Source organism: Adiantum capillus-veneris, chromosome 11, assembly GCF_014529385.1.
Source record: "Adiantum capillus-veneris isolate H3 chromosome 11, ASM1452938v2, whole genome shotgun sequence".
Lineage (NCBI taxonomy): Eukaryota > Viridiplantae > Streptophyta > Polypodiopsida > Polypodiales > Pteridaceae > Adiantum > Adiantum capillus-veneris.
In genome coordinates, this window is record NC_140941.1 from 139188673 (window position 1) to 139260761 (window position 72089).

Genomic DNA, 72089 nt, shown 5'->3' on the forward strand with positions numbered 1-72089 from the left:
AGCTTTCTTTAACTCTTGCTATTTCTTCTTTCATTCAACTCGGGTCATGGATGAATCATCATTGTGGTGTTTAGGTGTCAATTGAGTTTCCTTTCTCATTTTCCTTGATGTTTTTGATGTTCCTTGTTTATTGTCTGAAGGATATCTACCCGTGATTTTGTCTTTGACACAATCATGTGCTTCTATTTGTATCAAAAATTGAGTTCTGCTAGAAATTGATGGCATAGGTCTAGATTTCAAGTTTTTTGTGTCTCTTTTTCTTCTATACCACTTCTATATTCTTGATTTCTGGTTTGGAAAGTCAAAAAACTCTTTCTCTCCTCCTTTTACGAGTTATTTAGCTCTCACATGTTCTTTTTCTGATCCCAAATCATCAGATGTAGCTGAATGTTCTTCAAACTCATTTGATGTATTATAATAGAGGTTTGAAAAGACTTGTTGAGCTTTTAAAAAGTCCTTGGGTTCCTGAACTTCAGCTTCAATGTGAATGGTTGAAATCATTTGTATGGGAATTATGTCATATCCACCCTCATTGCAAAATTGAGTAGGCATAGATGTATTCACACACACATCCATTGTTGCCAAAATTTGAGTCCACTCAAATGGCTCAAACAAATGCTCTGAAAAGGGTTTAGGTATATAGGCTTCATCTGTGCAATCCCTTTCTAAGATACATTCTTCTCATTTTAAACTCTCGCTTTCTGACGCTCCACACAACCAATTAGGTGTGTCTTTGTTTAACCAAGATGGAAGCTTTGATTCAGCTGAAGAGACTGAATCAAATTCTTGCATGGGCATTTTCATGACACCTTTATAAGTGTGATCTTTTAGATTAACCCTTGTGATTAATTCTGTCATAATAACTAATATCTAATTCTCCTAAATGATTTTCTCATGTTAAACTGATCATTTAATATGGGGAAGTGCCAAGGGAGAAAAAGCTAGAGTATTGGTTAAGCTGGCAGACCGGCCATAGTAGAGATCCAAAGGAGGGAAAATAGGGATCCAAGGGAGGAGCCATCTGCAAAAGAGAAAGGTGAAACAATGGGATAAAAAGACCTTAAGGTTCAGCCCATTAAGACTTCCAAAATGCTAAGGTTCCAAAATTCAAAGGGTGTGTCCAAAGGCCAAACACTAGGGAAATTGGATACTTTGTGTGTGTCCCAAAAAGTCTTCTCAAGTCCTACATAGGAGGGGGCGAGCCCAAGAAGTAGGGGATGAGAGAGAAACTCACACACACACACACACACACACACACACACACACAAGCTCCCTTTACACAAAGGGAATGAGGGACACATGTCAACTCCCTAGCCCAGATGCCCACAAGGTGTACTCAAATCCTATTGGATGGCCTTGGAGGTGGACCAATAAGAATTAGGCTAGAGTAAATCTAGTTTAATTAATTTAAAAGCACTTAATAAAACAACCAATAAGAATTAAGCTCTCTACAAGACTATTGGACAATCTCCCAAGGGGTCCAATGAGCATTCAGTAGCCCAATGGCTTGCCTGATTCCTATTGGCCATGAGACAAAGGGGTCCAATGAGAGTTTACTTGCTCTAATTAATTACCTAAAGCTCTCACAAACGGGAAAAGGGGGACAAATGTCAGAAGGCTATCACCTATGCTCTTGAAATCCTATTGGCTAAGCCTGGGGAGGTCCAATGGGGTGTCTGCATGAGCAAATAGCAAGAGGGGTCGATCAAGAGAGAGAGAGAGAGGGCTGATTTTCTCAACGCATTATTGCATTACACACTCACACTAGTCTATATGTGGAGTAAGAAGACTCTCTCTCTCTCTCTCTCTCTCTCTCTCTCTCTCTCTCTCTCTCTCTCTCTCTCTCTCTCTCTCAAGCTTTAATGGAAAGCTTATCACCTACTCCAAGCTTGTGAGAAGGGAGGCCTACACCAAAAACTCTTGGCTTTGTGATGCAAGTCCAACCAAGAGCCAAGCTTCAATGCATGATCATCTCCTCTACCATGCTAATTACTAAGCTAAGCTATGCTAATATGAGTGATTATCTGAGGAGGTGTACATCTTTCTCTTAAGACTACTCCTTCTTCCTCTCAATCTACTCTCATACCCCCCTAGCTCTCACCATCTTCGAAGGTGTGTGAGGTCTTGGGTCTGAGACTGTGAGGGAATTGATGTTGTCTTTAATAAGTATTTTGCTTAGTGCTTGAAGTTTCCATCTTCATTGCACTAGCTAGTATTGAAGGAACACAAAGAATTGTATTGTAAAATGTCTCTCTTGATGGGAGAAACCATAATACAAAGCCTTTTGGAGGGGGGACCGGCTCCATGGAAATCCGGTCCTCAACTATTGTCAATACCTTAATTTCTCCCTGTTTTGAAGTATTGTTCATGCTATCTAACTAGGTGTTATGCTTTTTGTTGCTCTCTCCACCCAAGCACTCTTGTTATTCTCATTAGGAATCTATTCTAATGAAATTCTCACTATGTTCATGCAATTTTCCGCTACACACAAGTTTCTAGGCCATTAAATGTTACATTGGTATCATAGCACAAGGCTTCTCTTTTCTTGCTCAAGAAGGGAGGTCCTCAAGCTAGCTATAAATGGTTGGTATTATTAATTGCATGTGAATAAGTAGAATAGGGATTTTTCAGCCTTACAGTGCGCCTGCCTTTGTGGAGTTAACGGGGCGTTACCGTCGAGAGCTATGGTCTTAATAGTGGAGTCCTACAGGGCTTGCCTACGGCTTAACCACTATTGAGTTATTAGAAGCTTGATAGGAGCCGGTGTTGTTTTGGTGTTGAACGACTCTCTCTTCTATTCCTTGCAATTAATGGTATTCGAGCCATGAGTACAGTAGCTTGAGTGCTTTTTCTAAAGGGGTAAAGGGGAGTAGCAAATAGGTCTTGAGGTGCTAAAGTACACCTAAAAGTTGTTAGAATGGCTCACAATAGTAAAGAGAGTGAAATTAATGTTGATAACTTTGATTTTGTTAATGAGCAGACTACTAATGATGCCCATATGCTTGTTAACTACCTGGTTTCTAGGCTTGAACACTCTATGGGCAATCCATCCCTCCAAAGTGAAGTGCAACGGGAGATTCGTGCTCATGGGATTCTCCAAGCTTCCCACCATGACGAGAGAGTACCTAGGAAGCCTCCTTGTGAGACTTCCAAAAGAGGCCTCTCTCCAATTCAAGAAGAAGAAGAGGATCCATACAAAGGCCTCAAAAATTTGCTTCTTGATGATGCATCTCCTTCCCAAAGGAGAATTCAAGAGCCTCCACAGAAGGAACGAGAAAGAAGTGAGTCTCCTGCCACCTCGGCAAAGATGGCTCCACGAAGACGGCAGGCTAAACGCTCTCCATCACCTCGAAAACACATAGATGCCAAGCAAATAGGTAACATTATACCCATTGTACATACACAAGCTTTCAATAAGTCAATAAAGAGCTCTATTTTTGTGTATATACTTTTTGTTAAGGATTATCAAAAATGAACCTAATGCTTTAACAAAACAAAATAAACACACTCACAAGGAATTAGAGTTATCCAATTTTCTCAAGGGGCTTCAAGATGTCTTTATTGACGACATCCCTTGTGAGCTACCTCCTACACGAGGCAATGATGACCATGCAATTGAGCTTCTTCCAGGAAGTTCATCGTCTAATAAACCTCCTTATAGAGTTTCCCAAGCTCAGCAAGAGGAGATTATGTGGCAAGTGCATGAGTTAGTTGAGAAAGGCATGGTTAGGCCTAGCTCATCTCCATTTTGTTCTCCTATGCTATTAGTGCAAAAGAAAGTCAGCACATATAGTATGTGTGTCGAATATAGAGCACTAAATAGGATCACTATCAAGAATAGGTTTCCCATTCCACAGGTAGAAGACCTATTTGATTTGCTACAACGATCCACCTACTTCAATAGGATTGACCTAAAAAGTGGCTATCATCAAATAAGGATAGTTGATGAAGACATTGTAAAGACCGCATTTTGCACTACATTTGGTCTTTACAAATATATTGTCATGCCTTTTGGCTTCACCAATGCATCAGCCACATTCAACCGCTTGATGGAGAAACTATTCAAGCCTCACCGAAACTTTACTGGAGTGTTCTTTGATGATATTATCATCTACACTAATTCATTAGATGAACACAAGCAACACCTCCAGGTAATATTTCAAGTTCTAAGAGAGAATAAACTTTATGTTAATCGAAAGAAAATTACAAGAGATTTAGTATTTAGGTCACATTATCTCTCAAGATGGCATCCAAATGGATCCATCAAAATTAGAGGTAGTAAAAGGATGGCCTAAACCACGGAATCTTCATGAACTAAGAAGCTTTATAGGTATATGTGCATACTATAGACGCTTCATAGAAAAGTTCTCACTAATAGCAGGACCATTACATGACCTAACAAAGAAAAACGTTAGGTATACATGGTCTGCCAAGGAGAACAATGCTTTTGAAAAGCCTAAAGAAAAGCTTAGCTCTCAACCTGTGCTTACATTACCGGATTTCTCAAAGCCATTTGAGGTCCAATGTGATGCTTGTGGTGATTGCCTTGGAGCTATTTTGCTCCAACAAGTGCACGCCATAGGCTATGAAAGTTGAAGGCTCGACCCTGTTGAGCAAGCTCTAGGCATATATGAAAAGGAACTCCTCGCAGTTCTACATGCCTTAGACTCATGGAAGCACTATTATTGGGGACTCCTTTCATTCTGCAAACGGATCACCAATGTCTTAAGTACTTCATGAGGCAGACCAAGCTCTCTGACACAAATGAGGTGGGCAAATTTCCTTTCGCAATTTCATTTTCATATTGCTCACATTGCTGGCAAGCATAATCAAGTAGCCGGCACTCTCAAGACGATGGAGAGTGAATGCGGTTTCCATAAAAACTCATCATGATCTATCTTCTATGATAGATGAGTATGCTATTGATCCCAATTTTAGAGATGTGATTTCAGCCCTTGCATTAGGGAAGAAAGAGGAACCATTTACTTTACAAGATGGTTATCTTCTCTATGGCAACGTGAGAAAGTAATGTATGAATCTCATGCTCCTCCTTATGCAGGGCATAGAGGGATTCAGTCTACCATAAAAGGGATTGAAACATATTTCTATTGGCCTACCATGAAAGAAAACATGCAAGAGTATGTTTCTGAATGTGTGGTATGCCAAAAGACGAAGTTTGATAGAGGGAAGCAACCTGGATTGCTTCAACCTTTGCCAATCCCTAATTCACCATGGGAAATCATATCCATGGATTTTATCTTTGGATTGCCTAAGTCTATCCATGGGAATACGGGAATATGGATGATAGTGGACAGGTTTAGTAAACAAGCTCATTTTATACATGTCAAAAAGACTATCAAAGCCCATCAAATGGCAACCCTCTTCATATCACAAATCTTCAAATACCATGGCTTGCCAATGTTTATAATGTCGGATAGAGATCCTAGAATGACCAACAATTTTTGGAAGGGTCTCTTTGAGCATTTAGGGACAAGGCTAAACTTCTCTTCGGCCTATCACCTACAAACGGACCGCCAAAGTGTAAAAGCTAACCTAACAATTCTTGATCTACTAAAAGCCTATGTAATGGAAGTAGATCAAAGATCCCAATGGGATAAGTACTTACCCTTAGTGGAGTATGCCTACAATAACACTGTACATACTTCCACGGGAAAAGCACCTTTTGAGGTAATTGAGGGAAGGTCAAAAAGTCCCTTGCTACTTAAGGTACACGAGAAAATCTTCGTTGCAGATGAGTTTAGCCGAGCAGACCTACAAGAATCTTTCCAAAAGATTAAGAATGCTATCTCTATCTCACAGCAAAGAGCTGTTGACAAGCACAAAAGATCCCAAGCCTTTAAAGAAAACGATTGGGTCTTTCTCAAATTTCCCAAAGCTCGATTAAGGCACACGACGGGCAAGAATCCTACGGGACACCAAAAGTTCTATGCTAAGTGATCTAGAAGGTACTATGGTCCCTTCTAGATTCTTAGGCCAATCAATGAGATGGCCTATCAACTCAAGTTGCCCAGCCATTGGCTCATACACAATGCTTTTCATGTGAACCTATTAAAGCCTTACAAAGGAGAGCCACCTCAAGAACCAACCATTTTGAAGACCCAACAAAGATCAAGACCAAGAAGAGGTGTTGCAGCCCGAGTCCATTCTCCAACGTGAAGACAAGGTACTAAGAGGCGGTAAGATTATTTGACGATATCTAATTAAGTTTAAGAATTATCCTTTTGAAGATGATAGATGGATGCAAGGCATACAATTAAAGGATAACCTAAACCTTGTTAATGCTTACAATGCTTCCCTAGAGTAAGCAAATGTACAAATGTTAAAAATGAACAAAGTTTTTGTCGTATAAGACTCTCTTTTTCTTTATTGTGCACAAAAATGAAGTAGTATGCATGCTTAGATCAAGTTTGCTGAGACGACGTCTCCCAAACGCCAAGTAGAGCTTGTCACTCTAATATGGAAGATTAATAGGACTAATGTGCATACATGCTAAGCTCTCAAGCGCCAAATGGACTAGTCATCTATTCTAGAACGACGTCTTACGGTAACATAGGGATCCTCTACCCGTTAGGAAAAGGACTAATGAATATGCTTTATCTTCTCTACCCCATAGTCGAGGATGACTATGATTTCAAGAGAGAGGTAATGTCATAATAACTAATATCTAATTCTCCTAAATGATTTTCTCATGTTAAACTAATCATTTAATATGGGGAAGTATCAGGGGAAAAAAGGCTAGAATATTGGTTAAGCTGGCAGACCGGCCACGGTAGGGATTCAAAGGAGAGAAAATAGGGATTCAAAGGAGGGGCCATCTACAAAAGAGAAAGGTGCAACAATGGGCTAAAAAGACCCTAAGGTTCAGCCCATTAAGACTTCCAAAATGCTAAGGTTCCAAAATTCAAAGGTTGTGTCCAAAGGCCAAACACTAGGGAAATTGGATACTTTGTGTGTGTCCCGAAAAGTCTTCTCAAGTCTTACATAGGAGGGGGTGAGCCCAAGAAGTAGGGGATGAGAGAGAAACTCACACACACACACACACACACACACAAGCTCCCTTTACACAAAGGGAATGAGGAATACATGTTAACTCCCTAGCCCGGATGCCCACAAGGTGTACTCAAATCCTATTGGATGGCCTTGGAGGTGGACAAATGAGAATTAGGCTAGAGTAAATCTAGTTTACTTAATTCAAAAACACTTAATAAAAGAACAAATAAGAATTAAGCTCTCTAGAAGACTATTGGACAGCCTCCCAAGGGGTCCAATGAGCTGTAAGGTCTCTACCACCCTTGGAAAGGGGATTCCCATGTAATGGAATACATATCATGCCATTTTGGTCATAAACAAAAAGTTACTATTTTTTCCAGCTTTGATGAGCCAATGTTAAATATATTATTGTAAGATTTTCAAAAATAAAATTTTTACTTGTTTATCATTTTCGTCCACAAATAGAAAGTTTTGAGGTGCTTACACCCACCTAGACGCGACCGTCTCGTCTAAATCTATCCCGTCCTGAATTTCCATAAAAATAGTTGTCTGTCTCAAAAACTACTAAATATATCAGGTGTGTGAATTTGACACCTTAGTCTGTCATCCTCAAGCTCGTCTTTTAATATCAAGTTTCAGAACTGAATTCTGACAAGCCAAGCTCATTTTAGACAATTAAATTTCATCCTAATGTTAATAAACTAAATCCTAAGCCTAAGGTATGCATATGTACGCATGTGCATGAACATGTATGTGCATGTGTTTGTATGGTTATGTGTATGTATGACCATAAATGACCCATGGCCATAGCCCATCTCTTATGGTATGTTGACCCTAAGCATGGGTAAGTACATGAGGTGTATCACTCAATTGGGTAAAAGGGAACACCTCTAGTGGTAAGTGAGAGGCTTGTGACACCTCTGATCCTTCATTTGGCAAGAGGGGGCGAGCAAGGGAGGTATGGGCATGCCTTGGACCTCAAGCAACCTCCAAACCCCTATATAAAGGCCATTCACACTCAATTTTAAACACACTTGGAAGAAGGGAGCTCTGCTTCTGTGGCAATTAACTTGGTGGCTTCTACATCAAAACTTTGAGATATCAATACCTCCAAAGAACATTGGGTAATGTAAATCTATTTTTTAATCAAGCTATTATGAATCTCTTCTCTCAATTGGAATCCTTTCCAATTGCTTCCATACATGATCATTCAATTGGAATCCTTTCCAATTTCTACTCTACTATCAAATGCTATACTCTTATTTACCTATCTTCAATTGAAGTCAACAATCATTATATCTATTTTATGGTAATTTCTCTACATTACAAAGTAATGAAGGTCTCACTGCTCAATTACATAATCTGTTGTGTTGACTACATGCACAATTCTTCATCAATGTAACCTAAATATTTGCATGAATTAGCTAAGCATATTCAAGAATTGTCCAACTAAAATGATGGATTGTTCTTGCAAGTATATATAAGTGATTAATCATGAGATTAGTGCATAAATGGATGGTGTGAATGAGTATTGTCTAGTAGACCTTACGTAAAATTTCTTGCCTACCATAAGCATAAATCATTGGAATAGAAGTGTAAGAATAGATGAAATTAACATTCCATGAACCTTATTATCAAATTGGTTTTTGCACAATAAGTTCTTACACATTTTCAAGCTAGTTAGAGACAAGAGGGCCCCAAAAAGGACCCGTGTTAGCGAGACTCACAATAATGATGTTGGCACTAGCGGAGAAGCTGATAAAGGAAAAAGAATTGCCTTGGAGGATGTGCCACCAAACTCGCCAGGCAAAGGTCCTACAATAGACAAGGTTGGAATTAATTTTGTTAAGTATTTGCATTCATTGCATAGACGATAGAGTAGAAAAAGGAAAAACAATCTCTATGCATCATAAAACCATCACAAATTACGGCATATGTTTTATATAATTTTCTTTGAAGAGTGAAAGATTGTTTGGATTGTAATATGTTTGCTCATAGGAAAGAAATGTTTGCCTAGTAGAAGAACTCTCGAATCTCCTTCATTCAAAATCCTATACCGATATAGTCAAAAATCCCTTTGATGTCCAGGGAGGAGAGCTTAGCGGAGTGAACGCTAAAGCGGTGCATATGGTTGCACACATCTTGCGGGTTGGTGCCCAGAATGCAAGATAGTACTTGCCGGTTGTTGCCCAGATTGCAAGTTAGTCACTGCGGGTTGGTGCCCAGATTGCAAAACAATTTAGTTGTATGGGCAACTAAATACACCGAGAGCAATAAAATCTTGCCAAGAGGAGTGAACTCTTGGGGTTGGGATATTTTAATGAAGAAGGATCATATGTTGTTTTTCTTCTAGAAGGATTCTCTTGGTGCCGATTTGATATTGGTTGAAAGGGATGTCTTAATGAACTTGTGATGGAAACCCAAAAAAGGAACTTCGTGTATGAACAATCATGTGGTAGTAATTAGAAAACAAGTAGAACAAAGTGTGAGTGTGGGGGTGGAAAGTGGGGACTGGCTCAGGTTGCCAATCAAGGATGGGTGGTCTCGCTTAGTCGAGAAACTCTCCTCTCCCTCTTGTAAAAGAGCGAATTAGAGACTCATTGTGCCAAGAGTCAAGAATTCCAATTGTACGTGCCTCTGAAAGTTATGGGGAAAAAGCCAATTGGGGTTTCTCTCTCTCGGAAGGTGAGAATTAGGAATGTCATAGTATTGTAACAGTTCACGCTTTCCCTGCGAGACAGGGCTAGGAATCCTTTTTTAATCGTTCGGACTCAAGTTACTCGGTGACGAGAGCCTGTCCATTAGAATCTTGTCTATATTGACAATGTTTTCTCAATCGAATAGGGCCTAGCGACCTGTCAGGTGCCCTCCTATTGCCAAAAGGTTATGGTATCGGGGAGGGGACCTCACATAAGCATTCAACATCCCAATAGCTTGCCTGATTCCTATTGGCCAGGAGACAAAGGGGTCCATTGAGAGTTTAGTTGCATAAATTAATTGCCTAAAGCTCTCACAAAAGGGGAAAGGGTGACACATGTCAAAAGGCTATCACTTATGCTCTTGAAATCCTGTTGGCTAAGCCTGGGGAGGTCCAATGGGGTGTTTTCATGAGCAAATAGCAAGAGGGGTCGACCAAGAGAGAGAGGGGGCTGATTTTCTCAAGGCATTATTGCATTACACACTCACACTTGTCTATGTGTGGAGTAAGAAGACTCTCTCTCCCTTCTCAAGATTTAATGGAAAGCTTATCACCTACTCCAAGCTTGTGAGAAGGGAGGCCTACACCCACAACTCTTGGCTTTGTGATGCAAGTCCAACCAAGATCCATGCTTCAATGCATCCTCGTCTCCTCTACCATGCTAATTACTAAGCTAAGCTATGCTAATATGAGTGGTTATGTGAGGAGATGTACATCTTTCATGTAAGACTACTCCTTCTTCCTCTCAATCTACTCTCATACCCCGCTAGCTCTCACCATCTTTGAAGGTGTGCGAGGTCTTGGATCTGAGACCGTGAGGGAATTGATGTTGTGTTTAATAAGTGTTTTACTTAGTGTTTGAAGTTTCCATCTTCAGTGCACTAGCTAGTATTGAAGGAACACAAAGAATTGTATTGTAAAATGTCTCTTTTGATGGGAGAAACCATAATACAAAGCCTTTTGGAGGGAGGACCAGCTCCATGTAAATCCAATCCTCAGCTGTTGTCAATATATTAATTTCTCTCTCTTTTCAAGTATTGTTCATGCTATCTAACTAGGTGTTATGCTTTTCATTGCTCTCTCCACCCAAGCACTCTTGTTATTCTCATTAGGAATCTATTCTAATGAAATGCTCACTATGTTCATGCTATTTTCCACTACACACAAGTTTCTAGGCCATTAAATGTTACAAGTAATTGTCTCCCCAATTCTGGATGAGTTGTACTTGTTGCATGAACGGTCTTCCCAAGATGATCTCATAGTTAAGCTTCTTTCCAAAGTCCACTATTGCAAAATTATGTTGATAATCAATTCCACAGGAATTAACTATCACTTTTTCAAGCAGTCCCAAGAGTTTTTCGATGTGTCCATCCGCCAATGTAATTTCATTTGAGTTTGTCTAGTGGCCGGTTTTCCCCATGATTTCCATATTGCTTTTGTGGCTATGGCTATGCCTTCCCCACTATCCAGTATTGCCATGGTTTCTACATCATTATATCTCATTGAAAGGGTTGTGTTTCCTTCTTCCCCTTCATAGTATTCTCCGGCTTTATTCATACGGACGGATCTAATCTCCTTGTTATCCAATTTGTGTTTCATTTTTTCCAATTTTTTGGGATTAGCCATGTTATCCCCACCTTGTCTAGAGTTTTCTGTAAATCATTCCATAAATATGGTCTGACTTTTAACAATTCTCCTAAAGTAAGAGTGCATTGAATGGGTGTAGACATGATTGAATGGATGTTGTCTACCTCTAGGGTTTTTTCCACTCTTTTTATCTGAGTTGTTTTACAAACTATGAATCCGTCTTTGTTGCCTCCTAAGTAAGAGGGTAGTGTTCTCAAAGTCATTGGTTTAGACATTCCTGATGCTTCAGAGCCGCAATCCCCATATATGGATTGTACATCCATATCCATATCAGGAGGTAGATTGTCTAACCAAACTTCCTCTATAGGAGCCGACTTCAAGGTTATGCTCCCATCATTAATCTCTCTCACTTTTTCCCTTATATGTCCTGGCTAGTCTTCTTCCAAGAACAAAATTCCATCTAACGCATCTTCATTGTCACGTACTATAAGTTCTGGCTCTTTAGTTTCAAGGTGGGGTTCTACCACCACTTTGGATTTCTCTTTACTGGTCTCGACCACAAGCTCCTCAGGTTTTTTTATACTCTCAAGCTTGGTTTTTTGTTTTTCTAGCATTTCTTGAGTAATTATTACCAAATTTAGATAAGCTTCAAGATTAACTGCTTCCATATGTGGAGAAGGATAGTTTTTCCATTTTTTTTCCATATTTTGGTGTCTTTTAAGCCCAGCTTGGAAAGCTTCCAAGGTTGCATTGATTGGCTCAAAATTTTTGTCTACCAAAATTGATCCTCCAGATTTCATTGTGGTTTCTTTGATATCAATCCCAGTTTCTGTCACTTTTTCTTGGAATAGTTTCTTGGCCTTTTTCCTCGATTTCATCCCTTTGTTTTTGTTTTCTCATCTCATATCTTTGGCTTCTTATTTTCTTGGTCTTTTGAGAGGAATTTTTAGTATTTTCCGATTCATCAGAGGACTTGTGTTTCTTTTTCTTAGCATGGGCTCTAGTGATCACCTTGATTGGAACAATAGGTTCACTCTCTAATGAGCTACTAGCTATCACTTGGACTACATTCACTATTTTTTTTCCCTTGTTTAAAGGATTTTTTGCACAGTATTCAGGGAAGTGTCCACCCTTTTTGCAACAATGTGTACAAAAAGCTTCAACTGGCTTAATGTTCTTGTCCAATTTTGGGCATTCATTTTTCCAATGATCATCTGCATCACAATTACAGTAGTTTCTAGTCCCTGGTTTAATCGTGGGTCTTACCATAGGAGTTCTAGCACCTTGATTAGCTACATAGTACATCGGTGTAAGCTCTGGTGTAGCATAAGTCACAGGTTCTTCCATTGCATGTGGATGTGAATTATACCACTCTCCTTCTACCATTACTGTAGATGGACTAGGCTCCACATAAGGTGTAACAGACACTAGTGCTTGTTCATCTTTGACTCCTTCTGAATGCATGTACTTTATAGGCACTACATTATGTCTAGGATATGGAGGTTGTTGAACCAACACTGGTTGTGGTCTTTCCATACCCATCGGTGGTCTTTGTGTTGGGGCCATATTAGGCTAATATCTGTACATGGGTTGTCCTTGTGGCCACATAGGCACATATTGAACATTTCCATCGTACTTTGGTCGGTAATATCACTCATTGGTCTCATGGTTGGTCCATTAACCCTTGATAGCACACCATTTTTGCGGCTTAATTGTTTGTCCCTATTGAGGTTACCCTTGCTCTGGTCCTCTTATGGGTGCTTTATGCATTTTATTCATCATTTCGTTCATCCTTTTGAGCATATCTTCTGTGGCTGTTAGTGGTGTTGCAGTAGCCATTCCCACGTGGATGTTTGGTGGATGTTGTTTTCTCACTCTGAGTATCCTTAGGGACATCTTCTTCATTCAAAATATCACAATTGTCTTTCAAGTCAATAGCATCTGATACACACTCTTCTAGGGTCATATGTTTCTTGCGATACAATATAGCATGAAGTTCCTTGTTTAGCAATCCCTCTAGAAACAATGACATTAACCTTTCTGCTGGAGGTATTTCTAGTTCTGGGCACCTTGCAATGTATTGCTCCATCCTAGTTGCACAATCCCTAACAGAATCACCTTGTTTCTGTTTAAAGCTATAGATTTGAGCTATCGTATATGTTTGATCCCAGTTTTGGAACGTGCAGCTACAAATCCGTCAGCTAATGTATTTAAGTCCATGATTGACCTTGGTGGAATATTTTGGAACCATGTCAATGATTTTCCTTCTAATGTCATTCCAAATCCCTCAAATTGAGTGTGGAAATCAAATATGCATTCTGCTCTTAGCACTTGCTTAAAGCTTGCTAAGTGGTCATATGGATCCCGAGATCCGCTGTATTTTCTAAACCATTTTTGAAAAACAGCTGGTCTGACACGTCTATTTGGCTCAATTCCAATTCTCCTGACAGTTGGTCCTGTCCCAAGTCCTTCAAACCAGTCTATTGGAAATCGCGACTCATGTAGCCCTGGACTGACTTTAGTGTCACTCAGTTTTCTTCGTGATGAGGTAGGTTCGGATTTTTTAACATTGCTCCCAAAAGATCTCTCATTGAGTTCCTCTCTTGAAATAGTTTTTCTGGTCCTTGGTCCAATATCCAATCTCTTAAGGATTACCCTTGGTATTTGGTTTGTTCTACCTCCTTAGGACTCATCATAAATAAGTTATTGCTATAACAATCCCTAAATAGGTAAGTTGGTAGATCTGCTAAACCCTTCTCTTTGATTTTGAAAATATAGATGATCTTCATGGGTGTTAACTGTCCTGATTTGGCATGAGAAGTCCATAAAAGATCCTTGACGTTCCTATCCTCCCAACAATAGACTTAAATCCTACGATTATCCGTGCTAAGCCGCTTCAAAGGTTTCAGTTCTAAGGTTTCAGTTCAACTTGATCGTATCCCTCGAATTCTAAAGTTGGTGGACCTTCTTTTGTTGCCATATCTGAAATTATGGTATTCACTTCTAACCCCCATTTGTCTATCACATCAGGGTTTTCAACTTTAAATACTAAGTTCTATTTTTATCAATATACATTTTTCCTTGTTTGTCTACCCTGATTTCCTCTTCAAACATTATGTCATGACTCTTCATTAGGATCTAGGTAAACCTGAGCTCCATGGACATTAGTCTTATAAAAGGTGAGTATGTGCTTATATCGCACGGTCATTCCGGTTCCCAAATGAGTCAAATAAGAAGACATTTTAGATGCCTTGATTTGCTAGTATATGACCAGATCTAGGGTTCATATAGACTTGTTAAGCCCTGGATAGAGTAGCCATTTGAATTGGTATCCATTTCTTCCACTTGACTTGAGTGCAACCCCTGTCAAGCTGTCAATTCCTTGCCTGAAACCTAATTCCTATATCAGTTTTAACCAAGTCAATTATTTTCTCTCAAAGACTGTACAATTTTTGCTAACTATTGTGACTCGTCTATGTATATCACTTCGATTTGAGCTAAGTGAGTCAGTAATTGAGACTTTCAGATTCTACTATTGCAAAAAGCCAAAGGACCAGTCTGCAACCTAGCAAATTAGTTAACAGGTACCAATTTGGACCCAATGGAACCCAAATTTGACCAGTGGCCTTGTATTATGTTGCTCTAACACTGTACAAACTCAAAAGTCAAAAATCTTGTCTCTGGGTCTCAATAGTAAATAATCGTGATTATTTACTTTTCTCAAATTTTTCACTTCTCAAGCTTGTTTTTCCAAGTAATCACCTTGTTGTGGTCTCTGGACAAGTTTGGTTGAGTTTGAACAAGATTTGTCCAAGTTATCAACTGTTTAGTGTCCAGAGACTCAGTTTTCAATAATCTCGCTTAAGTCTCACTTTTGTGATCCAACTTTCACCAAATTTTATTTGTGGAGTCTACCTGATATGCTTGACCTTGTGGTAAGATGTGCAAAATTGCCTAATTCTATAGTAGACGTAAATAATCGCAATTATTTACAACTGGAAATTTTTTGTAACTTTTTGCCAAAATGTTGATACAAACTGGTTAAGCAACTCAACTTAAGCTCCCTGGCCAAGTTTCACCAAGTTTGTATAATTACTGCTCAATTTGTCAGTTTTCTATCCGCAGACTGACTTTACAAATTTGGTCACAATTTTTACTTTAATGATCGGAATCTTACCAAATTTGATTTGTGTGCTTAATATAACATGATAAAATTGGTGGTATGTTGGGTTGGTCAAAAAGGTTGAAAAATAGAATAAAAGTAAATAATCATGATTATTTACTTTTGGCAAATATTTTCATCTTTTTGGTCATCAGAGCATATACACATGTTTAACACTTCAATGTAAGCCTCTGAGTCAAGTTTCATTAAGTTTGAGCAAGATTTACCAAGTCACACTCAAGTTCTCGACAATCAGTACAGATTTCAGTTTTCCTCAAGGTTTTGGTATGTTTTGCGATCCAAATTATATAAACCTTTACAAAAGATGTTTGCAATCATGCATAGAGTCTCTGGTATCAACCTTGGTCAGTTTTGAGCTGAAAGTAAATAATCACAATTATTTACTTTTGGCCTCAAATGGACACTTTTTGTAATTTTTTCACTGGACAGTCTTTTTTTGACCTGTTTTTAAGTCTTTGAGACAAGTCAAAACTTAATTTAGCCTAAAATCTCAAGAAAAAGTAAATAATTTGATTTCTTACAAACTCTTAAAATTTTACCTCAAATGCATCCTTAAGCTTACCCACTAGTTCATACAACTTTTAGAGCGTTATCTCCAGTCAGATTCAGTGGTTGACAATCTTTTGGTGTTGTTTCAAGCCATAGACCTGAAATTCTACAAACTTCACATAAACAACTCACAGATGATTCCTTTGGAGTGAGCAATGATTTGAGATCTCACCTCGGATTCTACTTATCCTACTCCTAGGTTCTATTGCAACTGGGTTGTGGAAAGTGTCCAGAAACACTTGTTTTCTTGTTTTTTATGGTTTCTTGAGCATTGATCTTAAGACTTTTCTTGTCCATCAATCATTCTCAAAATCCTAACCTAATCCTACAAAGTACTTAGCAAATACAATCTACTCCCAAGCTACCTCTACACAGCAAAAGACGACACTCTTAAGCTATGCGATTTTTAAGAGAAAGACTCTAGGTGAACCTAGGGGAATTTGACACTCTTGTTTTCCCTAGTTTAGGTCTATTTGTCCCTGGCAAGAGTGCCAAATGTGGGACGGGTTCTAACCTCACTCCTATCTTATTGCAAACATAGCGAGAACCACGAACATAATTGTCAATCCATGGGACGAAGCTGACTCGACTAGTGCATAGAGGCTACAAGAGGTTGTCAATCTCTTGGAAAACAACATACAACTCACATCTAACACAAGCTACACTCAAATGATCAAAGTCACCGAAAGCTAATCGCTAATCGGCAAACAAAACATGACTATTACAACATCAAACGATATCCGAATGTTACGAAACTTCTAGGACAAGTATATAAAACCTAAGCACACATGATTATGGTCTCAAATATCACTTTTGATGAAGTGCAAAAAACACGATTTATTAACAGCAGAGTGAGTTTTGACCTAGTCATTTTCGACCCAAAATGCATCTAAATGCTTAGCAATGATGCCCCAATTGGGCCGTGGGTTGGTAGCGTCAAAAGCTATGGATTACCATGATATGTTTACGTCAATGTGTAGAGCTCTTACGTGCATTTGCAATGTAACAGACAACACTGCAATGTGACAATTGGGAAGGGAGTAAGAAGCGTGAGAAGGAGAGAAGTGAGTTCCATTAGCTCATGTTGTGTTTCTATTATCCAAAACTTGAAAAATAACTTACAAAAATTAACCTTTATACCTTAGCCAAGGTCTTTGTGGTCAAAAATAATCTAGGAGCTCTAACTAAAAATAAGGTGATACAATCTGGAAGCTTATAGCCTCGGCTCATCAATTACACTATCCATCTGGAAAATAGAAGTTACAACATTTTTGATTTATCAAAAGAATAAATGTTTTAACAATAAAAGCTCCCAAAAAATGTTATCTAAGTTACCTTGCTGCTAACATTGGCATTGAGCCTTCGGCTCTCATATGCTGTGGCATGGCCTTCTTGAAGAAAAACGGCTCCAAAGCAATCACCACAAGCATCACATTGGACCTCAAATGGTTTTGAGAGATCCAGAAGCATAAGCATTGGTTGGGAGGTAAGATTCTCTTTGAGCTTGTCAAAAGCATTTTTCTCTTTAGCAGTCCATGAGTACTTAACGTTCTTCTTTGTTAAGTCATGTAATGGTCCTATTATTTGAGATAATTTTTCTATGAAGCATCCATAGTATGCACACATACCAATAAAGATTTGTAGCTCATGTAAATTCCTTGGATTAGGCCAGGCTTTTATTACCTCTAACTTTGATGAATCCATACGGATACCATCTCCAAAGATAATATGACCTAGGTATTGAATCTCTTGAAGGAAAAATTCACTCTTTTTTTTATTGATGAAAAGCTTGTTCTCCCTCAAAGCTTGAAAAACTACATGGAGATGTTGCTTGTGCTCCTCCAAGGACTTGGAGTAGAAGATGATATCAGTGAACTTGGAGTGGGGTCAAAAACTTTCTCCATTAGACGGTTGAACATGGCTGGATCATTTGTCAAACCAAAAGGCATGACTAGATATTCATAGAGATCAAACGTTGTACGAAACACGGTCTTTATGATATCTTCATTCACTGTCCTCATTTGATGATAGCCACTTTTAAGATCAATCCTACTGAAGTACGTAGAGCCTTGTAGCTTATCAAACAGATCTTCTACTCGTGGTATGGGGGAAAAAAATTGATAGTGATGTGATTTAGTGCTCGATAGTCCACACACATGCGGTATGTACCATCTTTCTTATGTACTAAAAGGACTAGAGAACAAAAGGGACAGGAACTAGGCCTCACCATCCCTTTGTCTACCAATTCTTGTACTTGCCTCATAATCTCCTCTTGTTGAGCTTGAGAAACTCTATAAGGAGGTTTATTAGCGATGAGCTCCCATGTAGAATCTCTATCATATGGTCATCATCCCCTTGTTTTGGAGGTAACTACATAGGGATGTCATCGATAAACACATCTTGAAATCTATTTAGAAAAGTAGACAAGTCTAATTCTTCTTGATTCCTACCACATTGTTTTGTTAAAACATTAGTATCATTTAGAAACTCTTTGAAAAAAATCATGTACAAGGAAGCTAAGCTTTTCATTGATTTGTCAAAAGCAAGATAATTTACAAGGGGTATGGTACGACCAGGCTCGTTAGGATCTATGTACATGTTATTTTCCCTCTACTTGAAATACAAACTTCTTTCAGGGAACTTTACTTTAATAGCCATATGGTCAAACCGTGGTGCCCGTAGGATGACATCTTCATGTTTGAGACGAGAGCTGAAGAAATCTTCTTTGTCAACATAGCCTTGGACATGAAGCTTCTTGCCCTTTGAAGGCTCCATCGGCTATAATAACATCTCCCATCTCATGAGCTTGAATTCCTAACTTGGTGGCCAACTCCTTGATGTGAAACTGTGAGTGGATTTAGGGTCAAACAGCATGAAGGCATCATGCTCCCTTACCTTTCCCCAAGCATAGGAGAGAGGTGATCGTTTGCAATGAGCATCCTCTTTTGGATCTTCGATCGTGGAAGCTCTAGGAGTCTCATTGCGGGTATTTCTTTTGGGGCAAGAACGATAGCCATGTCCTTGCTCCCCACACTTAAAGAATTTGTGGTCCTTACAAAAAGCTTCTAGCTCTTCAGGAGAGAGTTTAATTTTACCCTTTTGTAAACTCCCTTCTCCTTGGACCAAAATTGTAGCTGAGAAATCACTTGCCTGTACGTACAGTAGATCTCTTTCTTCTTCAAAAGATAATCCTCCTTTCACATTAAGTTTATTGACTTTTATACCTAGGGAGATATCTCTATGTCATAAAATATTATATCTAACTATACCCAAATGATTTTCTCATATTAAACTAATCACTTAATGTGAGAGAATAAATGGGAACAAGAGTTATATAGATATGTGCTTTAGATGCATCTCAGCACGGGACCAAAGGTAATGGGCCCAAACGGGACATGGTCTACCAAAGAGCAATGCTAATGGAGCTTAAAAGACCTTAGGGTTGGCTTCATTAAAGACTTCTAATTTTTAGTGTGAAAAGATTTAAGCTAGGGTTGTTCTTGAGGTGGGAACCATGCCCAATCTTGAGGTGCTTGTCGTGCTTGATGACTAAGATGCTTGAGGTGCTTGATGAATGAGATGCTGGAGGTGCTTGATGACTGAGATGCTTGAGGTGCTTGTCGTGCTTGAGATGCGAGGGTTGTACTTAAGCTAGGAACCTGGCCCAAGCTTCAAGGGCTTAAGAGTTGATCTTGTGGTGGGAATTGGGTCCAAGGTTGAGGGGCTTGAGGTGTCAAAAAGTCAACAAGGATCCCTACAAGGAGGGTTCAAGCCCTAAAAGTTGGGGCCATGAAAGAGAACACACACACCCTCACACAAGGCAAGCCTAGACCAAGGAGGCAAAAATGACACATGTCAAGCTCCTCTCCATGTTGCCCTCACAAGGTGCCTAAAGCCTATTGGTTAGCCTCTGAAGGGTTCCAATGATAAATTAGTTTATCTAATTAATTTTTAAAGAATTATTCAAGCCCTCTCTCTCAAAGGGGTAAGAAGGACACTTGTCCTAATGCTACCCTTGTTGCTTGATCTGCACGAAGCATGTGATTGGCCAAGCTTGAGGAGGCCCAATCAAATTCAGGCTAGTGCTAGAAGAGGGGGGGTCGACCCAAGCAAGTAGGGGGTGTGCTTGCCCATATACCCTCTCTCTCTCTCTCTCTCTCTCTCTCTCTCTCTCTCTCTCTCTCTCTCTCTCTCACACACACACACACACACACACACACACACACACAAGCTGATTGTGTGAAGTGCAAAGTGAAAGAACTCCATCTCCTTCTCCAAGCTTGTTCAAAAGTTGAAAGCCTACACCAACACTCTTGGCTATGGAATGAAAATCCAACCAAGATCCATGCTCCAATGCTTAAGCTTTCCATCTTCTCCATCTTCACATTACTATGCTATTATGTATGCTAAGCAAGAAGAGTGATGCTAAGTGAGGAACTATTTCTTCCTCCTATGAATGTTTCTTCTTCCTCTTCCCTATCCTCATTCCCCACTAGCTCTCACCACCTTTGAAGGTGTTTGAAGCCTTGGGACTGACGCCGGCGATGGTGAATGCTTTCTACAAAGTCTATGTTATGCTCATGATGCATGAAGCTTTCCATCTTCATCGCATCACCTAGGTCACAAGGAACACAAAGATTGTATTGTACATCGCTATTTTAAATACTACATTTACATAAAATTCTATGTAAAAAAGTATGTGAACACAATTTGCATGTTAAATATTTATTTTATATTTTTAAAGAGCAAGACATTCTTTGCAATTTCCTAGCCCGATTTGTACACTTCCAATGTTTTAAATGAACTGAAATAAAATTGATAATATATACATCACGATGTATGTATCTTCCTAGAGGCTTTGAATTGTTTTACATTTTTAACATGTTCTATTAGATCGGACAATTTTATTAGGAATGACATATTTATTGTATTTTAGATGAGCAAACATACCATTTAAAGTCTTTAAGTTGGTGTGTGCTTTGTTTGAACTAGTATGTGTGCACAACGAAAAATATAAGGTAAAAATTCACTATATGCTGAAATGTTCCAGATTGTTAACATGTATTGTTTCTTATAAACTACTTGTTTGCTCTGCATTTTACACGTGTAACAAATTGCAGTTTAAAGTGAAGATTGTTTTCAAATTTTATCAATAATTCCATGCACATTTGTTAAAGTCTTTCAAGTCATGGTTGAGGGTTTCCCTGAAATAGTGTGAGAGTGTTAGTGCAGTGTGCAGCCATGAATTTGTATTTAATATGTTGTTTTTTATTGTCTAGTACAAAAATGACACTAGATCAAAAGAAAAGTATTATGCATACCATTTGAAAAATATATATTTTGGCAATATCATCATGTGCAGATGGTCGCACACAGCAGATTAGTGAAAGCGACGTCTTCATCAAAGACCTCACTAGTGCTATATGGGAGAACACAGAGCGCAGACTGCGAGGTGAAGGCCAATACGAGTTGTTGATTCTAGCAGGGATTTGAGAAATTGACCCCCACCACAAGGTTAGGACAACTGGGTAATATGAAAGTATGTTGCAGAGAATTAAAGGAAGATATCCCTCCTACCTGCGACATGTCAAAATTAGAGCTCTGGGATAAATTGTGGGAGGAACAGAAGGTAAAGATGAAGCGTGTGAAAGCGCAGGACCAAGAAGAATTACCCAAGAGATTGAAGATGGCCCAAGATGTGCAAGTAGCTTTGGGAGGTCGATCAGATGCCAGCGGCACCGGCACAATCATGCGCACGATTTTGAATGCCTAGGCTCATGAGGCCTTGGTAGAAGGTAAGAGGATTGGAGTAGGCTCCTTTGGTGTGTGCAAATTGTACACCATCAAAGGCATCTCTTTCTTTCTAGATCACATCACATATGTGGGAAAATGCTACAAGGGAGGGAGTGAGGCAAAATTTGACAGCTTTCAGTTAGAGCAAGAAATCAAACTCTTCACCCCTCCATTCTAAGGTGCATTGGCATAACCACCGAAGCTCCTTGGATCACAATATTCCCATACTACAAGGGGGGTACCGTGGGGGACATGATGTGCCGCTTACCATTCGCCCACGGATTGTTCAAACGACACATGCACAGGCTACAACATGGTTGGAGGTCATTGCCTGTAGAAAATCTTCATATACAAGAGATAGACACGGCGCGCATCAAGGCAATGATGATCGAGCAGATGCCAGCCATTTGTCACACCTTAATCGATGGCACTGTGCCTGTCCACTCGATCTGGATAGTGCACAGTGACCTGTACTCAATCAACATAATGTTGGACTTTACTCGTGCAAATAAACTTCATGTTGGCATCATTGATTGGAAAATGATGCTCAAAATTCTAGCTAAGCATGCATCAATTAATTATTTGCATCCAAGCGCACAACCAGACTCTGCAGTTTTGGAGGCACATAGAGCAGGGGATGCAGAGATGGCTAAGCAATCGTGGATTGCTCCAGAACTATATGATCCACGATGCACAGATGCATACACAAAATCGAGCGACATTTATGCATTGGGTTATCTAGTCGACATGCTGATATATTTTTGAAATGCAGACAGAAAAGTTTATTTTCCAGAAGAAGTTTTTTACCACCCAGACCAAGATGTTATGAGGGCCATTCAGATTAAAGTAGATTGTTGGATGAAGTTAAAATAGTGGGAACAAAGAAGAAATGCATCTGACATTTTGATATTTTTCAAAGAACATTTAAAAACAGACCCTAACCCTGTCCAACGTCCCCTTGTTGAACTTGCACGATCTTTTTATCCGATCTAAACATTTTTATGATATACATCTGTCTTGTCCAGGGTATTCTATTTTTATTGAAGTGTATTATCTTCTTTGGAGTGGTTCACCTCCTTGAGTCAATTATCTTTAGTCATTTCAAATTTATCGTGTTATATGGGGTATTTCAAATTTGTCTTGTGGTTCAATTGGGTCCAACAATTGTGATTTTGTTAAGTCGCATCAGTTGTGGTTAAATTTAGTCAGCTATGACGTCTTATGTAGTGGATGAGAAGTTGCTACCTTGTGCATCTGTGAAATTGTTGAATCGTGAGAATATATATTTGCCAATCCTGGGCCAAACTCACCGATTTTCTTTTAAGCAGCCTTCCAATGATTACTGTCTACCATGACCAAAGCACTTCCAGTGAAGAATATTGCTTTGGCAAGTGGAGTTTGTGCTTATTCTAGAGAGTGCACTCGAAAGCTTTGATGTAAGATTTTTGACACATTTGACCAAGTCCACCTTCATTGTGGCGCTTAAAAGGAATGCTACTTGAAATTTCCTCCCCCTCCATAGGTTGTTCTCCAAGGTTAGTTTGTGTCACCATAGGATCTGCGGAATTAATATTTGGTTCTGACAACTCTTGACTTGCAATCATAGAGCTATATATCTGTTGTTTCTTGCCACCCTTTTTGGCGAGCTCTTCTCTCAAACGCTTTGCAATTGCAGGTGCCTGAGGATGTTATAATTTCTTACAACTCTTTTTAATGCTACCAGAAAATGGTCCCTAATACATGGTGCACCGCCTCATTTTTTTGTGAGACAAAATTTACATTGCCACTCCATATATCGGTCGCATATGTTGTGAGCATAATCCCACTCTTTGCCAGAAGCTTGTTTATTCTTTGGCTTCTTCCTACCACTTATGCCCACACTTTTCTCTATTGCTTTAAAAATAAAACTAAAGAGAAAAGAACTAGATGTTCAAGTTTTAAAACAGTTTTCTTATTTTCAATATATATTAAAGAACCATTCACTATGGAAGTAACTAAAATGTATAATATGAGATTTTGAATGCACGCTAGTGAATCTACATATCGATCACCTATGTTATGAGCAAACATACACATTGTAATACACTCTATGCACGGCATAATAACTACAACAATGCTATGACTTTTTCAATATAATTATTATTATGATGATTATTTATATGTCCACTTTGATTTGCAAACAATAAGACACATATATTTCAAATGCTACAAAAAATAATCAACTTCTACACTGAACGATGTCAGTTGTTTGCAAAAAACAAACGAAAGCAATAAAATACATGCCATTTGGGACTCAATGTGGAGTGACGGAGGCGGAGAGACGTTTCAAGGCCCTCAAATCCTCCCTAGACCCCAGAGATTCCTTTTTGCCCGTAATGTGATCCTATAGAGTGTGAGCAACATTCTTGAATATATGCATTTGGGGCTCAATGTGGAGTGACGGAGGCGGGGAGACGTTTCAAGGCCCTCAAATCCTCCCTAGCCCCCAGAGAGTCCTTTTTGCCCGTAATGTGATCCTATAGAGTGTGAGCAACATTCATGAATATATGCATGGGATCCAAGAGATAATGTATTTTTAAGTCCTTTCAATATGGAAGCCATAAAAATATGGAGTACCTTGACATACCTTTTTGTGGAGTAGACTGGGGTGGATCACTATTGTAGTGCTCTTCCCAAATGGTTGCCCAATCTACCATTGTAAGCTTTAGATGTGTCTTATTATTTGTTTGAGCTTTGTATTTTCTATGACTTTGGGGCAAGAAACGATGGTTTTTTGGTAATTTACCTTCTGTAAGACATCTGACCGCTCTGTCACCAATGATGTCCCACAAGTAGGACATGCATTGTGACCCAATGTGGACAACCCTACACTCATATCATAGTTGAAGAAACACTTAAAACTTCAAATGGTCAAGAGAGAGAAGAATAAACATAACATACCAGAATTCTCTCCAAGGCCAAGGTAGTCATGTATGGTCCACATAAGGATACCCCTCACAATGCCCTCTCTCCTCTCCTTTGGAAGTGAAACATCAACAACAGGGATGCCATTTTAGAACTCCTCCAACTCCTCAATGAGGGGCTCGAGGAAGACATCAATATTTTCCACTTTGTACTTCCCTGGAACAAGCAAAGAAAGAAGTATATTGTCCTTCTTGATAGTCTCCCATGGTGGAATATTGTAGTTGATGATCACCATAGGCCAAGTGATCCATATGTACACTTGGTGCCAAAGGGATTGACACCTTCCCTTGCCAACCCAAGCCTCATGTGTTGAGGCTCTAGCCTGAACTTAGGTCAATGAGTCTCAATGTGCCTCCATGCAAGTGAATCGGCAGGGACATGCATCATCCCATCATTTGAGTGGTGGTTGGGGTGCCATGTGAGAAGCTCCCCTATAGACCTATTTTTAAACATGTGATGAATCCGAGGGATAAGTGGAAAATGCCTCAATACCTTGCACGGTAGGTGAGCCCCACTCAGACTGATCTTGTAGCGTGCTTCTCCGCACATGGACAGGAGGTAGCATGTGCATATTCATTGTGGTATAGTATGCAATCATTGATGCATGCATGTATGCGCTCATATTCCATGCCAAGTGCAGTGTCATACGACCTCGCTCGTCAACGATCCAAAGGCGTGTGGTGATCTTTAGGAAGCATTTTTCCCATCAAACTACAATGAAATAAAAAATTAATACAAATGCAAGGGGGCAACAACAAGAGAGTGCAATTTACAAAAAACCATAAATAGAAATTGCCCAAGGAGTGCATCTACACTTGCATTGCTCCAACCAAATTTTATGTGCAAGTTGACCATCTCCAATGCAGCTTGGAGCACTGAGTACTGTGCACCATCGTAAAGAGGTGTTCGCGCACTTGATAACAACATGTCCTCCATTGCTTATGCACGTTTAATGCAGGGTCTACAATCCTCCTCACACATATTGGCTTCATGTGCCAACAACTCATACACCATGTCCAACATGTGTTCGTCCTCAATCTCAAAGTGTCCTTGAGATGGGTGTGGAGTAGTTGTAGAACTAGAGCTAGTACCACAATCACCACGCGCCATGACTTCGCTCAATAGCTCTTGCCATTGTCTTTTAGCTTTGGGTGCTAGAGTACCACCACCAAATACGGACCAATGGGGAGCATCCTTGGGGCGGGGCGGGGGGCGTTTCCATATGCTCAAGCGCTTTTTCGAGGGATCTAGAGTCCCTCGTTCTCCACATCAAGACAATGCACCTCAAGCGAGAGATGGCCCCTTTGCACTTTGGCAAGGGAGGTTGTCCTTGAGCCATCGATCGCATTTGGCGCCATTGGGAGGACCTCAATAATCCCAATTGTCCTGCACATGCGTGAATTGTAATTACCTGAATTCAAGATTTTTTTTCAAAAAAATATCTACTCTATAAAATAAATAGGTAGTATGGGGGGGTGGGGGGGCGGGGTGTTAAAATTTGAATAGTAAAAGGGAAAAAAAACGACTAAAGAAACAATTAAATAAATGTAATAAGTAGGAAAACAGAGGAGGGAAAATAAAATAAAATTTGCACTAAAAGGACTGTTTGTTGGTTAGAGTGTAGGTTGGAAAATCACCCCTCTACAACATTCGATTCTTTCTAACATTTTAAACAGACAAAACACGGTAATATCCGCGATAATATTCACGGTGATGTGCACAATCATATCCACGATAATGACTACCGCACTTAAAAAAGAAACAAAGCAAGGTATGCCGCATTTTTTGCATACCTTGCTGAAGTTTTCTACCCACCATCGCACTTGCAAGAGTGCCATCTCCTTCCCCCTTACTCCTCTCTCCCTCTCTCTCTCTCTCTCTCTCTCTCTCTCATAGACACACACACACACACACACACACACAAACCCTATTTTGGAGGTTCATTTTCGACGGTTGTTTGTTGGAGCCAGGGCGTAACGAAGGGAGGACACGGTAGCATTGCCAAAAGCTCAACCGCATAGTAGATTAATGTATGAGAGAGGGAGATGAAAAGAGAGAGAAAAATGTATGATTATAATAGGTTTGAGTTTTACTTAAGTGAATGAGTGAAAAGAAGTAGGTTTAGTTTTAAAAAAGTTTAAAAAATGACCATAAAGTGATGTCTAAATGAAGGTTAAATAAAAATCAACTATTTTTAAAAAAATAAATGAAAAAAGCTAATGAGTTTGTAAAAAGGAAGAAACGGCTAGAGAGAGAAAATGTAGAGAGAGAGAGGGGGGGAAATAGGAAGAGAGATAGAGAGAGGAAGATAGGGAAAGAGAGAGAGGTATAGAGAGAGAAAGAGAAAGAGAAAACAGGGAAGAGGGAAGAGAGAGAGAGAGAGAGAGAGAGAGAGAGAGAGAGAGAGAGGTAGAGAGAGAGAGATAGAAAGAGGGAGAGAGATAGAGAGGAAGAGGGAGGTATATAGATAGGCAGAGAGATAGAAAGAGGGAGAGAGATAGAGATTTTATTATCATCCTTGGAGGTCAAATATGACCTATGGGACCAAATTTACATGTGATATAGTATGTGTATGGCTGATGAGTAGTCCGACTCTCGATGCTCCAAAATTGTGGTGATGAGAATCGCAATGGAAAGCCCACACTATGGCTGGGAGAGGAAAGTGTGTAGGTCTAAGTCATGGCTGAAAATGTGAGAGAAGCAAGTTTGGATGTGACCAAAAGTTGAGCACCCTAGTAGTGTGTGGTACTTAGACTGTCGAACTTGCAGTGAGCATAATGTGCACGACCAATTTGACTCTTCTCCATTGCCCCAACGCCCTGTCTCGCATCAAAGGAAATGGGAGCTAAACCAAATGGCTGTGATAGTGCGTATCACCGACAAGGGGATAGGCTCGAGCATGTAAGTGTGAGTATGGTTTCCTCTTTCAGCGAAGAACATGGTTTTGTAGTTGGGGGCAATATGGGTGGTGTAACGAAGCGTGACCCACCGGATTTTACGTTAAACCACCGGATTTCTCCCAAGCCGTAATACATTGGCGTTGTAGAAAAGCTTCATTCACTTGGGAGTCAATTGAAGCATCATGTAGCAAGTGTAATGCGTCCCATCTCCCAAACCACTTCTTTATGTCTTGCATCCATCCCGTGCTCAAGATCTTGCTTTTATGCGTCTTTTGAACTTTTTTGCTTGCTTCCCATGCAATTGTAGGAAGTCGATGTGAGGGGTTTTGACGCATCTTTATCATGTACTCCACAACCCTTTCAATGCCCATAACCTCAATTGGAAGAGATCCCGACTTAAGAAGTAGGAGCACATATGGTATTTGTGTCTTAACTTGGAGAAAGTTGTTAAGAAAACGCTTTTGGACATTCTCAAACTCTTTCCAAGTAGACTTGAGATGCTCCCTCCCCACACTTCAACTCCATAAAGAAGAACCGGTGTCAAAGGAGGTGATTATGTTATGCTTCACATTGAAAACCGAAGGATCAAAAGTGTTGATACTAATGTTTTTGTTAAACTTGCTCTTCATTTTAACGGTCCTTACAAAAATTTTGTTGTGATCAATGATGTTTCATTTCGTTTAGACCTACCTTCACATTGGCACATTCACAATGCTTTCCACATTAGTCTTTAAGACCTTTCAGAGGGCCCCTACCTACACGACACATTTATGAGGATCCACCTTCACTTATGGAGAAGAACAACTCATCCCTACACAAATAGTTCATCATGAGACCACCACAACACGCACTCGCATGGTTTATAACCGCTATCATTTGACCTTCAAAGGCCACCCTCGAGACGATGCCAAATGGATGACTGAAATTTTTTTCAGCAACTTCCCAGACCTTCTCCATAGTTTCCATTACTCACAGTCTAGTTGATTCTTTAGTGAGCAACTGAGGACAATTGCTATCCTTGGTGGGAGGGATGCTACGAGATTGGGCACACTCTTGTTGCATGTGGTTAACTGCAATTGGGATAGCTGGCTTAATGGTTAATCATGTGCTATCTAGTTAAATTTTACTAACAAAGTGAGCGCATGATGGTTTGTAGACTGGAACTTTGGGAGTTGAAGAAGAGGTGCCATCAAATAATAATTCTCTTAGTCATTTTATCCTAGCACAATATTTTAGGAATGAGCCAGTATGGCTCCTTTGTAAATAGAACAGTGAGAACCCACCCTAAGAGGGTCATGCAATAACTATTGTGTACCACTCATAACTAAAGTGGAACTAAAGTGTAAAAGAGGGGCCTCCAATTTTGGCACCAATAATAAATCAAAATATCAAATACCAACTCCACAAGAGAGGTGTCGTGGAGTTTGGGGCTATGTTTTTAGGATTTTCTTGTATAGATGCTCTCAATTTTCCATCTCCCCTCTCTTAAGGTATTCTGTGTTTGCTGTGTACTCTTTAATTAAATCTACATCTTCTCTTTCATGTTCTTACACCGTCTTACAACTTGTCTTTATCAATTCTATGCTTTTAGTGTGTGTGTGTGTGTGTGTGTGTGTGTGTGTGTGTGTGTGTGTGTGTGTGTGTGTGTGTGTGTGTGTGTGTGTGTGTGTGTGTGTGTGTGTGAGAGAGAGAGAGAGAGAGAGTCTAGATGTATGTGTGCTTGGAAATTGGGGAAAGAGGTTGACAGGTTGATGATGATTTTTGTGAGCAAGTGTTGAATTGTTTTAAGCAACCGGTCTCCCCCTTTTCTTCCAACTCTCTCTCTCTCTCTCTCGCTCTCTCTCTCTCTCTCTCTCTCTCTCTCTCTCTCTCTCTCTCATTGCAAACAATTACAAGGAACACTGCCGGCCCCCCAGAGCAAGCAAGGTTCAACGCGTGGCAGGGAGGGGGAGCTGGAATCCCTCCCCCCATTATATATGTATAGATATTATCTATAATAGGGAAGGGATTCCAATGCCTCCCTCGGCCACATGTTAGAAGCTCTTCCTTCCAACCAGTGAACCCTTAACTTGATCGTCGCACAAAAACAACTCGCCCTCTTTTAGGCCTCTCTTCTGCTGGCCTATGCTCTCTCTTTCGACATGCTTCCCTACTGCTAGATGGCAAATTGTGTTAGCATGCCCACTCCCGCCTTGCAATCATGCTCAAGTTTCTCTCTCTCTCTCTCTCTCTCTCTCTCTCTCTCTCTCTCTCTCTCTCTCTCTCTCTCTCTCTCTCTCTCTCTCTCTCTCTCTCTCTCTCTCTGTATTTCTCTTCAACATTCAACATTTACTCTCACAAGTGCAACCAAAGCCATCTCTCTCTCATTGATTGCAGATGGACCTAGGCGAGCAAGCAAGCCATTAACTATTGCTAGGCACTCAGTTAGCTTTATTTTGCAAGGACTGCCACGCTTCTCAACATAGAGTGTGAATCCCTTGCTCTAGCCATAGCTTTCTCTTTCTTTGACATCACTCAAGCAAACAGAGTGCCACACTCCATTACAATCATTTTGCATGAGCTTGCCCAAAAGCCTTTCATTGTAATGGACCCATCAAGAAGCTAGCAGCATGGAGAATAAAAGGCAATGAATGTAGGTGAGCAGTACGACTGGTAGTAGCTTGAGGGTAGGGGGAGAGAGAGATAGAGAGCACGAGGCTCTAATTCAGCAAGGAGGAAAAGATTTCTTGATCAGCTAAGTATGAGGAGGGCATCATCAGGAGCGCGGAGGATTCCTAGATGATCAAGTGTTGAAGGTGCTCTCTCTCTCTCTCTCTCTCTCTCTCTCTCTCTCTCTCTCTCTCTCTCTCTCTCTCTCTCTCTCTCTCTCTCTCTCTCTCTCTCTCTCTCTCACTCACTCTCTCTCTCACACACACACACACACACACACACACATGCACACACAACTCTCCTATGACATTTAAACCCTCTTCTTCTTCTTCTTCTTCTTCTTCTCTCTCTCTCTCTCTCTCTCTCTCTCTCTCTCTCTCTCTCTCTCTCTCTCTCTCTCTCTCACACACACACACACACACACACACATTTAAATGCAGTTCTCAAGTGTGGAGGCCGCACATGCACTCAACGGTCCATCACAAAACGGCATCATCTGAGATCTTACGTCGAGCAGCTCAAGTGGGCAATTTTCTTTCCCTTTCTCTTGACTTACATGACCATCTGAGGGTTAATTACTCCGGTTCTCAAGTCATGTACATGTTGCCGGCTTTTTTTCAACAAACTTTATCATAAGGTTACTACTCACTCTCCTTTTGGAAACCTCTCAACCCGGCTATACCTAATTCAATTGTACCTAATCCACAAACATACAGAAAGCATCCGGATTAAAATCCACTTAGTAGGGGCTATTTGGATGGCCGATCCCTGCCTAATCTAGGAATATTGGAGCACATGACATGCATCTATGTTTGCCAAACATGACATTACCTATACGGGGTATGCTCATCGATCGGGATGAAAGAACATAGTTAAAGACCCATTGCGTGGGAGACAGTCTGTCTGGCACTAGACAAGCCTTTATGTGAGTACATGCCTAGCTTTAAATTATGCAACAACTCTTTTTCTTAACATAGTAATTTAGCAGGTATACAACCAGACACAAGCTGGCAATTTCTTTCTAGTATATATATATATATATATATATATATATATATATATATATATATATATATATATATATATAAAATCTATTTTTATGCTAACCAAGATGATTATATTATGATCGTATTTCTCTCTCTCTCTCTCTCTCTCTCTCTCTCTCTCTCTCTCTCTCTCTCTCTCTCTCTCTCTCTCTCTCTCTCTCTCTCTCTCTGTGTGTGTATCTCTCCCCCTTCTTGCATACCTGCGTCCTGATTACCTGCAAGGGTTATTTCTTGTTAGCCTACCACTTGAAGCTAATATGCCCCTTCGAAAGCTCTGCTATTCATGGCTTTTCATGGATCCCCCATCCGAGCACTCCCTTCAGAGCATCTCTCACCTCGTCAATTAGCTTCTCCAGATCAATTGTTTTACATAGACACGAGCTACCCTTGGGATGTTTCCCTACTCTGTAGCCCTTCAAAAACACTGATTTGCATGCCCAAATAGAGGCATCACATACTAGTGTATTCTACGTGTGCGCGCACGTGCACACTTACACACACACACACACACACACACACACACGGAGTATATATTGAGGGTCAACAGTTGCAGCACTTGCGACATCATCATCAATAGAGTATGGGGTATCCTCATGAAGAACGCTACAAACTTGCTAGCAGAATTAGGTAGGTGCTCATGCACCTACTTAGAAACTAATTAGGACATGATTTTCTAATATTGATGCACGATAACTTGGTAAAATTGTATTGCTTTGCATATATAAAGTGCACTTGCGACATCATCATCAATAGAGTATGGGGTATCCTCGTGAAGAACGCTACAAACTTGCTAGTAGAATTAGGTACTTAGAAACTAATTAGGACATGATTTTCTAATATTGATGCACGATAACTTGGTAAAATTGTATTGCTTTCCATATATAAAGTTCACTTCATCATAAGGAAACTAGATATGGCATGCCTATTTGATTCTATTTTGATAAAGCTATGTGACATAACTTGATGAATAAGAGTAATACCTTGTGGTGAATAAACTGACAATGGTACTTTCTGGTCTTTGCTGGATGTGGTTGACACTTACTGGGAAACTGTTTTTTAATCACACTTGATACCCATTATGTTTGGCACGCCATAACCCTCCCGTGGAGGACCTCAATGTGTGAGGCATAACCTCAGGTAATGTTATCCATGGAAATTGAATTCATACAGAAGGAATATCAAAACACAAGTGGTAATTGCTGTGATGTTGTGCCATACTTATATGATATGGTTGCAAGGTAACGTTTTATGTGGCTGGATGTGGTTGACACTTACTATGAAATTGGATTATTTTCTCACACTCGATACCCACTACGGTTGCCAAGCCATAAAGCTCCCATGGAGGTTCTCACTACGAGATGGCATAAACTGATTTTTTTAAATAATTTGCTCTACTTACAGACAAGGTGCTATCCGATTTTGGTTAGGAAAGTAGTATTGGTTTTTTTACTATGATTTTGAATACTTTGATTCAAGCGGGTAATGCTTCTATCAAAAACACATTAAGCTTGACTCAACGGGTAGAAACTTTTTTGAGTGCACTAGGGTTGACGTAGAAAGAATCATTTGTTAACTTGATACTAATTATGATTTTTTGCATGGGCCTTAATCCTCCTGATGAGGGCCTCAAGAGAGGTTGAGTGCATAAGGCTTTTTGAATTCTATTTCACTTTTCCCCAAAATGGTATCTATATTAGTTAAATTTGCTTAATTGTTTGGAAAATAATATTTTTTGGAACAAAAGATACACACTTACATTGTATTGAGAATTCTTGCATGGTAGGGTGACTTAGATTTAGACATTGTGCTCAAAATTTTGGATATGGTGAAGAGCATTAACTAAAGAATAATGTTGATTTCCTATGATCGCATATTATTTAAAGTTGTCTATGTAGTCTAAAAGCCTTAATCCTCCTGTGAGGGTCTCTAAAGGGGATGGCATTTACTGTAGCTTTCTGACAAATTCTTCAAAATACGAACGAGATGCTATCCAATTTTTGCAAAGAAGCCTATTTTTTGGTTTTGACATTTGACAGTCTGTAGGGTAAGCTATAAACTAATTCTGCAGGTGTGACATGGATAACAACTGGACCCAGTGTTGACATGTGCAATACACACAAGCATAGCCAGTTCTAATTGAATGCTTTTGTATGGATGCAGGTAACAGCTAGATCCTTCTCCTCGTAGGGTTAGTGGTGGTTGATCTCTAGGGACTGGATATCTTCAAAATGGTTCACATCAATAGCTATACCTAGAAAAAGAAGATCGACATCAAGCATTTTATTAGTCAGTAGTATTTCAAGCTAATGTAAATTGTTAAAATATACAATGACATGATGGTATATACATGTAACTTATCTTTTAGTATAATGTTAATGACCTTGTCCATATATCAAGCCTGATCTATTCCATTGTATGGTTCAATAGTTTGTGTAATCAAACTATTGTTAGGTTTTTCATTTCAAACACACACACAACATGGCAGTCATCCCTTGGCATTGAGCGTGGAGAAGTTAAGGCAAGGTAGTGACAATCATGGAAGATAATAGAGGACATGCATAATGGCAACAGATTATAGCTAATGATAGGTATTCAAAATTTAAAGGCATTGGAGCAAAATCGGGGGTATTGGTTGTCTACAAGGTTGGGCCGAATGGACCCCAAAGATGGCCGATGATAGTGGTGTAGATTGAACAGGGAATTATGACCAACCATGAGTGCAAATGCAGAAATGGGGTGGAAGCTGTAGGTCGGTAGTTTCATGGAAGCTGATAGCTAGGGTGTAATGATAACCAATGATGGGTTGAGCAAGAATAGCTTGGCGACGATCAGGAAGAAAGTCACCCCCAATAAGAGCCACATTTGAGGGTGTCGAGGGTGATGATAGGGAAAAGGGCTCCAACACTAGCTAATCTACACCTCCTCCATCGACTCTCATTCCTCCATCCTTCAGAACGCATTGAAGTGTCATAGGATGATGACCCCCCAAGAAGGCTCTCTTTTTGTGTGCACAGAATCTAGCCATCTGAAGGTCCACCTATCATAAAATTTAATACAATGATTTTTTCATATTAAACTGATCATTTGATACGGGAGAATAAAAAAGAACAAGAGTTAGAATAGAGACATGTGCTTCAGACCTATCTCAGTAAGCATGGGACCAAAAGGAGAGATGGTTGCATCTCAATAGGTGTCCCAAAGGAGATTGTCTACTACCAAAGAGCAATGTGTAAAAAGTGCTTCTAGACTTATCTCAGTAGGGGACCAAAAGGAGAGATGGCTACATCTCAATAGGGGTCCAAAAGGAGATTGTCTACCAAAGAGCAATGTGTAATAAGTGGTTCTAGACTTATCTCAACAGGGGACCAAGAGGAGAGATGGTTACATCTCAATAGGGGTCCAAAAGGAGATAGTCTATCAAAGAGAAACATGCATCTAATGGAGCTTAAAGACGTGGGTTAGATTCATTAAAGACCTCCAAAGGTTAGTGTTAAAAGTCCTTAGACCTTAGGCAAGCTAGGGATGTGCTTGAGGTGGGAACCCATCCGAAGGTGCTTGTCATGCTTGGTGACTAAGGTGCTTGCGCTGCTTGTCATGCTTGATGAGTAAGGTGCTTGAGATGCTTGTCATGCTTGCTGACTAAGGTGCTTGAGGTGCTTGTTGTGCTACTGACTAAGGTGCTTGAGGTGCTTGTCATGCTTGATGAGGAAGGTGCTTGAGAAGCTTCCCATGCATGGGGGGTAAGGTGCTTGAGTTAAAAAGAGACACTACAAAGGAGGGAGAAAGCCCCAAAGTTAGGGGAATATTTGACTTAACCTCCCACTCACCTAAAGGGCACCCCCTTTCTCAAGGGGCACATAGACACATGTCAAGCTCTCCCTATGCTTGCTTGAATCTTATTGGCTTGGCTCAAGAGGGATCCAATGAGCTTCTAATTCAATTCAACAAATATCTAGATATTTTCAATCTCTCTCTCTCAAAGGGGTAAGGAGGACACTTGTCCAAATGCTCCCAATGTTGCTTGAAATGCATTGTGCATGTGATTGGCTAGGCTTAGAGGGGTCCAATGAGCTTCAAGCTTGAGTAGAAGGAGGGGTAGACCAAAGCAAGAAAGGGGTATGCTTGGGGGTATACACCCTCTCACATACTCATTTTTCACACATTCTCACTTGGTGAAAGTGCAAGAACTCTATCTCCTTCTCCAAGCTTGTTGAGAAGTTGAGAGACTACACCAACACTCTTGGCTATGGAATGCAAATCCAACCAAGAGCCATGCTTCAATGCTTAAGCTTTCCATCTTCTCCATATTCATTACTATGCTATTATGTATGCTAGCAAGAAGAGTGATGATAAGTAAGGAACTATTTCTTTCTCCTATGAATGTTTCTTCTTCCTCTTCCCTACCCTCATTCCCTGATAGCTCTCTCCACCTTTGAAGGTGTTTGAGGCCTTGGGACTGAGGCCGGAGATGGATAATGCTTTTACAAAGTTTATGTTATGCTCATGATGCATGAAGCTTTCCATGTTCATAGCATCACCAAGGTCACAAGGAACACAAATATTGTATTGCACCAAGTCTCTCTTTATGGGTGAATCTATAATACAAAAGCCTATTGGAGGGGGGACCCACTCCACATAAATCCGGTCCTCAATAGTTGTCAAGTTCTCTAATTATCTCTCTCTCTTGAAAAAGTATTGTTTATGCCCAGTTAATTAAGTATAATGGTTATGTTGCTACCTCTAAGTAAGTTCACTCTCTATGTTCTCAAAGTAGTCTCACAAAATGCTCTCTTTAATTCTCCTAATTCCGCTATTCTCAAAGTATATGGGCCATTTCCATTACATTATTATTAGAGCTATTGGGTTCTCTTTTCTTGCTTAAGAAGAGAGGTCCTTAAGTTGTCCATGAAAGTTTAGGCTTGTTTATTGCAATATGGTAAGTGGGACAAGGATCTATTATCTTGGTTGAGAAGGACTTAGTTTGAGGTACACCATTGGGAACTATAGTCTTAATGATGGAGTCTCTCGGGGCTTGCCTTTGGCTTAACCATTATTGAGCTACTAGCAAGCTCAACAGGAACTATGATCAATCGAGAAATGTTAGACCCTCTCCACTATTCTTTGCAATCAACAGTGTCTAGACCATGGGTGTGGCTGCTTGAGAACTAATTTTCAAAGGTAAAGAAGAGTAGCGAATAAGTTTTTTGAGGGTACCAAAGCACAAAGTAATTTATACTTAAGTTTAATTAGCATGGCTGACAATAACCAAGAGAGTAGAATGAATATTGAAAACTTTGATTTTGCACATGAAGGTGCTAATGATGATTCCACCATGTTTGTTAGTTATCTTCTTACTAGGTTGCAACAAGCTATGGGCAACCCTGCTTTGCAAGACAGAATTACTCACAACAACTTTATGCTTATGGGATTTACCTTCCTCTCCAAGAGGAGAGAGAGCTTAGGAGACCTCTTGATGAGACTCCCAAAAGAAGACTCTCCCCCATAAGAGAGGAGGAATCCAAAGAACGAGAAAGTAATGAATCCCTAAGTTCCTCAGAAGGTGTCACTCCATGAAGGCGGCGGTCTAGACGATCGCCGACTCCTCCTAAGAGGAAATGGTCAAACCCACAATCCTTCTCCTCGTCACTCTGAAAGGTAAGAGAGGAAACAAAGGAAGAAAAGGGTAAGAAAGAGATCACCGTGTTCTTCACCTTCCTCCTCTTCTGACGAAAGCAATAGCTATTTGCCTAGAGAATACAAGAGGGGAGGACATCGCAAATCTTACCCTGCATGGTGAAGGTCCCAAAAGCTCAAGAAATACAAAGAGGGATGAAAGAGTATCTCTTTTCTTACCTATGATGGCACCTTTGGTGCTATCAACAAAGTATTGGCCTTCATCCAACAATTTGATACGGCCTTTGGAGACGAGGGCTTCACGGAGTCCTCCAAGCTACATCATGTAGCTATGCACTTCCAAAAATCTACTTGTCAATGGTGGTCTAGCCTTTGTGGTGGCAATGGTGAAGCCCCAAAGACATGGAAAACTCTACGAGTTTCCATCATGAAGCAATTCCTTGCAAGCGATGGAAAGGACAAAGTGCTTACCGAATGGTGGAGTTTCAAGCTTCTCTCTCATGAGTCTATCCACAAATATGTGGACAAGTTTTGGGATTTACATAACATGGATACTCTCTTTCAAAAAATAGACTTCATCGAGAAAAAACAACAATTATGTTCTGTATTACTTGAAGAATGTCAATTGCCAACGGCCTGATTCTATCACAGAAGTAATGCACCACTCTATGGTTTCTTTTCACATCAATTTCCAACAAGGGGCTAAAGGAATGCCAATCCCATGGAAAACAGAGATCAAAATGAAGCAAAGGGGAAGAACAATGCTCAAAATTCTTCCCAAGGACACTCTATCAACAACAATAAAGCTAAGGAGAAAGGAGTCTACAAAGGCAAGAAGTGACTCTCTCTCGAGGATGTAGAGCGTTATCACAAAGATAACCGGTGCTTCAAGAGTGGGGAGCAAGGACATGCCTATCGTGCTTGCCGCCGCCAAAGAAATGTGTGCAATGAGCCGCCTAGAGCCTATATGGTTGAAGCTCCAAAAGAGGATGCTCATTGCCAAGGATTTCTCCTTTCCTATGCTTGGGGAAAGATGTGAGAGCATGATGCCTTTATTTTGTTTCACCCTGGTTCAACTCACAACTTCATATCCACGGAGTTGACCACCAAGCTAGGCATACAAGCCCATGAGATGGGAGATACATTGAAAGACGATGGAGCTATCAAGAAACAAGACATCTCAGTTACTCCCTTAATTGGAAAATTGAGGCTTCATGTCCAAATCTATGTGGACAAAGAGGATATCTTTATCTCCCCTCTCAAACATGAGGATGTTATTGTTGGGGAACCATGATTTAACAGCATGGCTTCCAACATGAAGTTCGCTGAAAGGAGAATCTGCACTTCAAAGGTGGTTGCAAGGTTTGCACCAAGCCGCTCGAGACACGCTGCACAGAGAGCTCCATAATCCCACCTCCAAGCCACTCCAAAAGCTCTCAAAGCTTTTTCAAAAGAGTCTCCAAGAGAGATGATCTCCATTCTATGAATTTCCACTGCAAAATCCCCTAGACAATCCACCTTGGGGGGAGAGGTCTCCTCCAATGCCCTAAGGTGCCCTCAAAATCTACAATCATTTTTTTTAATGCTATCGCAGGGCATGTCTGTTTGTTGCCCTGCAAAGGCGTCTTCACTAAGGTCTACAACGGCATAAAAAAGAAAGAATTTTAAAACGCAGCCTACAGTAGAGGGACACTCGTGTGTGGGCAAGCAAGAGGGACTGCCACAACATGGTATCAAAATGCTCATAGTACAACAAGGGGGTCCGAGAGGCTTCCAACAGTAGCGTTTTAAAAAGACAATCACAGAGGGTGGGGGGGAAGCCGCCACCAATCAAAGGAAGAAGTTATTCACTGGTTCTCTTCATGGGCCACCCTCGGGACTAAGTGGCACGTGCATAGGAGGGTGGGATCTACGGCCGAGGGATTGTGGGTCGTAGATCAGGAATGCGGGTACCCTAGATTACTTTTGTAAAAAGTAATCTAGGGTACCCGAGTTTTGAAATTAATCTAGGGTACCCACTTTTGCAAGCGTGGGTTTTGAACCCGTGACCTCACCCGCAAGAGGCGCGTACCCTAACCACTATGCCATGCGCGCGTTATGAAATGTGGGGGCCCTAATTTACTTAAAACATGTATGCACAAGGGTGACAACCAAAAGTAATCTAGGGTACCATAGATTGATTTTTATTACAAAAAGTAATCTAGGGTACCGTAGATTACTTTCGGCGCCGTCATTGGGATCTACGGCCCACAATCCCCCGGTCGTAGATCCCACCCTCCCATGCCTGTGCCACATAGTCCTTAGGATGGGCCACCTTGGTCCACCAAGGCTCTGATACCATGTCAAAGTCTACGATGGGGAAGCGTAGAGACCGGAGAGAGAGAGAGAGAGAGAGAGTGAGTCTCGTAAACCAATCAACCTTGGCATGAATAACTGATACCATGTACAATGGGGACAAGGGGTCATATATATACCCACCTAGTAAATTGCCCTACCCAAACTTTGGCAAATAAGTAAAATAAATACCTACAAGAAAAAATAAATAATGGAATCACTTTGGGCAGTTCACTTGAGATGTCAAAACTCTAACAATGTCCTCTCTTGTGAGTAGGGATCCGACAAGTACACATAATTAGGTGATGTCTTTCCTTGGCTTCTTTGGATAGAGGTAAGCTTCCTTACTTTGCAATTTTTAATGATTCTCTAATTATGTCAATTTGAAGTTTCATTATATGGAATCTTATAAATGTGCTTTGAGATTGAGGCGGAGTTTATTCATTACTGAGAGGGATATTGACATTTATGCTAAGGCAAGTGTCGTAATTTAAGAGTTTGCACTATGTTAACAAATAAATTATGGCCACTTGATGAAGAGATTAAATTATGGGCAAGCACGGCTGATTGAGTAAACAATATGCACTGAGGGGGCTATGGCAACAAGCGGTTTCTTATGATGGCATAGGAAAACCTAGTTGTTTTGTTCATGGTGCTGCTAAAGTACCAACCTGGTGCATGCTTTGCTCAAAGAGTAATTCTGTGAGGGCAATGAAACACGCATAAGTTGCCTATTCATAATGGGAAAGGCTCTGCGGAGATGGAGATCTTATGCTTCTTAGAAGCTTTAGAATCAACATTGTAAGGTGCTCCTAGGGTTTACTCTGACTTCAAGTATGTTGATTTGGCACCCACGGCACCAGAAGCAAAAGTGACTTCACAAGATGGAAAGCTTACACTTGTAATACATAGCTTAGTCGACTACCACATATAGCCGCACACCTCGATTGCTTCCTCACTCTCTCTATACGTTGTGCCAACTATTCTATAATTTTATTCCAATATCATCTTCATAATTTCCTAAAAACCTCAAAAGGTCTCTCAAGGCATATGATATTCCACTAAAGAATATCGTGTGTGTGTGTGTGTGTGTGTGTGTGTGTGTGTGTGTGTGTGTGTGTGTGTGTGTGAGAGAGAGAGAGAGAGAGAGAGAGAGAGAGAGATTAATCTCTTATCTAGGGGGGAGAGCATAAGATAAAAAGGGAGTTAATTTGGCAATTTTTCCTTTATCACTTATTAAAAATAAAAATAAAAATGGAAGTCGCTCTCATAGGAAGTTGCTCTAATAGGAAGTAAGAGTGTTGGGTTCTCATTTGAGAGAGAGTCTCTTTGGTTTAGAGAGAGAACGAGATTACTAATACATATTTTAAAGAAAAGAGAGGCATTACTTTCTCTCTCTCTCTCTCTCTCTCTCTCTCTCTCTCTCTCTCTCTCCAAGAAGGAGAGCTTACTCCTCCCTCATATGGGAAGATAGTTGTCACTCACATAGATCTATGTGTTTTGCTTCGAGAGACTATCCTACTGACTTCAAGAGCGGGAGTGCACATCACACATATTCAAAAGGAGAATGGAAAGCATATTTGTGTGCACTAGAATTGCGAAAGACATAGAGTGCACATGCCATGTGTTTAGGAAACATATATGCATACTTAAAAAGTACCATGAAAATGGTTCTTGCTTTAAACAAATAGAAGGCTATTTTTTTAAATGAAAAATAGCACCAAAATTATGGTCATATCATTTTAAGAGTGGAGAAAGTTAATAGAGAAGAAAAATACTTCCTGAGCCACACATAAGGCACAACATACATTTATTTGCATATGGCATATGTTTAAAGGAAACACATGCATATATAAGTTTAATAGAGGTGGCATTATAAAGTAAAGTGGTAAATAGGATGGGAAGAAATATGTGTTATCTTCAAGAAACATGTGTTATCTTTAAGAGAATGGAAATCAACAAAGTGCTCATTGTAACTCTAAAAGGGAATTAAAAAAAAGGCATGTTCATTCTACCCCGTGACATGGAGGCTTCAATAACTTATTCACCTATTTAGTGAATGGGCTATCCCAACAAGAAATAGTTTAGACACTTATGGGATAAAAGCAAATTATTGGCTTGGAAAAAAATTAAGTTTTTGGGTAAAAGGTTAAAGATGCCACGTCGATAATCGAACAAACATTCTGAATCTTTGGAGCTCTCACCTACTACCTACTAGAGACTTAAACATCTCTAAAGATAGATAGATGACAATTATCTAAGAGGAGACATCATATTCTGCAACCAAGTAGTATGCAATGCTTGGTCTATGTATTTTAAGCACTAAACAAACTAAAAGGTTAGAGGTTAGACATGTAAATTTTTTCAATAAACAAACTAAAAGGTTAGAGGTTAGAGGTTGTCATTCAAGATCTGAAAAAGTTCATTGTTCAATAAAGAGCTAAGTAGTTTACACTAATAAACTCATGAAATAATAAGTAGTTCTCAGAGAGAGCTCTCTCAAAGGAAACAAGGAAAAGAGTTCGAAGTTGAACTCACGCAAGGAGAGTTCTTCATCTTATGGTTTTTTGTCCTTAGGGATCCAAGAATGTTTACGAAGGTGTAAACTTTGATTCAAAGGGAATCAATGCCATGCCATCTATAGCATCAGGGCCATGGAGCACATGTGGCATGTGCAAGTAGGGTGCTTAGTGCATATTGCTTGTGCAAAGCTAGGGGGTGGAGTCCAGATTGGGACTAGATGGCCATAAAGGATTTTAAGAGGCTTATGACGGCCACACAGGTGTGTAGCCTAGCACACCACATGCTCGGCTAGTGTTTAGCCAAGTGTGAATGTCCAAGGCCCAATATTAATAAGCAAGACTCCTATGGTTGGGAGGATAGTCTACAGTGTTCCTCACAAGAAACGTCATCAAAGAGGTGTAAAAGGCTTAGGATTCACCATATATTCTATTTACATTTGTCAAAAACTTCAAAATTCCTACCCTTTCTATCCATGGATCTCCATGCCTCCACAGTGAGTCGTCAAGTCTCAGTTAGGACTCATGTGCCATGAGGCACCATTATCAAGGATCCAATGCATCATGTACATCCCAAAAAATACAATCCCTAGCTTCAATACCATTGGACGAGAGCTTAGTTGATGGACTACAAGTGTACATAGGTAGGGGTTTTAGTAATCCAAGCTACATACGAGTTTCTAAGGGTATGCCAATCCTGTAGTTATAAAAAACAATCCATTGTGTGTTAGCCATAGCTTTATTACACATACACACATTGTTAGTGGATTGACTGAACGGACGTCCACCTGGTCAGACACATAGCCGGATGTTGGAGTTTTTTTTTACCGAGATCATGGGAATTTTGACAGAGAAAGAGAGCATCTGCATGAGATCTTGAGCGCTTTAAGCAAACTTGAAATGTCATTTTATTAAGAATTTTCACGATGATGATCTCACTTGCTCTGCCTTGAGGATTTATTTTTGACAGGCAATGAAGACGCCGAAACTATTATCATCATGCTTAAAGAGAAAAAAACCTGAAGACATTCAACTCCACGACGTCGACATGATCATGCACATTGCGGAAAGAACAAAGAGAGCATGAAAAGAGGAAAGGACCACCCATTTCTTCATTGTCGGGTGTTTTGAGAAGGAATCTATGAGCATCATTGTGTAGTGTGTGTGTGTGGTCAGAGATAAAGAGAAAGAGTTTTTTCTCTCTTTGTTTCAGCTTGAAGGTAGATCGCCCTCCTTTTCTCTCTTGAATTCAAGGCTATCGTCCTCACAAAAATCTCAACCTCTCCTTGTAAAAAAATGACAGAAGTCGCCACCCCATGGGAGCCAAGAGAACCCACAATTGTGGATTTTTTTTGATAGATTATCATAGTTGTTATTTTGTTTTATTTTTTTCTTGGAATGCTCGAAATGAAGAGAGGGTGGCGGTGAAGGAGTACGAGCGGAAGTGCGACGCGAGAGAGAGTGCGAGAAGAAGAGCACGACGATATGGTGAACTCGCTCTACTGTAATGTGTAGAGCATAGTGAGTTCTTATTAGGTTTTTACAAAAGAATATGTGTACATACCTGGCGGCCCGCCCACTTACCTCGGCGACCACATTGGGATTTATACCCCAACAACCTCCCACTTAAAGTCCAATGTGGTACTTTAAGTGTGAGAGAAGCTACTATACAAGCTAATATACAAGAGATGTAGAGAAGTGATGTACAACCCTACACCTAACTGCTTGCGAAAATGCGCAAAGCTCTCTGAGGGAAGTCCTTTTGTAAGTAGATCAGCAGGATTTTCTGTGGTGTGAACTTTGACAAGCTGAAGTTGTTTATCCTCAAGCATTTCCCTGATGAAATGATACTTCACATCCACATGCTTTGTCTTTGAGTGATAAACTGGATTGCGAGCCAATTGTATAGCACTTTGACTATCACAATATAACACAGGCATCTCTTCTTTGATTCCCAAATCTGTTACTAGTCGATTAAGCCAAATTGATTCTTTGCATGCCTCTGATGCTGCAACATATTCAGCCTCTGTAGTAGACTGAGTAACACAATCTTGTAATCTAGAACGCCATGATACTGCTCCACCAGCCAATGTAAAGACATACCCTGACGTAGACCTTCGGTTGTCTAAGTCACCTGCATAATCTGAGTCTGTAAAACCCTTTACACTTAGCTCCTGACTCCCATAGCATATACGCATACTCTTTGTAGCTTTCAAGTATCTCAATATTCCTTTCAGTGCCTCCCAATGTTTCTTGCTTGGGTTTGACATGTATCGACTTACTACTCCCACTGCAAATGCAATGTCTGGGCGAGTCGCAATCATTGCATACATCAAACTACCCACTGCAGACGCATATGGAATCTTATCCATTTCAGCCTGTTCTTCCTCAGACACAGGACAATCTTGTTTGCTAAGTTTCACATATGGTGGCAATGGAACACTCAATGCCTTTCCCTTCTCCATATTGAAACATTGCAAAATCTTGTCAATATACTCTGTTTGAGATAACCAAATCAACTTCTTTGATCTATCTCTCTCAATGCGCATACCAACCGGGTTATACAAATTGAGGAGCGAGTATTTCCGAGCAACAAAATAATCGAGCAAGTCCCTTTAGACATTCTTTATTGCTTAGAGCAAATTGCTCTCCCTCTCATCACCACAAAGATCATTATCATCAAAGTCCTCTTTGATGACTAACACAGAGTACACTTGATCTCAATTTATGAAGAACTTATCAATTTCAAGATGATGCTAAATATTGAAGAATCTATATCTACAATATCATTATAAAAGAAAATCTAAGTTTTTCCTTCCTTCCATTGCCTGTATCTTCAAATTCACTTTACCTAACGGCAATGGGCATGTTCAATGTGATTGCCAATTGCTAGCTATTTGGGAGCTCTGAAAATTTTTCAAACCAGAAATACTATTGTCACAACAAAATCATCAAGAAAGAAGTCAAGTTGTTGCATTCATGACATCAAACATTAATAACATTAAAGAGAGAAATTTATTGGATGGAACAAAAAATAGCCCCAATCCCTTCAATCCCGGAACAAAAGAAATAGCCCCCGGCCTTTCGCAAGTGCCAGCGAATGCGGAACCATTCCATGTTGGCGTGGGACTGTTACGACAGAGCTATTGATGCTTGCAACAAGCTGATGGCATGCACCTACCATCTATTGTTCTAGCACTTTTCACCTGTATTATCCACTTGGAATACAATTCCATATATAGGTTGATCATCATGTTCTTTTTTAATGGGACACAGGGCCAAGTGCTTTGTCTTGCGGGCTGGCAATAGCAGTCGAAATCGAGGGAGCTTGGACGAGCAGTCACCTTCCTTCATTTCTTTTTGTGCTTGCAAACTGTAACTTTAATGTACCTGTCCTACACACAAACGCACCAAGCTGTCTTCCACATCCTTTTCAATATGCTGACTAGCAATGATCATGTTATGTATGTCCATTCTCAGTGAAAAAATTTGGCTACTTTTCGTGGGTGCCCTAGGTTGCGGCATCATTGTAGCATGTACAACAAGTCACTTGTCGTATTAACATTAAGACTGGTTTCAAAAAAACATGATCTTCAATTGTATCTTCAAAGTAGCTTTGACTCATGTGCATATGACACCGGACCCTCTGTTTGTGGAATCAGTCCCTTGCCCTGCCTCTGCATTTTTTATAATTGAACACATTCATTCAAATATCGTTCCTTCAAATTTTTGGCACGTTGACATGGGTCTTGCTTCTATCAAGTAGTAGTTCTCAACTCCATTTCCTTCTGGGTGTTTTTTGAATCTATTAGTTTTTCTCGCATTCACACTTTTCCCATTGGGAGGAGTGCAAGTGCCCTTACTAGGACTGTTCTCATAGTTGTGTTTAAAGTGGAAACGAGACAAAATAAGCATATGGGGCCATTAAAGACCTCGCCATATTGAGCCTTCTCTTTGACAGCACCGTGATAGTGAGTGTATATATAGTAAAAGCAGACATATTAACATTTTTGGCTCATGCTGTATCATAAGGTGGAAAGCAATTTCTGTGTAGAGTGTGCACAAACGACGCATGTTGTTAATTAGTGTTAGAGTTTTTGTTGAAGCTTTGCAGGCAAAAAAACTTACAGTCAAAGACTCTTCTATTGAAAACCAATGCAATATAGGTTCTGTTGTTGGCAACTAGTGCAAGAAGTTTATGTTGCCGAAGCTGTTTCTTCTCGCAATGGCAACCACTGCAATAGGGTTATGTTTCCAAAGCCTTTTTTTCTTGCTATCCTCTCACACTGTCTCCGCGCGTGCACGGAACGGTTCCAGTAGGCTCATGATATACAATGCACGTTTTTGTTTTTTTAATAAAATCATCTCCTGGAGGCCTTTGCCGGCTCCATTTCATTGGCTAGTCAAATACGCCATGCTGCTCTGGAGTTCATTGGCCGGATAGGCGGGGGAACAGCCTGCATGCTACTATTTGGGGTTCATTGGGCGGACAAGCTGCGTGCCACTATGCATGCGAAGGGTAGCAAGGGCCACGTGCTAGAGGGAGGGGAAGGGGCTCGACTGTCGCAGCTTGCTGCACTTGTGTGTGTGCGCGCTACAGCTGCCTCTCCATGTACTGCTTGGAAGATTTGAGGAATAATTTTTGACCTGCTGGTTAGGTCGGATCCTCTACACCGTTTGACGATGGGAGGGAGCGTCCTTGAGGCAGATTCAGAGCATTTAATAACCGGATAACCATGCTAAATTTCATGCCATGCTTGAGTAATACGTTGTGAAAGAGCTAGCCAATTAAGGGGAGGTTGTGGAGTTCGATAACCTCGACATGAGAGTGCCCATGACATGGCTATGCTTCACCACATCACAGTTGCGACCCGTAAGAGACTACAAAGAAGAAGAAGAGGAACAGAATCAGCCATGCCGTGCTTGAGGCATGTGACAAGCTGGTTATATGAAGGAGGTCACCTGCATTAGAAGCTGGTTGCCAACGAAGAGCTCTCTTAAGTGAGGGCTGCCTCGCCTGGCTGTCCCCAGCATTTGCACGCCATCCAGCCAAGCCTCCTGTGGTTAACACAAGCGAGTGAAACCCTCTATCCAAACAACGTACACGGTGGACTGATGGGCACGATTGCGCCGAAGCAGCGTGCAAAAGAAGGCGCAGGTCCAGAGCTCGGAATTTTGGGCATTATGATACCTGTCGAAAATGGTCCGCGCCGGCGCGGAACGGTTCCAGCAAGTTCACGATATGCAAGACGCGCCCAGAGAAGCCAGGCCGGGGGGTGTAAGCTGAGGCATAGAGTTCGCAAACCCTGGTGCCGCCACCATGAAGACCAAAGTAGCATGTTTTCTTTTAAAAGATCACCCTACCCTCCCACTCCTTGGTTCGTTGCTGCAACCAGTCCGCGCCGGCGCGGACTGGTTGCAGCAACAAACCAGGGAGGGGTCATCTTCTTTTTTTTTAATGGTTGCAGCAGAAGAGTAGGGTCACGCAGATAGGGTGACATACCCCTCTAATTTTAAGAATTCCCAAAACACCCCTAATAGTTTGTCTTAGATTCCCAAAATGCCCTTCAAATTTTCTAAAACTCCCAAAATACCCCCTGGTTGGGGGTTGCTAGATAAAGGTTTCCAAAGATAAAAACATTTGTAGCTTTTAATAAGAAGATTGATTTTCTATCAATACAAGATGCTAAAACTAGAATTTGAGTTGGTTATGTAAGCCTTGGAGATGTATTGCTTAGTTATTTTTTGACATAACTATGAAGCTGTGGGGGGGGGGGAGAGAGAGAGAGAGTACACTTGTTCTCGCTTGTTTTAGGCACTTGTTTTTACTTGCTTACAAAAGTGGAGGATAGCATGGTAGTCTTACAAGGTTGTGTGTTGACTTTATTGCAATATCAAGGTGCCAAATTTTTGGTAGGCAATTTTTTGAGAGGAGGCTAGGTATGCCACATGGAATTGAATTATATGTTTCAAGTATGAAGAGATTGCTTGCTTGTGTCTCGAGTATTCAATTTTCATAATGGTTCTAAAATCTCATTTTTTGTCAATTAAGTGTCAGATTTGTGGTAATGAAAGTAATGTGCATGGCATAATTTTTTTATTTCACCATTATTGATCTTGTATCAATTTGCTCGAATTTACCTTCGCTCGGTTTTTTTTGCTCGGTGATTAGAAACCCCCATACCAAGTATATGACTTGCCTCACCCATGTCTTTCATGTCAAACGATTTTGCCATCTTTGACTTCAAAGCTGAAATTTCTTCCAAGTGCTTGCCAGCAATCAACATGTCATCCACATACAAAATAAGGATCAGCCAACTGCCATCCTTAGCCTTCTTTGTATATAGACAGTGATCGAACTCACTACGTTTGTAGCCTTGAGAAAGCATAAACTTGTGGAATTTATGGTACGATGCCCTCGGTGATTGTTTTAAGCCATAAAGACTCTTTAACAACTGGCATACCCAATCTTCCTTGCCTTTCTCAACAAACCCTTTTGGCTGCTGCATGTAAATTTCCACGTCTAAATCACCATGCAAGAACGTTGTCTTGACATCCATTTGGTGCAACACCAAATCTAATATGGCAACCAATGCAAGAAAGCATCTCAATGTAGTCATCTTGACCACCGGAGAGAAGACTTCATCAAAGTCAATGCCTTGTTCTTGCTTAAAGCCCTTGGCAACAAGCCTTGCTTTGTACTTTGGCTGACTATCATGAGCGGTGATCTTATACCTGTAAATCCATTTACAGGGTAGAGCCTTTTTGCCCCGTGGTAATTTAACTAGCTTCCATGTCTGGTTTTTATGCAGAGCTGTCATCTCTGACTGCATGGCCAATTGCCAATTCCCGGAGTCCTTCATTTGCACTACTTCCTTGTAACATGAAGGCTCATTGCAATCAGTCAACATGACATAATTCATAGATGGAACAAACCTATCAGGAGGTCGCGTGACACGTCCAGATCTACGCACAATGGGTGGCTCAAGCTCAGCCACAACCTGTGGTTCCACTCTATCCTGTCCTTGCTCCTCTTGAGCTCTGACATTTTGTCTTGCACGTGCAGGTCCATCTTCTTGGAAGACAACTCTTCTAATCTCCTCAACCCTCTCTAGTTTAGAATGATATTTGGACTCATTAAAGTGAACATCATTGCTGTGGACAACCTTTCTGGATTCGGGATCCCAAAGTCTGTACCCCATCTCACCAGAATTACCATAGCCTAGAAAGATGCACTTTCTACTCTTTGGCTCAAGTTTGTTCCTAAATTCCTTTGGAACGTGAGTATATGCCTCACAGCCAAAGACTCTGAGATGCTTGTATGAGGGCACCTTGCCTGACCATACCATCTCTGGCACTGAATCCTTCTACAAAACCTTGCTAGGAGATCTATTTACAAGATGAACAGCTGTTGATACAGCTTCAGCCCAAAACCCATTCGGCAGCTGTGCATTAGACAACATACTTCAGACCTTCTCTTGTATGGCCCTATTCATCCTCTCAGCAACACCATTTTGAGGAGGATTGTAAGGAGCAGTAAGTTCACGTTTTATACCTTTTGACTCACAAAAGTCCTGAAAGGCCTTTGAAACATACTCTCCACCATTGTCAGTGTGTAAGCATTTAAGCTTCTTGCCACTCTGATTCTCCACAAGTGTCACAAACGTTTTGAAAACACTAAACGCTTCATCCTTGTGCTTGAGAAAGTAAACCCATACTTTCCTCGAGTAATCATCTATAAATGTCATAAAGTAAGAAGCTCCCCCTAGAGATAGGTTAGGCATAGGTCCACACAAATCACTATGAACAAGTGCCAACTGTGTATCTCTTCTACTGCTTCTATGCTTATGTGGCTGCTGTGTTTGCTTACCATACAGACAATGTTCACAGAATTCAAAATCATTAAATGAAAAGCCAAGCAAATAACCAGAACGAGACAAGATTTCCAATCCCTTCTTGGACATATGTCCTAACCGGCTATGCCACAAAGAAACGTTCGACTGCTCCGTTACATTGATTACATTTTTAGAGACATTTGATACATAAATCATGTAAAGTCATCCAGACTTTACTCCATGTGCTACTGTCATAGAACCCTTGGATATCTTCCACATGTTCTGTCCAAAAGTGGTGACGTAGCCAGCATCATCAAGTAAACCTGTGCTAATCAAGCTCTTTGTAATTGCGGGAACATGTCTCACATTCTTCAGCGTGAAAGAAGATCCATTCTGAAACTTCAATTGAACATCTCCAACACCTAAGATCTCACATGTCTGCCCATTGCCTAGCCGAACATGATCTTTAGTGGTCACATAAGAGGTAAACCACTCCTTGTTTGGAGACACATGAAGTGATGCCCCTGAGTCTATAATCCAGTCACTCAGTGCATTTCCATCAAATGATGTAAGAAGAGCTGAGTCCATTGTATTCTTCAAGAAGTAGATGTCTCCTGACACTAGACTGTCATCCTCTGCAACAGTGTTTGTCACATTTATTTCTTGAATCTTCACTGAGGACTTGTTCTTCTCACCATGGTCTTCAGCTTTCTCTTTGCCTTTTTCTGCTTTCCATTCTCTGCAATCTCTTTTCATGTGACCCTTCTTGCCACAATGGTAGCATTCTATGTCACTCTTGCCTTTAGCACTGCGGGACTTGCTACGAGACTGATTTCTCTTTCCACCTTTGTACTTTTCTTTGGTCCTTCCCCTAACAACTAAGGCTGTTCCTTTGCCTTTGTCCATTGTCTTTCTATTGGTTTCTTCAGTAAGAAAAATTCCTTCTACACCTGCTATGTTCAAACCATCTGGAGGTGAAGAATTACTCAAAGCTGTGCGAAAAGTGTCTCAACTTTCCGGCAATGTGATCAACAGGAACATAGCTCTAACAGGTTCATCAAACTTGACACCTTGAGCTGACAACTGATTGTAGATTGTGTTGAATTCATTCAGATGATTGGACATAGGTGTCCCTTCTTTCATCTTCAAGTCAACAAGATTCTTAAGCCAGTATACATGTGAAGCTGCACTCTGCTTCTCATAAAGATCACTCAGCTTTAACCATGCTTGATAAGCCGACATCTCGTCTGCTACATTGAAGTAAACGCTTTCTGCCAAAGTCAGCATAATGGTAGAAAGTGCCAATTCATCCATTTCGCTCCATTCATCTTCGTCCATATCTTCTGGTTTTATCCCCTTGAGCTTTATGGGTTTTATCCGCTTCTTTTGTACCAACACGTGCCAAATCTGCTTCTTCCACAATGGGAAATTGGTTCCATCCAGCTTCTTGATATTGTAAAGAGCAGTGTCCTATGATCCAGCCATAGCTACGCTTCACAGTGGTTTACTTTCCTGGGAAAAATTCGGCAGAGTTTCCCCTGTAAACTGACCTCTGAACCAATATCAACCTGTCAAATGAACCAAGAAAGATTCAGATTCTGCATAAATTTCGACAGAGTCTCCTTTGTAAAATGGCTCTGGTGTACTCAAAAACAGACCAAAAAACAGCTCAAAAAACACTGTCTCTTTGACACTGTAAGCTGCGGGTAAACCTGTCCTGCACCTGTACTGTCTCTCACTGTCCTGTCACTGTCCTATAAGAATAGACTGCGACAATGCCTCAACGGCAGTAAAGCAAAGATGCAATCCCAACTGTCTAACTCACAGTCAATACATCCTAGCTGCCTATCTCAGGGTGCTCGAGGGATCGCTCCAAGACCTGTATCACCGAAAGGATCTCAACATTTGAGAATCCCCCAGCTCAATAAAACCTCACTCGACCCTCAACAAAGGCTGCAGTAAATCTGACAGTACATAGACTTCCCACAAAGTCATACATCCACAAATTTCCCACTGTATGTTGTAACCGCTGCGGTGGTTGTTTGCTGCGTGACTCACAGCCAGCAAACCCTCAACAGACATACATCATCTCTGACAATACATCCCATGTGGAAGTACCTGCAATGTCAAGATGAAATCTGGAATATCAAGCAGCAAACACAAGCTACCTAATGAACTAGTGGATGTCGCCTACAGTCTGTGTGTAGATGCACCCGTGTCGTATGTGACACGCCTCCAAGAACTGTGAGCCGTCCTTCGATGTGTAGACAGCCACAAATCAACACTCTGGGAGTGTCGATATCCTCAGCACCTGCAGTTGTAGGCCGAAAACCCCAAATTTGCAGAGTCGGATCTGCACCCATCGAGACCACGTAGTCAAAAATGGCCTGCGCAGACCTTTGTCGAAGCCGAACGGTGGCCAAGATGACCTCAGAATGAAATCTTGCTTGTCCATTTAATCATTTCATCCTTGACACCTTGAAGGTCACCTGCGTTGCGGGTAGCAAGTTTCTCAAGCGCGCGGCATACATCTTCAATGGTAAAGAAGGGAGACATAAACGGAAGGGAGCTACAACATTCCATCTTATCAACATTGGGTTTCTCATAGAGGTTCTTGCAATGCATATACATATCCTCAAGAGTCAAGTCATCAAAGCTCTCAACGCGCTTGCCGCAAGGTAGGTGACCTTCAAGGTGTCAAGGGTGAAATGATTAAATGGACAAGCAAGAAAACGGGGCCGTGTCTTCGCCTGTCGAATTTCACTCCAATCTGAGTTGGTGACTCTAGCCTCCTGTAGTGCTGCCCCGAGCCTCGATCTGAGCTCTGATACCAGTTGAAGGAGTACGAGCGGAAGTGCGACGCGAGAGAAAGTGCGAGAAGAAGAGCACGACGATATGGTGAACTCGCTCTACTGTAATGTGTAGAGCATAGTGAGTTCTTATTAGGTTTTTACAAAAGAATATGTGTACATACCTGGCGGCCCGCCCACTTACCTGGGCGAACACATTGGGCTTTATACCCCAACAGGCGGAACTGTTGAGGGGGGTGTGTCGATTAGAGGCACCACCATTGCAGGGAATCCGAGCAGAAGGGGAGGGATTAGTTGGACGAACAAGGGACTGGAAGAGAGAGGTCGCCAAGGAGAGCATGTTGAGGTGTTAGCCACCACGGGGGCAGTGCATGAGATCGGGGGGTTTTGCAAAGTAACAGAGAATAGGGGTTGTCTGAGGATCAAGAGCATGTGAGGTAGAGCGAGAATGGAGGTTGTTTGGTTGCCAATGACAGGATGAAAGGAGTGCCGCCATTTGCAAGCCATACCAAGCAAGGCCAAGTGTGAGGATGAAGGAGAGAGCAAGAGAGACTGTGGAGAGTGAGGGCTACAGTGGGGCAGGCCGGGATGAGGAGGATATTGTTTGGAGCATGAGAGAGCTCTATTTGGGGTTGAACAAAACAGATTTAGAGAGAGTCTTTATGCAACAATAGCGTTTTCTCCAGAGTGAGAGAGAAAGATGTTTTCTTTTCTTCTTTTTTTTAAATCCTTTGGCTTCATTAAAACCCACTAGGGGTGCATTCCCATACTCTGAAGAGAGAAAGAGATAGGGAGAGGCTCGGTGGAAGCTACTGAAAGGAGAAAAGAGAGAGAGAGAGAGAGAGAGAGAGAGAGAGAGAGAGAGAGAGAGAGAGAGAGAGAGAGAGAGAGAGAGAGAGAGAGAGAGATTTGCTCTAATAAAGAGAGAGGATCAAGGAGGAGAGATTGTCCCTTTGTATGGTTAAAATCTGAAGAGGAATTCTCATTGCATTATCGGAGAGAGAGAAAGATGGGCTTCTCTACTGCAAGAAATTGAAGAGAGAGATAATCTATCTACAAGTGCGATGCCTTGCAAGGTGTAAGCCAAATCGGTGTGCTGCCCTATAGGGTGTTAGCCTTGATTCGCTATCATTTGAAGCTTGGAGCCTAGGAAGCTACCTTGACAAAAGGTTTTGAAGCCAAAGATAAGTTTTGTTAAGCTTGTTGTAAAAACAATAGTTTCTATATTCAAATTGCACAATAATCTCTCACAGTGTCTCGTGCTCTTCTCGTCTTTCTCTCTCTTTTGAAATAAAGACAACATTAAATTCTTCTCTCTCTCTTTTGATAAATGGTGAAGTGATCGTCTTTGTGGATAATCATTGGTGAGATTTGACACTGAGACTGCATTGCACATTCCTGGGCAACAGATTTTAGTGGCACACCTTCCAGCCGTAGTTCCTTGTTGGTGGGATTGGGTTGGGGGTTTGAGTATAATCCTTCCTAGGTTTTTCTTGTCTGGGCCTACTCCATGGCCCAAGCATAGAAAAATATCCATCAATGGCGCGCCTGGTGGGACCCATCTTCTAGCATCTTTGCTTGGGCGAAGTACCTGTGATTCCTAGAGATGGAGCTAGTTTTTCCTTTTTGCTTGTATTTGACTTTTAAGTTGGTTTCCTTCCTCGTGGCCATTTGGGATGCTTGTATATCTAGGTGGGAAGATTCCAAAAAGAGGGTTATTTTCACGTCTGTTGCTACCTAGACCTTGAGCGTTGATGACAATGGTTGGTGAGCCTTTAGGTTTTTATAGAGTTTGGGATGAGTTTTTAGCCCATTTGAGTGATGAAGTTGATAAAGATGAGGGTATTTTCCTTGAGGTTATTTCTTGGAGCAAAGAGTAAATGAGAGTGAGACTCTTGACAAGAGTGTTTGAGATGTTTTTTTAGCCAATTTAGTTGATGATGCCACTTTTGACTAATGTCTTCTTGAGGAGAAGAATGTTGACCTGCCTCTTGTTCTTTCCCACCCTCCCACCCTTGTTCAAGATGTTACCATATACATGTGGTAGTGATGTGTGTGAACACACTAGGACCGCCTGGGCATTTTTTCCCTCTTTAGGAGATTTTTTCCTCCGTGCATTGTATATACGCCCATCACTCTAGGGCTATCTATCTTTCCATTGCACACTAAGTAACACACTCTCTATTGTGTGCCTTGAGCTTCCCTCGTCTTCTCCAAGCTGTGTGTGTTTCTCTGCAACCCTAATTCCAACAATTGGTATCCGAGCAGGTCACGTCCTCCCGGGCTTAGTCGCCAGCTGCTCCAGCACACGCCTACTCACTTTCTCCGATTTCAGTGAGCTTTGGCGAGCGTTCGCAGGTCGACAAAAATTTTGGGCTCATTTTGATTTGGGCTCATTTCGGCCTCCGTTTCCACTACAGGCAGTACTGCACAGGCAATTTCGTCATTTTGTGAAAAATTTCTGTCAGTGCTGTTTTCTGCATAACAGGTGCCTTATAGTCTTCTACGGTTTGTGCTATATAGCACAGGTTGTTCCCGCTCCGTTTCTCCTATTTTCGGGCAGTTTTCACATCAGGTGCAGCATTTACCATGGCTGACAACAACAACACAGATGTGTTCAAGATATTTGCTGTTGAGGACAGGTTGGATGGGGACAACTACCCTATGTGGGCTTATATGATGCAGCATGTTCTTGTGTCAAAGGGTGTCTGGAACATTGTGCAGGGCATTGATGTACGTCCTGGTTCTGAGGATCTAGGCGATGTTGAGGATGTTGCAGGTCTTGCTGCAAGGATTGCAGCTGTTAGAGTTGTTTTGCCTACGGCAGAACAAGCTCGTTGGGATGTTAAGCATGCGCAGGCTCATGCATTGATTGCGTTGTCTGTGAAGCGCACCATTGTTCCTCACATCCGTTCAGCAAAATCTGCAAAACAGGCTTGGGATATTTTAGCAGGTCTTTATGCAAGCCGCAATGAGGCTAAAATTGCTTTGCTGCGTAAAGAGCTGGAGTCGAAGATTATGCATGAGGAAGATGATATGGACACTTTCCTTGCTAGTGTCAAGGATATCAATGAGCAGCTTATTTCTGCAGGTGAAGTCATTTCAGACAGTTCCCTTGTGCAGACTGTTCTTAATGCCTTACCAGATTCCTACCAGACTTTTGCTAGTACTTGGAGACTTATGACCCAAGGAAATCCTGAAGTTGTCAAGTTTGATGCATTATGCACATTGCTGTTGCAAGAGTCACTTTCCAGAAAAAACAGGACTAGGCAGCGTGCAGTTGAACAGGCTTTTATTGCTTCTCAAAGAAAGGGTGGTAACAGTAATGTAGCCACTTCTTATGGTTCTGCTGCGAGTCACAAAAATGCTTTTCCTAATGCTTCTGCTGGCAGCACTTTGTCTGGCAATTCTGGTGATAAGGGCAAAAAGAAGATGCGTTGCCATTATTGTGAAGCCAATGATCACTTGATCAAGTCGTGTCCTAAGTTGAAGGCCAAAGAAGCTAAGAAGAAAGAGGGTGGTTCCACTGCAAATGCTGGTTCCACTACAAATGCAGCCATTGTTGAGTCTTCTGTGAAAGGAGACTGTAATGCTGATGTTGATGCAGAATGGTCTTTTAGCGCAGAGTGCACTTACAATCCTGTTGTCCATGATGCATGCTTGTGAGTTGCTGCAGATTCACATGTGTGGTATTTTGACAGTGGTTCTACAAAGCACATTACCTAACCTCGTGAATTGTTTACCTCTCTTGAGTCAGTCCCTCATGGGAATTCAGTCACTTGTGCCAACAACGCCTCTTATCCAGTTCAAGAAGTTGGAAAGATTGTGCTCACTGCTGCTAATGGCAGTTTCTTCACACTTGTTGATGCACTTTATGTACCTAGGATCAAGAAGAATCTCTTGTCTGTATCCGCACTTGCTAGACTTGGACCTGTAGTCAAATTTGTGGATGACATATGTACATTTCATGATCTCAGTTTTGGTGATGAAATTGTTGCATTTGGCCTTTTGTGTTGTGGGATGTATAAGCTCACTTTGTATGACAAGTGTGGACAAAATTTTGCAAATGTTGTTGCAGGTTCAAGGGCTATTTCAGATGCAAAACTTTGGCATGCACGTTTTGGTCATCTGAATTTTGTCAGTTTGCTGCGTTTGCAGAAATCTGATATGGTTGCTTCTTTGCCGCCTCTTGAAGCACCTGTCAAACATGTTTGTGAAGGCTGTATTTTGGGTAAGATGCAGCGTTCTAAATTTCCAAAGGATGGTTCAGTTCGGGCCACATGCAGGTTGCAGCTTGTGCATAGTGATGTTTGTGGGCCCATGCAAACTCCGTCCTTGGGCAATTACCTGTACTTCGTGACTTTCATTGATGATTACTCCAGGCATGCATGGGTATTTCCGCTTAAAGCGAAGTCTGAAGTTTTTATGTGCTTCAAACAATTTCTGGCTATGGCTGAAAATGTCTCGAAATGTACTATGGGCACCCTCCGTTCCGATCGAGGGGGGGAGTATATGTCTCATGAATTTAATGCATTTCTGGCTAGTTTAGGATAAAACACCAATGTACAGTGCCTTATACACCTCAGCAAAATGGTGTTGCTGAGAGGAAAAATAGGTCACTGACGGAAATGGCACGATGTATGGTCAAAAGTCAAGCTTTGCCGCATTCTTTTTGGCTTGAGGCCATTATGTATGCCACTTATGTACTTAACAGGTGTCCTACGAAAGCTTTGCAGTCTATTACTCCATATGAAGCATGGCATGATAGAAAACCTTCTATTGAGCACATGCGTGTTTTTGGTTGTTTGGCATATGCTTTGGTGCCACAAGTGTAGCGTAGAAAATTGGATGATAAGGCTGTCAAATGTATTTTTGTTGGTTATAGTGCTGAAAGCAAAGGTTACAGGTTGTATCATCCACAAACAAAACGTATTCTGGTTTCTCGGGATGTGGTGTTTGTGGAAGATTCTGTTCAGCCCTTGCTGTCATGTACTAGAGACAGTAATGTAAGCTCACACGACATTTATGACACTTTGTTGCGTATTTTCAGTGGTGGAAATACGAATGTAACTTCCAATGCGGCAAATGTACAGCCTATGGGGGTTTCTAAAAATGTTCTAGATCAGCCTATTACTGATGCAGATGTACATGATGTACTTGATGAGGAAAGGGCTGAAAATGAGCAGGCTATAGGTATGCCAAAATGGCTAGTGCACACTTTGCATGACAGTAAATTGGATGCACCTTTGTCTAGTCGTACTCATTCAGGCTCTCACCATGCATCTTATGCAACAGATTGTTATGCTTTGGCTGTGTCTAGCTTACATGATGTTGACGAGCCTCTGACTTTTGATAAGCACAAAATTCAGAAAATTGGATGGCTGCCATGCAATCAAAATATGATGCACTTATAGAAAATGACACATGGACTTTATGTGATTTGCCTCCTGGCAAAAAGGCCATTGGTACGACGTGGGTTTACAAGTTGAAATGCAAGCCAGATGGTGAGATCGATAACCATAAGGCTCGACTTGTTGCAAAGGGTTATGCACAGCAAAAAGGCATAGATTATGAAGAGACTTTTGCTCCCACTTGTCGTATGAATACTGTGCGTTTTGCATTGGCAGCTCATTTTGGTTGGGATGTACATCAATCAAACATTGTTAGTGCTTTCTTCAATGGTGACATATTTGAGGAAGTTTATGTAACGCAGCCTCGCGGTTTTGTCATAAAAGGACAAGAGGACAAAGTGTGCAAATGTAACAAGGCTTTGTATGGGTTGAAGCAATCTCCTCGTGCTTGGTATGAGAAAGCTGACACTCATTTGGTCAAACAAGGCTTTCGTAACAGTCCAACAGAAAGCACATTGTATGTAAAGTGTGAGGGTGATGTACTTCTCATTGTGGTTCTTTATGTTGATGATTTGTTGATCACTGGACCAAATGAGAGACATATTGCTGAATTTAAGGCTGATTTGAATGCTACTTTCAAGATGAAATATTTGGGGCTATTGCATCATTATTTGGGTATACAGTTTAAGCAGTGTGATGGTGGTTTTGCCTTGTGTCAGAAAAGTTACATAGAGACATTGCTATGTAAGTTTGGACTTGAGGATTGCAAACCTATTGCCACTCCCATGGAAACAGGTTTGAAGTTGAGTCTACATGATGCTGGTGATCCTGCTGATGTCACTCTTTACTAAACTGCTGTTGGCTGCCTCATTTATCTATGCAACATGAGGCCGGATATTCAGTTTGCAGTCTCACAGGTCAGCAGATTTATGCATAGCCCAGGGTCTAAGAATTGGCAGGCTGTCAAGAGGATTTTTCGCTACCTTAGTGGCACTTTACATCTTGGCTTGTTTTATCCCAAGGGGGGATCATTGCCGCAAGACTTACATGCTTTTTTGGACTCAGATTGGGCTGGTTTTTTTGACACGCGAGTGTCCACAAGTGGTTTTTGTTTCATGCTTGGCAGTTCATGTATATCATGGTTGAGCAAGAAGCAACCTACTGTGGCTACTTTGAGTTGTGAGGCTGAGTACAGGGCAGTCTTCACAGCTACGGTTGAGTGTGTATGGCTCAGACGCCTTATGGCTGATTTGGGTGTTGGACAGGACAGTGCCAACACTATCTACACTGACAGTCAGAGCGCATTGGTAGTTGCGAGGAACCCAGTTTTTCATGCTCGCACAAAGCACATTGAGGTGCATTACCACTATGTCAGGGAGAGGCTCTCAGCAGGAGAGATCAGCTTGGCTTATGTGCCAACACAGGACAACCTTGCAGATCTTTTCACAAAGGCATTGTCTCGTGAGAAGCTTGAAGCTTTCCGCAAAGCTTTGGTCTTACTCCCCTTTGTGGACTGATCCTGTCCTCAGGGCATGGCACTTCCCTTTACTCATGTGCCAGCTCTCGTTCACCGCATCACTCCAGGGGGGATTTGTTACCATATACATGTGGTAGTGATGTGTGTGAACACACTAGGACCGCCGGGGCATGTTTTCCCTCTTTAGGAGGTTTTTTCCTCCGTGCATTGTATATACGCCCATCACTCTAGGGCTATCTATCTTTCCATTGCACACTAAGTAACACACTCTCTATTGTGTGCCTTGAGCTTCCCTCGTCTTCTCCAAGCTGTGTGTGTTTCTCTGCAACCCTAATTCCAACACAAGAGGTGCAGTTTGGAGTGGGGTTTACCGCTTCTTTTGACCATATTGATAATGCAATGCAATCTTTAGAAAGGGTGGCATTTGTACCAGAAGTTAAGCCATTGGTTGACGCTCATGTCTATGAAGAAGATGTTCTTATTGAGGATGTTTCGGATGCTTTGACTTTTAGTTCATTTGATGTTTTGGATGACGATGAGCCTTCCGTTGGCAATATTCTCACAGAGGAGAAACTTGATCCCGTAATTGTTGCTTCTCATGTTGCTGAGTCACCAGTTCTTCTTCAAGCTAGGGAGAGACCTATTGATCAATGGATTGTCCATTTGACACCCTATGATGGAGTTGGAGCTGATGCAGTTGATTCTCATTTATTACAATCTCTGCAATTTTGCTGGTTTGAGGGTTATGATAAGCCTAAAGACCTCATGCGGTTCTTTCTTGCCTTTTTAAATGGTGTAGCTATGCATTGGTACCATAGTATGCAGCGACATTCTCCACATTTGATGCAGACTTGGGATGGATGGGTAGAGCTTTTGTTGCTAGATTTTCCCCTATTTTCCTTCTAATTTAGCCTTCAGGGGACTATTGGACTTCTTCCAAGATAAGAGTGAATCAATTGATGAGTATATTAGTCTTTTTCAAGGATTCAAGAGGACAAATTGTGATGCCTATTGTTTTGATGAAAGGGTTTTATTGGAATGTTTTCTTAAGGGTATCTTGAGGGGTATTCAACTTTATATGAGGTTGTTCGATCCAAAAACATTTGAGGATGCATATGCACGATCTAAGGTCGTGGGGGAGGCCTTTCAAGCTATCAACATAGCCGTCTCATGGAGGGTAACCTTTGAAGCTAAGTGATACCAAAGAGAAGCTTGTTTGAATTCTCTGGCAAGTGCCCTAATGGTCCCTGTTCCACCTTCTTTTGGAGTTACTAGTTTACCTACTACAAATTGGGTACCCCATGTAACTGCGACTGAGTTTGTTTCCCATCCAAGGAGGTTATGGAAAGATAAAGGGAAGAGATAAGGAATAGAAAAAGGAAAAAAAATTAAATGCAAGGAGGAAGAGAAGCCTAATGGATAAGGGACCAATCTAACCAAAAATTTTGGGTTCGCAGGCTAGCTTTCCCCACAAGATGCCACTATTGGAGTTTTTTTTTGCCACGAGCATGGGAATTTTGATAGAGAAAGAGATCATCTGCATGAGATCTTGAGCACTTTAAGAGAGCTTGAAATGTCATTTTATTAAGAATTTTCATGATGATGATCTCAGGTGCTCTGCCTTGAGGAGTTATTTTGACAAGCAATGAAGACGCCGAACCTATTATCATCGTGCTTAAAGAGTAGAAAACCTGAAGACGTTCAACTCCACGACGTCGACATGATCGTGCACATTGCAGAAAGAACAAAGAGATCATGAGAAGAGGAAAGTACTACCCATTTCTTTGTTGTCGGGTGTTTTGAGAAGGAATCTATGAGCATCATTGTGTGTGTGTGTGTGTGTGTGTGTGTGTGTGTGTGTGTGTGTGTGTGTGTGTGTGTGTGTGTGTGTGTGTGTGTGTGTGTGTGTGTGTGTGTGTGTGTGTGTGTGTGTGTGTTTGTGTGTGTGGTGTTTTGAGAAGGAATCTATGAGCATCATTGTGTGTGTGTATGTGGGGGGGGGGGGGGGGGTCACAAATAAAGAGAAAGAGATTTTTCTCTCTTTGTTTTTCTTGAATTGAAACAGGAGGGCTTGAGATTTCTCTGAGGAAGATAGCCTTGAATTCAAGAGAGAAAAGGAGGGTGACCTGCCTTCAAGCTGAATCAGCACCTAAGAAAATGACAGAAGTCGCCAACTTATGGGAGCCAAGAGCCAAAAGTTGGTGTGTGAACCCACACTTGGGGATATTTCTTTTAGATTATCATAATTATGATTTTGTTTTATTTTTTTCTTTGAGTGCTCAAAATGATGAGAGGGTGGTGGGACTGATGAGGGGGAGTGTCGATTAGAGGCACCACCGTTTGTAGGAAATCCGAGCAAAAGAGGAGGGATTAGTTGGATGAACAAGGGACTGGAAGAGAGAGGTCGTCAGGGAGAGAATGTTGAGGTAGCAGCCACCGCGGGGGCAGTGTATGAGATGGGGGGACTTTGCAAAGTAACCGAGAATACGGGTTGTCTGAGGAGCAATAGCATGCGAGGCAAAGCGAGAATTCAGGCCGTTTTGGTTTCCAATGGGAGCATGAGAGGAGTGCCGCCGTTTGCAAGCCATGCCAAGCAAGGCCAAGCGTGAGGATGAAGGAGAGAGCATTAGTTTGATGAGCAGAAGACTATGGAGAGGGAGGGCTGCAATGGGGCAGGCCGTGATGAGGAGGACGTTGTTTAGAGCATGAGAGAGCTTTGTTTGGGGTTGAACAAAATAGAGTTAGAGAGAGGAGAGAGAGTTGTTATGAAACTATAGCGTTTTTTGCAGAGTGAGAGAGAGGGATGTTTTCTTTTCTTTTTAAAAAAAGCTTTTGGCTTCATTAAAACCCACTAGGGGTGCATTCCCATGCTTGGGAGAGAAAAAGAGAGAGGGAGAGGACTCGGTGGAAGCCATCGAAAGGAGGAGAGAGAGAGAGAGAGAGAGAGAGAGAGAGAGAGAGAGAGATTCCCTTTGTATGGTTAAAAACAAAAGAGGGATCAAGAGAGAGAGTTCCTTTCACTGCATTATCGAAGAGAGAGAGAAAGATGGGCTTCTTTGCTACAGTAAACTAAAGAGAGAGAGAGAGAGAATCTATCTACAAGTGCGTTGCCCTGCAGGGTGTAAGCCAAATCGCCGCGCTGCCCTAGAGGGTGTAAGCCTTGAGTCGCTATCATTTGAAACTTGGAGCCTACAAAGCTGCCTCGACAAAAGGTTTTGAAGCCAAAGATAAGTTTTATTAATCTTGCTATAAAAACAATATTTTCAAATTTCAAATTGCATAATAATCTCTCATAGTGTCTCATGCACTTCTCATCTTTCTCTCTCTTTTGAAATAAATACAACATTAAATTCTTCTCTCTCTTTTTTGATGAATGGTGAAGTGATCTTCTTTGTGGATAATAATTGTGTGAGATCTGACACTGAGGTTGCATTGCACATTCCAGGGCATCATATTTTAGTAGCACACCTTCCAGCCCTAGTTCCTTGTTGGTGGGCTTGGGTTGGGGGTTACAGTGTTATCCTTGCTAGGTTTTTCTTGTCTAGGCTTGCTTCATAGCCCAGGTATAGAAAAATATCCATCATCGGACACCACATTTATACTCTATTATTTTTTCAAACTAGTGCTACACTGTGAGTGAATCCTGATTTCCGAGTAGCAGGTCAATTCCCTGAGTAGTAATTTTGTCATGATATGTGTAAAATCCTATGTGAGCTGGCCACTGGAAATTTAGAATGTTATGGAAATGGCCTATGAACATTGAGAATAGTGAAATTAAGAGAATTAGAGTGAGCATTTTCGTGAGACTACTTTCAGAACATAGAGGGTGAGCTTAATTAGCGTAGCAACATAACCATAATACTAAATTAACTTGGCATAAACAATACTTTTGCGAGAGAGAGAGTTTAGAGAATGTGACAACAATTGAGGACCAGATTTATGTGGAGCCAATCCCCCCTCCAATAGGCTTTTTTATCATAGATTCTCCCATCAAGAGAGACTTGGTACAATACAATATTTGTGTTCCTTGTGACCTAGGTGATGCAATGAAGATGGAAAGCTTCATGCATCATGAACATAACATAGAATTTGTAGAAAGCATTAACCATCCCCGGCCTCAGTCCCAAGGCCTCAAACACCTTCAAAGGTGGAGAGAGTTAGCGGGGAATGAGGATAGGGAAGAGGAAGAAGAAACATGCATAGGATAAAGAAATAGTTCCTCACTTATCATCACTCTTCTTGCTTAGCATACATAATAGCATAGTAATGAAGATGGAGAAGATGGCAAGCTTAAGCATTGGAGCATGGCTCCTGGTTGGATTTGCATTCCATAGCCAAGAGTGTTGGTGTAGGGTCTCAGCTTCTCAACAAGCTTGGAGAAGGAGATGGAGTTCTTTCACTTTGCACTTCACACAATGAGCTTGTGTGTGGTGTGTGAAAGAGGGTATATGGGCAAGCACAACCTCTACTTGCTTGGGTCGACCCCCTCTTCTAGCACTAGCCTGCATTTGATTGGGCCTCCTCAAGCTTGGCGAATCACATGCTTAGTGCATATGAAGCAACAAGGGTAGCATTAAGACAAGTGTCCTTCTTACCCCTTTGAGAGAGAGGGCTTGAATAATGCTTTAAAAATTAATTAAATAGACTAACTTCTCATTGGACCCCTTGAGAGGCCAACCAATAGGCTTTAGGCACCTTGTGAGGGCAACATGGAGAGGAGCTTGACATGTGTCCTTGTTGAATCCTTGGTCTAGGCTTTCCTTGTCTGAGGGTTTGTGTGTTCTCTCTCATGCCCCCAACTTGTAGGGCTTGCCTCCTCCTTGTAGGGATCATTGTTGACTTTTTGACACCTCAAGCCCCTCAACGTTGGGCCCGGTTCCCACCACAAGCTTGGGCCATGTTCCTATGTTAAGTACAACCCTAGCATCTCAAGCACGACAAGCACCTCAAGCATCTTATTCATCAACAGAAAAGCATTGTGTATGAGCCAATTGGATAGCTTGAGTTGATAAGCCATCTCAATGATTGGATTCAAGATTTGAAAAGGACCATAGTATCTTTTTGCTAGTTTAGCATAATACTTTTGATGGCCTGTAGGATTTTTGCCCGTTGTTTGCTTCAATCGAGCCTTTGGGAAACTTAAGTAAAACCCAATCATTTTCTTTGAATGTTAAGGCCCTTTAGGTAATCCCACACACAATTATTGCTTTTTCTTGGCAAAGTCTATCTTTTGAAAGACAGTATACTTGAGATGTAAATCCCAAAACTTGTCCACATATTTGTGGATAGACTCATGGGAGAGAAGCTTCAAACTCCGCCATTCAGTAAGCACTTTGTCCTTAGCATCGCTTACAAGGAATTTCTTCATGATGGAAACTCGTAGAGTTTTCCATGTCTTTAGGGCTTCACCATTGCCACAAAGGCTAGCCCACCATTGACGAGAAGATTTTTGGAAGTACGTAGCTACTTGGTGTAGCTTGGAGGACTTCGTGAAGCCCTTGTCTCCAAAGGCCGCATCAAATTGTTGGATGAAGGCCAATACTTTGTTGGTAGCACCAAATGTGCCATCATAGGTGAGAAAAGAGACACTCTTTCCTCCCTCTTTGAACTTCTTGAGCTTTTGGGACCTTCGCCATGCAGGGTAAGATTTGCGATGTCCTCTCCTCTTGTATTCTCTAGAAGAATAGCTATTGATTTCGTCAAAAGAGGAGGAAGGTGAATAAGAAGGAGAAGAGGGTGACCTCTTTCTTCCCGTTTTCTTCCTTTGTTTCCTCTCTTCCCTTTCAGAGTGACAAGGAGAAGAACTATGGGTTGACCGTTTCCTCTTGGGAGGAGTTGGCGACCGTCGTCATGGAGCCACATCTTCAAAGGAGCTTAGGGATTTACTTCTTTCTCATTCTTTGGATTCCTCCTCTCTTATGGGGGAGAGTCTTGTTTTGGGGGTCTCATCAAGTGGCCTCCTAAGCTCTCTCTCCTCTTGGAGAGGAGGGAAAATCCCATAAGCATGAAGTTGTTAACTTCGTCTTGCAAAGCAGGGTTGCCTATAGATTATGTAACCTAGTAACAAGATAGTTGACAAACATGGGGGCATCATCATTAGCAGCGTCATGTGAAAAATCAAAGTTATCAATGCTCATTCTATTATCTTGGTTATTGTTGTCCATGCTAATTAAACTTATGTATAGATTACTCTGTGCTTTGGTACCCTCAAAAACCTTAGTCACTACTCTTATTTACCTTTGAAAATCAGTCCTCAAGCAGCCACACTTGTGGTTTAGACACTATTGATTGCAAAGACTAGTGGAGAGGGCGTAACATTGCTCGGTCGGTTATGGTTCCTATTGAGCTTGCTTGTAGTTCAATAATGGTTAGGCCAAAGGCAAGCCCCGAGAGGCTCCATTATTAAGACTATAATTCCCAATGGTGTACTTCAAACTACGTCTTTCTCAACCAAGATAATAGATCCATGTCCCACTTACCCTATTGCAATAAACAAGCCCAAAATTTCATGGAAAAGTTAAGGACCTCTCTTCTTAAGCAAGATAAAGGAAACCAATATCTTTGATACCAATGTAATGGAAATGGCCTGTGAACTTTGAGGATAGCGGAATTAAGAGAATTAGAGTGAGCATTTTGGTGAGATTGCTTTGAGAACATAGAGGGTGAACGTAATTAGTGGTAGCAACATAACCATAATACTTAATTAATTTGTCATAAACAATACTTTTGCAAGAGAGAGAGAGTTTAGTGAACTTGACAACGGACCGGATTTATGTGGAGATGGTCCTCCCTCCAATAGGCTTTTGTATTATAGATTCTTCCATCAAGAGAGAGTGATTGATGAATAAAGCATTCTTTTGAATATGATTAGCTAGTATATAACTTCATAAGAACATTTAAAAACAAAAAAATCAAACAATTCAAACATTTGTATGTGAAATACTCTTCAGAGCCGCGTTACCGACCAAGTATTTCATATACTTAATACTTCTATACTCTTTATAATGCAGATTAAAATTTTCAAGGAAGGAGAGTGCATCCACATGTCACACCCTGATTCATTTCAAAAAACACCTTACAAAACATCTAATCTAAAATGCAAAAAGTAAAAGGTAGATTGTAAGAATTGACAGTCTTTTCATCATGTAAGAAGTCTTTTCATCATGTAAGAAGTGACAAGCTCTTTCCTTTTCAGAATGTAAGAAGTCACAAGCCTTTTCAAATGAAAAATCAAGACACTTTCTATGTGACATAAAATAAATTTTGAAGTTTGATTTCACATAACAAAAAGGGGATAACTTTAGTGGAGGTTTTGTTACTTAATGCAAATTTACTTTTTGAAGATATAACAAAAAAAATAAAAATTTTAGTGTTTTTTTTTTGTTCAATGGAAATGTAATTTTTGAAGATATATTTGGTTTTATCATTTTAAGGGGTTTTTTTCAAGACCAATATTGATATGTTTTAGAAAACTTTGGAAGTATGTATTTCTTTAAAGAGCTTGAGAAAAAGAAAAAAGCTCGCTTAACATCGACTTGGGGTTGTCTCGTTTTGAGGACATGCATGACATGCAAATGCAAGGATCGTTACCCACATTATTGACCATGAGAGAGAGAGAGAGAGAGAGAGAGAGAGAGAGAGAGAGAGAGAGAGCATTGCATGTGTGCATGCACATATACATTTTAGAGGGGGAGAGAGAGAGAAAGAAAGATTTTACCGTTGAGCTCACGCACTTTTCAAATTTTCAAGATATTATTTTTTGGCATTAGTGTATTTTTAAAAGGATAGTTGAAGTTTTTCACCCATAGAAAATGGATTAAATGCCCGACAAAGACCAACCCTCACATTAACACCCCAAATGGGTAGCGAGATTTCCCAGTTGATGGACCTTTTACCAATTCTTGGATATTTTGTTCTTTTTATTTTTAAGAGTTAACATGTGGACCATGCTTAAAAATCTATAAATTCCTTAAATTTTGGCAGGCAAGGGTGCCAATCTAAAATCAATGAGAGAGAACACTTCAAATGGGTAGAGAGATTTCCCAATTGATGGACCTTTTATCAATTCTTGGATATTTTGTTCTTTTTATTTTTAACATGTGGGCCATGCTTAAAAATCTATAAATTCCTTAAATTTTGGCAAGCAAGGGTGCCAATCTAAAATCAAAGAGAGAGAGAGAGAGAGAGAGAGAGAGAGAGAGAGAGAGAGAGAGGGGGGAGGGGGAGGACAATTGTTAAGTGCCGTATTTAATGTGTTGAAATGCAAAGTCCAACAAATGACGCAAGAAGAGAGAGGAAGACATAATAAAATGCTCACGTGTAGCAACAATCTAAAGTGACTTTAAAAGTTACAACACAAGCTTCAACAAAAGTGAATATCTATGGGGAGAGAGAGAGAGAGAGAGAGAGAGAAGATAAACAAGAAGAAAAACTTTAATGCCATCGGAACAATCCCAAAAGATATATCTCACAACATGAGTAAGAATAAAGTTATTTTTGTTTTATCTTCTCTCTCTCTCTCTCTCTCTCTCTCTCACTCACACACACACACACACACACACACGTTTGATAAAAGGAGAATTTAAAATGTTGTAGGAACATCCAATGAGATCTCAAATATCTATCTGATGGTAGAGAGAGAGAGAGAGAGAGAGAGAGAGAGAAATCATAGCCATCTATATTTTCTTTTCAAAAAAATGAAAAAAAAGAGTTCGCTTCTCCTTTTTAAATGTCCACCTCGGATAGTCACTTCAACTAGAGGGTTTTGAGGGGGGGGGGGGGGGGGGGGGGGGGACGAGGGGAGCATAGAAACTTTGAATGTCATAGTTATCGTATTGGAACAATAGCAAGATGCCTCTATGTGACAAATGTGACAACCTCAAGACGTATGTGACATATCTTTCCTTCAAGCATATGTGTGTGTGTGTGTGTGTGTGTGTGTGTGTGTGTGTGTGTGTGTGTGTGTGTGTGTGTGTGTGTGTGTGTGTGTGTGTGTGTACATATAGACATAGTTGGAACATATCATGATGTACGTATAGGCATAATTGGAACATATCATGATGTCTCAAGACCTATGTGACAAATCTTCGCTTCAAGCATATGTGTGTGTGTGTGTGTGTGTGTGTGTGTGTGTGTGTGTGTGTGTGTGTGTGTGTGTGTGTGTGTGTGTGTGTGTGTGTGTGTGTACTATGTGTACATATAGATATATATATGTATTCATACATACGTAGAAGGATAGAAGCAAGTAAGAGAGTGGAGGAGAGATATTATATCCAATTGCATTCCTATCATTGAAACCAATTCTAGAACTCACTCTATTTATAAAAAAAAGTTTTATTATTACATTGAATTCTCTTAGATTTCATCTCTTCACACTATGCTAACTTATCTAATCTCTATAATCAAGCTTGGTAGCATTGCTAGATCAAGGTAAACCAAATACAGGAATCTCTCTCTCTCTCTCTCTCTCTCTCTCTCTCTCTATATATATATATATATATATATATATATATATATATATATATACACACACACACACACACACACACACACACTCACACACACACACCAATAGAATTAGAGCACTCATAAGTTTGTTAAACAAGGGCTAGCACCTCATGAAAAATAATGTCTATGAGAAACTTCCAATCTTGGTATCAAAGAATGCTTTGCAGCATCTATTAAGAGGTTGTGTCATGCATCACTTTTATAAATGCGATAGACTATACGTGTAGGAAGAGAGTATTGACAGTGTTCCACTTGGAAGAGAAGATAGCCCTATGAAAATAGAGGCATTGTTTCCTTGGCCGTAGCAACGTTGGGTCACATACTAGTAAAAAATTAAATGCACAAGCACATACAAATTACATAACGTTCGTACGGCCGGGTTAATGACCTGAACGCCACATTTGTAAGGTTTTCAGTTTCTGAAACCTTAAAGATTGTATAAAGCTTAATCAAACTGATATGATTATTGAAAAAGCAATGTAGAACTGTCCGACCGTGGCAAATATTGGTATTTTTGGAATCTTAAGCACAGCAAACCCCGGGCTAGAAATTTTCAGAACAAAAGTCCGATAAAATCTGGAAAAGTTACGGGCTCTGAAAGATTACACTAGGAATTTAATTAGTTAAGTAAAATTGGATGGTTTCAGTAATAAATATCAATAAAGAATTTCTTATCCTAAGGTTCTAGAAACTACTTATATTTTCAATTTTCATCATTAAAAATTAGAGAAATTAGTAAAAATCGATTCTTTGTATCTGGGGGACTGTGTGGGGTAATGATGAACTCTCCCATACTAGATTTAGCAGCAGGGGGCGTTTTTTGACCTGTAGGGCTACTTGGGATGCAAGTTATTGCCATTTTCTAGCCTCTGAGTGCCTAGAAACCTATAAATATGACCATTGCTTCACAATTTTGGACACACTCGGAGCCTTGACACACTCTTTCTCATCTAGAGAGACCGCTACGCAGAAATCACTAGAGACTAAACTCTAGTTGATTAAATTAAACGGTAATTAGCCTAATCTTTCTTAATTAGCAAGGCTAGATTAATCTATTTACTTAATAAATTAAAGATTATGCTCAAAAATCCTCTCTTAATTAAATATTTTTTGCTGAATGTTGTAATTAAGCTTAGGGTTATTAAGATAATTAATTATTATATCATATTAGAACTGAAATTATCCATATTAACCATAAATTAATGAGAGCTATATTAATTAAGTTTAGATTATGTTGAGATAATTATCAGATCTGCATTAGACTGTTATTAAGCTAGAAAAATTATCTTATAATTTTTTAAGTAATTTTCATAATCAAATTAGCAAAATTACGTCGTTTTTTAAAAGAAAAATAAAGGGGAAAATAATCAAATTGATTCAAAATGCTTTGAGGTATTTATCAGAAGTTAATTACATGTTAAAAAATCTGTGATAATTATGTTAACCTCAGATAATTAATTTTCTTTATTATTTTAGCAGAAATACTCTATTTTTAGGACAAATTAAAAGGGAGAAATTATCAAATTGATTCAAAATGCTTTGAGTTATTTATTAGAGGTTAATTACATGGTAGGAAATCCGTGATAATAATGTTAACCTCAGATAAGTAATTTACCTAATTATTTTAGTCGAATTACTCTGTTTCCAGGACAAATTAAAAGAGAGAAATTAGTAAATTTTGATTCAAAATGCTTTGAGTTATTTATCAGAGGTTAATTACATGTTAAAGAACCTGTGATAATTATTTTAACCTTAGATAATTAATTAACTTAATTACTTTAGTAGAATTAGTCCATTTTTAGGACAAATTAAAAGAGGGAAATTATCAAACTGATTCAAAATGCTTTGAGCTATTTATCAGAGCTTAATTACATCTTTAAAAACCCGTGATAATTATTTAAACATCAGATAATTATTTTACCTAATTATCTTAGCAGAATTACACTGGTTTTAAGACAAATTAAAAGGGATAAAATAGTAGATTGATTCAAAATGCTTTGAGTTATTTATCAAAGATTAATTACATCTCAAGCAACCCATGATAATTATGTTATTCTTAGATAAATATTTTACTTAATTATCTTAACTGAATTACACTATTTTTTGGACAAATTAAAAGGGGGAAAATAACAAATTCATTTAAAATTCTTTGAACTATTTATCAAAAACTAATTACATCTTAAGAAAGGTGTGATAATTATTTTAACTGTAGATAATTAGTTTATTTAATTATCTTAGTAGAATTACTTTGTTTTTAGAACAAATTAAAAGGGGGAAAATAAAAAATTGATTCCAAATGCTTGGAAATAATTATCAGAGGTTAATCACATTCTAGAAAATCCATAATAATTATGATAACCTCAGATAATTATTTTACATAATTATCTTAGCAGAATTACTCTGTTTTTAGGACAACTTAAAAGGAAAAAATACAAAATTGATTTAATATGCTTTAAGATAATTATCGGAGGTTAATCACATCTTATCAAACCTGTGATAATTATGATAACCTCAGATAATTAGTTTACCTAATTATCTTAGCAGAATTACACTGTTTTTAGGGCAAATTAAAAGGGTAAAAATCCAAAATTGATCTAAAATGCTTTGAAATAATTATTAGAGGTAAATCACATGTTATGGAACCTATGATAATTATCTTAATCTCAGGTAATTAGTTTAATTAATTATCTTAGTAGAATTACACTAATTTTAGGGGAAAATAAAAGGGGGAAATTAGTAAATCATGTGCTATGATTACATGCTATTTATTAGAGCTATATTATAGGAGAAAAAGGTCGTGTTAATTATGTAAAGGTTAGAAAATAGTATAGATATTTATCCAAGTCAAATTATACTAATTCTAGCTGAAAATTAAAGGGAGAAATTAGTAAATCATGTGATATGATTACATGCTATTTATCTCAGATATATTATATGATAGAAAAGCCGTGATAATTATGTCAAGGTTAGAAAAGTAGTATAAAAATTTATCTAAGTCAAATTATACTAATTCTAGAAAAAAATAAAAGAAAAAAATTAGTAAATCATGTTATATGATTACATGCTATTTATCAGAGGTAGATTACATGATGAATAGGCTGTGATAATTATATCAAGGTTACAAACTTAGTATAGATATTTGTTTAAGTCAAAATATACTAATTCTGGCTGAAATTTAAAGGGAAAAATTAGCTAATCATGTTATACGATTACATTCTTATTATCAGAGTTATCTTACATAA